At 33.2% G+C, this 72,089-nt stretch overlaps 3 protein-coding genes and 2 pseudogenes across 3 annotated transcripts in view; 2 read left to right on the top strand and 3 right to left on the bottom strand.

Moving 5' to 3' along the window:
- The window catches only part of LOC126702675 (calreticulin-3-like), a 2,273-nt gene extending 484 nt beyond the window's left edge, over positions 1-1,789 (bottom strand). The window contains exon 1 of the mRNA XM_050401496.1: positions 1,683-1,789. Coding sequence (XP_050257453.1) covers positions 1,683-1,789 — 107 coding nt within the window. The remainder of the gene's footprint in view (positions 1-1,682) is intronic.
- A 10,913-nt stretch (positions 1,790-12,702) lies between these two features.
- LOC126714844 (G-type lectin S-receptor-like serine/threonine-protein kinase SD2-5) lies at positions 12,703-18,841 on the top strand. Its single transcript, XM_050415236.1, has 2 exons — positions 12,703-15,380; positions 18,538-18,841. The coding sequence occupies exon 1, from the start codon at positions 12,892-12,894 to the stop codon at positions 15,340-15,342; it is 2,451 nt and encodes an 816-aa protein (XP_050271193.1). The 5' UTR covers positions 12,703-12,891; the 3' UTR covers positions 15,343-15,380; positions 18,538-18,841.
- Positions 15,375-23,361, bottom strand: LOC126714846 (phosphoenolpyruvate/phosphate translocator 2, chloroplastic-like; annotated as a pseudogene).
- Positions 23,362-23,725: 364 nt separating this feature from the next.
- LOC126714847 (uncharacterized) lies at positions 23,726-27,120 on the bottom strand (annotated as a pseudogene).
- Positions 27,121-43,896: 16,776 nt separating this feature from the next.
- Positions 43,897-44,457, top strand: LOC126702662 (uncharacterized mitochondrial protein AtMg00810-like). The gene has a single exon (XM_050401473.1). The coding sequence runs from the start codon at positions 43,897-43,899 to the stop codon at positions 44,455-44,457; it is 561 nt and encodes a 186-aa protein (XP_050257430.1).
- The last annotated feature ends 27,632 nt before the right edge of the window (positions 44,458-72,089 follow it).

Raw genomic sequence — 72,089 nt, 5'->3', positions numbered from 1 at the left:
TATTTTAAATGGTATCTTCCAGGCCTCTGTCAAATATCTCAGAAAATTCTCTATAGGTTAATTCATCAAAGATACTTGCCATCATCTTGCAAAAATTAAAAGTCAGAGAGTTTCAATCACCTGAACTTACATATGTCCATATTCCCTTACAAGCGAATTCATGAGTGAATAAAAGAAAATCATGCATAAATAAAAGAAAATCATGCATGACTGTCTCCCTACTTTTTTTTTTTAGGTGGTGAAAAGCCTTGAAACAGTCTCCTACACACCACCTCCACTAACACAATCACTCAAAGTAACTTATGGATGTGTTTACCAGACCTTTGGGTGAAGACAAATTTCATTTGATTTGTCTTATGGATGCTCAAAGTAACTTCATACATTAAGCATGTATGAAGTTGGTTCTTTTATTTGATTTGTCTTGTCAAGGTCATTTCATTATACTAATACAATTCTTATTTTGTTATCATTTTTTAACAGGCTAAACCTAAAGCAAAAGAGTTTAAGAACAAACCAATTCCAAACTACGACAAATTGGTTGAGCTTTATGGAAAAGATAGAGCAACTGGGGAACAATCTGACCTGCCTAGTTTCTCATACATAATATATTTAACAATGGCTGTCAGAAAACACTGGCGCTTAGCAGCAAATTTTTAGCTGCTAAGAGGAAAGATTAGGATTTGAGTTAAGAAGAACAGAGAAGTGGAAGAATTGTCCAGGATAGAGGATGTTATGGTTATGATGAAGGCTTGGCTAAGAAAACCCGGATGATTGAACACATTGTAAGCATTAGAGGTGAAAAGAAACTGTTTAGGATTAGAGGTATAACACAAATGTGGCATTAATTACTAAACATTGTTAATGTTACAAATGTGGCATTGGTTCCTAAATGGATAAGTATGGTCATGAAAAATAAATGTTTCAGTGTGTGAAATTCTGCATTTTTTTGAGAAATTATAAAATTATTGTCATTTGTTTTGGTCAAAATTTGTGTGCTATTGCTTAATAGTTAGCAGGGATATTCTCTTGAGAATTTTGGGTTGCTTTCTTTTCTAAATAGTAAGTGGGAAAACACTTGAATTTAAATTACATAGTAGGATCCTATTTTTTGAGTTAATTCATAGAGTTACTCTCTCTAACTTTTTTTGTTTTTTTTGGGTCTTAATTCTTCTCCGAATCCTCAAAAAATTAAATTCACGTACTAAGCAAAATAAAAAAAAAATTAAAAATAATAATAATAAATGAAAGAAACTCTAAATTCAATATTTTATTGATTTTTTCATTAAACAAACAAATCAAACATTTTTTCTTATTTTAATTATTATCAATTAAGGATGGTTTTTTTTAGTATAATAAAAAATGAAAAAAAAAAATAATCATAGACCAATGTTGATTATTTAATTGACATCAGAAAAAAAAAATTATCAAAAAAAAAATATTTCATGTTATAGTCATAATTATTTAATCTAACAAATTAATCATAAACCAATGTTGCAAGTTCATTTTCAAATAAGAGTAAATTTGTCTATTTAAAAATATTTAATCATTTCCTCTCCTTTCCATCCTAATTTTTAAAACATCCAAATAAGGAGAATGACTAATTACTCCCCTCCCCCTTACTTAATTTTAAAAACATCCAAACAAGGTGGGGGACAATCATTCCCCTCTACTCTCCTCCTTACTACTCTCCTCTACTCTCCTCCCTCTCTAAACTTCCAAACAGGTCATAAGGCATTGTAATAGGAGGTTGACCAACTACCAAGACAATGCGAAAAGATATCGACACCATCGTTAATGACTTGGTGGTCTGTACTCAGTGGCTATGCTCACGGTCAAGGTACCATGCTTGTCTTTTTGTATTGGTCCTGAGAAAAATCAAAGATGGCAACTACGTTGCAAAGGCTCAAAGTATAGCTTTGGGCTCCAGCTAGCTAAGCCTCATTCATGGCAACTTTCTCATTGAGTGGATTGGGTAAACAAGTGCGGAAATAAGAACAAAATACTCTTCATTTAACTCAAAATGGAGAGTCTATTTCACAGTTAAAATTTTATTTTTTAAATCTAACAATGTACAAAGTGTCAATCATTTAAATTTTAAAAAAAGATGACATTGGATCCAGCTTCACCAGTACTTACACTAGACCCATTTAACCAGTTTGACTCAACGACAACCCTCTAGGCGAGATAATGCCGAGCTCAAAAGGTGTTGCAAAAGAAGAATTAATAGAGTCCAATGGTGTTTGTGGAGAATGTAGTGGTAGACATGCCTGATCTGCCCATAACAAAGGGAAACAAAAAATTGAAGCCTAGTCCATTGGAGATTTTGCAAAATTTTGTGGAAGCTTGAAAATCTATGGTGTTATATATATATATATATATAAACAAAGATTTTTTGGTGTAAAAATTTTGTCAGAATAATAAATAATACTTAGGATAAAAGTATCTTATCAAATACTTTATAACTAATCTCACAACATTAAAATAGAATGCACAAAGGAGTTCAATAAAAGAACAATTTGTTTCTCAAAAAAAAAAAAAAAACAATTTGATTAATACATAAAAACATTACACATGCTTTGCTGCACACACACTTTTTACTATTTCACTCGCTCTTTCCGTCATATTTCCATGTACATGCACTGTTGCACATGCACTTGCTTCACTTTCTTTTCCTTGCACTTTCATGCTTACTGTAGAAAGCTATATATAAAATACAAAGGAGAACTTTCTTAAAATAACTCACCTAACTAGTTGAAAATATTGAAAACGATGGCAAAAGAAAAGTCGAGAAAGGAAGCATTTTCATCTTGAACTCCTGTTCACCTAATAACTCACCTAACTAGTTGAAAATATTGAAAACGATGGCAAAAGAAAAGTCAAGAAAGGAAGCATTTTCATCTTGAACTCCTGTTCACCTAATAACTCACCTAACTAGTTGAAAATATTGAAAACGATGGCAAAAGAAAAGTCGAGAAAGGAAGCATTTTCATCTTGAACTCCTGTTCACCTAATAACTCACCTAACTAGTTGAAAATATTGAAAACGATGGCAAAAGAAAAGTCAAGAAAGGAAGCATTTTCATCTTGAACTCCTGTTCACCTAACTATTGTCCCTAACATGCAAAAACATAACAAGTGCAAAATGTTTTAAGCAAATTACCATCCCATCATAATCAAATTCAAACCACTAAGAATATAGGAAAAAATTTTCCTCCTGAAATAATTTGGTGTGTGTGTGATAAAAGAACTGCATATACTCGAAAAAATAGTCAGATCTCGAAAATATATGAACATCTCGCTTATCATAAAAATGTAATTAAGGCAAAAATAACCATTGCTACTAATTAATGGTTTATCCAAAGAAAATTATTTCTAAAAATAGAATCACTACTTTTCAAATGCTTTTCATTGATTGAATAATATATATATATATTTATATTTATATATATAAATAATATCCGGTAATGGTATCATGATTTAAGGTTAGGACAAGTAGTGCATTCTTTAAGAACAAAAGAGAATTTTCTTTATTTAGCCTTCCATCTCACCAGAATTTTGTATTTATATCAAAGTATTAATTGATTACCATGCGTTAATGGGATAGATGTATTTATTCCATGTATTAATTATCTATAAATTATGCATTAAGTATTTATAAAAAAGAATAAATTTAGGTGGTTATTTTATAAAAGGCAAAAACACCATTTTAGTCTTTACATTTTGGGATTACGGTCAGTTTGGTCCCTACATTTTAGTAGTAATCAATTTGGTCCCTGTTATTTTCAACTTGTAATCAATTTAGTTCCTACCGTTAACTCATTAACGAAAAATGCTTACGTGGCAAACGGTTTGCCTTGTTGGCGCACATGTGGCTAACATAATAATATAAAATCAATTAATTAAATATTATAAAAGCCATATCAGCATTTTAATAATAAAAGAAATCCATGTCAAACAAAAAAATTCGGAAAAGATTAATTAAAAGAAAAAAAAATAAAGAAAATGAATTTTTAAAAGAACCCTCACTTTCTTTTATTCTCTTTAGAATTCTTGCACTTTCTTATTTTCCAAACACAGTATACCCAGCAACACCACAATATGAAATCAAATCCCAATACCGAGTGTTTAGCCAAAAAAATCCCAATACCGACATTAGCACTAAATAAGCACTCTATAATGAATTTAAAATTAAGTTTAATTCTTTAAATACCCATTATCTCCCTTTGAGGGACAATTCAAATCCCAAGACTCTGGATTTGGAAGAGTATCTGCTCATGTCTGAATTCCCCTCTGATACAGGCTAAATGGAGAGTAGGGAATGTAGGGAAGATATGCTCATTTGGCCTCTATACAATAGGGGAGTTTCTGAAGTTAAAAGCAGATATCAGCTTCTTGCAAAAGGCACTCAACATAATATTCACACAAGTACAAACAATGAATGGATTTGGAAGAAATTATGGAGGTTGAAAATTCCATTCCTTCCATGGAAATTTCTGAATAATTCTCTTCCAATTATATTGTGTATCGAGAGAAGGTATATTGTCACAGATAATTAAGGTGTGTGTCTTGTGTCACTTAGAAGAAGGGGATTTAGATCATCTCTTCCTTCCCTGCTGGGTATTGGGTTTTTTTTGGCTAAACACTCGGTATTGGGATTTGATTTCATATTGTGGTGTTGCTCGGTGTTGGGTGTTGCTGGGTATATTGTGTTTGGAAAATAAGAATGTGCAAGAATTCTAAAGAAAATAAAAGAAAGTGAAGATTCTTTTAAAAATTCGTTTTCTTTATTTTTTTCTTTTAATTAATCTTTTTAGATTTTTTTTGTCTAACATGGATTTCTTTTATTATTAAAATGCTGATGTGGCTTTTATAATATTTAATTAATTGATTTTATATTATTATGTTAGCCACATATGCCCCAACAAGGCAGACCGTTTGCCACGTAAACATTTTCCGTTAGTGAGTTAACGGTAGAGATTAAATTGACTACAAGTTGAAAATAGCAGGGATCATATTGACTGCTACTAAAATGTAAGGACCAAATTGACCGTAACCCTAAAATGTAGGGACTAAATTGGTGTTTTCACCTTTATAAAATTTATATAAGAAATAGTTTTATAAAAAAAAAATTATTTGGAATATAAAATTCTTTTTTTGTATTTAGTTGTTTTAGAAACAATTGAAACAAAAATCATTACAAGACAAAATCAATTTTAATAATACATGCAATCAAGAATATAAAAATATATGAGTGTTCAAATTAGTCCAAATAATTAAATATTTTTAACTATATTAATCTTAACAATTTACATTTTCTTACTTAGTTTTTTTTAATAGATATTATAATGATTGAAATCTATGGTCTTCCATTTATGATGATTGCTCCTTATAATTAGGCGAAAGCATCGATAAGATTTTTTTTTAGTAAGCAAACTAGTACTTATTTCATAAGTCCTTAACCAATTAAGCTAACTGGTATTTATTTCATAACTCCTTTCAAATGACATGTAATAACTTACTTTGTGCTATGTAACTAAAAAGAGTATTAATAGGGGAAAATGCTTTTATTTTCATGTATTCGTTATTTATGTGTGCTAAAGTAATAAAAATAATTAAATATTGTTAATTAAGTCCAGCAATAAATTCACATTCTTTTTTTTTTTTTTTTTGAGAAAGATAAATTCACATTCTTAATTATATTAATTTAAACAATTTTCTTTTTCTTTTTTTCCTTTCTAATTAGGAAATAATTGAAATTATTTCCCCAAATATTATAACTTATAATAAGTATTATATTTTGGTCATAAAACATTTCTTACAAATATTTCAAAATACACCATGCATGGTATATCAGCTAGTATTGCATAAAGGAAAGAGTAATGTTAGGGGTACTATAACATTTACTACATTGAGCTTTGATGTGTCACCAATTACAAAGAAGCAATTAGATCTAATATTTATTTATGAGATGGTTGAAGCGCCCAATCACAGTTGTTGTCACATTAATGTGTAAGTTTTATGCAGCAATAGGACTCCGTTTATTCAGCAATTTTGAACTAATCACAGAGATGGCTTGTGGACTAAAGTTGATTTTGTAGCTCAACCGGATATGCTTCTACTGGCTGCTATTTGTGCAATGGCGGCTCTAGAAATTTTGTTCAAGAGGGTCATTAAGAAACTTAAACCAAACAAAATTTAATATAAATTTTTTTTGAATATATTGAGTTGTCAACAAAAAAAAAAAAAAAAACCGCAAATATATGAAGTTTTACAATTTTCTTCAAAGTTTTAATATTTTAAAATCATTACAATATAGTTTATTATCAATTGTCGTTATTTATTGTTAATGTTGGTAAGTGTGACCATTTTATTTTATTAAGTTTGTATATAACATTTTTAATTTTTATGAAGTTGTTATTATCTATTTGTCATTATTTTTATAAAAAAATATTTCAAATTAAATAACAAAACTCAACCCATTGTCACTGTATTAAATTGGCCCACACAGCCACACTCATTCATACATAAATAATACACTAAGTATCTATATAACTAATAAAACTAGTAAGTTGCCCGTGTGATGCACGGATAATTTTGTAATATTTTATATAAGATGGTTTTGGATAGTGTTGTACATATATTATAAGAAAAAGTAAACTAAATTAGAGTAAAGAAACATATACATTTTGAGATATTAAAAATTAATTTAGTAGTTTCACTGCATATTTATAGTATTTTCAAGGTAAGATTATTATTTTTATTAAATCATGAAACCAAAAATAAATGCAAAAAAGTAATGGGACCATGAAAATCAACTAATTTGTGTTGTGTTCACATATTCAATACTATGAAATAAAAGTATGTCGAACTCTCTCACTGTCTTCCACTCATCAATAATGCGTCGTTAAAACATGGTGTGGGTAAGTGTGTATGCATGTGTCTTATAGATGATTTAAAACCATGGTAGAATATGGTTTTACATTGCATACCAAGTATTCTCTCTACTTATATACCCAAAACAAAAACTATCCAACCAAATGACCCAAACCTAAATCATATTTAATCTCCTAATTTAAAAAGAAGAAAAAATATATCCACAGGGGTTTTGAAGTCTTGATGGTGGTGGAAGGCCAATATGACAGAGGCGGCGGCTCCTCAGATTTCTCTTTCAAATGTTTTGTTAGTCTCAGGTATTTTATTTTGGTAATATATACAATGCATTTTATTTAACAACCCACAACATTTTTGTGTCTCTCTGTCTCTCTCCAAGGCCTTATCTGGTTAGTTATTACTATTAGTCCTTAGTTATTATTATTATTTTTTTTTGCTTTTTTTAAAATATTAAAATAGTGAGTATGCTAAAAGACATGAAAAAGAGAGAAAGGTGTGATGTAAACTTAGGAAATTAATGAGAGATTAATAAGATAGCAGTAAAATAAGTTAATGTAAACTTTTGAGTAACAGTAAAAAAACCTTAATGAATGAGGTAAAAAAATATTAAATGCAAAATTAGAGCGTCACTTGGCTAGACCTCATACACTCTTGCATGAGATCTCTGTTTTATAACTTCTAATCACTAATCAGCATGAGTCTCAAAAAATTTTGTGATAGGACTTTATCATACGTACAAAATAAGCATAGATTTTTTTTTTTTTTTTTTATCTTTATTTTTTATTTTTTAAAAGGATATTGCTATTGTGTTCATCCTTATAAGAATTTAAGCACAGATTAAATTTTCATTATTTTTGACAATTCTTCTTTGATTCCTTTATAATTTATATATTGTGTTGGTTTACATGAATTTTTTCTCAAGCTTTCAAAGGATGGACTTTAGATAAGATGTTCAACTTTTATACACCAAGCATTGACTATAAGTCTTGTACATGGAACAAATTGAGATAAGAAATAAAGAATATGGTCCATTTTGGTTGGTCTTAGCTTGATTTGTCTAGACATCAATTTTCTCTCTTGCCGAAAGTCCCACTTATTTTAGGCGGAAGTTTCATTGATTATTACTTGTATACAAAATTCCATGATCATTAAATTTGAATAGGACCTTACTGACCTAACCAATTGGAATAGGACGAAATTTCTTCCCATCCACACTAATCGTTGTGTACACTCCAAATTTTTTCTACATCTCATAACAATACGTTGTGGAAAGGTGTCATCCAAGTCCAACATGATTGAGAGTTGTAGTTGAGACTATGGCCCGGAAGCTTTACTATTCAATACTTTGCGAGAAAAATTAAACACTCATATGATGTAATAGGAGACTATGAAATTTGACACTGTATACATTGGGGTTTGTTCTTGATGTTGTGAAATTGTTGTAGGTACTAAAAACTCTACTTTGATTAGTTGGCAAGTCATGTTCTTTAAGCGTGAAAAGTTTACAATAGAAAACTTTTATGTTCCTACAATAAATGTTTTGGAGAGAAAATTGTTTGCCCCCTCATCCCATTGGGACCCCCCTATTTATACAAAGGAAAAAGGGTCCAATATTCCTAAGTGTGACTTAGTTACAAGGAATTTTTGTGCAATTGTGCCTAGATTTCTTTTAAAAATTTAATTATAATTTTAAACTCTAATTTGGTGATTTTTATATGATTTTTGTGAATTGATTTTGATTTAGTAAAGATATATTAACCAAAAGAAATGAAGGTAGAGCTATTAAAGAAATTTGTACTTTCAGATTAGCAATTACCGATGGCCAATGCAGCATTGTCATTTGTGGTTGTGGTATGAATAAGCGGTATGTTGTTTGGGCGACTAATTGAGGAAAAGCAATTAACCATATTAAAAGGGATTAGCAACTTTTTTTCTTTCGCCTTTACCATTTGTGGTATGTATATGCCTTTTTCACATATGCTCAAGTGAAGTACCCATTACGATTTCCCTTAATTATGATAAACATATTATTTTTTTTTTAAAGGATGTTCTATATTTATTGAATGATATATATATACACATATTGTTTTCCTTGAGCTAAAGTAGTTGCGATGGAAGTGTGGAGTGGATGGTTTCTTTTTTTTTTTTAGTCCTTGAGTATTTTGGGTTGTTTCAACTGAGTAATGGCTCTTCTTAGGCTCCTAAAATTTTTGGTTGATTGATTTTGCTATCTATAACTTAATTCTTCTTTACCTAATAAAGTTTGGAATTTTTGCAAGTACATTTTTTTTTCAAGAAAATGAATAGAAATCTCCCTTCAAGTTCATGCTCATGTTAATGTTCATATTTGTATCTTTTGCAATACTCAATAAGTTGTTTACTCATTTTGTGAATTATCAATTGTAGTTAAAAAAAAAAAGTATAAACACAATACTATTCAATTAAACTAACGTGAAAAATTAAATCTATTAGATTAAAAAAATGGACATGAAAATGAAAATTTCACAAAAAATTTCTTAAATAGAATTAAAATAATTTTTACTCAATATTGTTTATCAAGCAATCATGTACTAACTAACAAAATTCCAATCATTACGTGCATAACAAGGTGATGAAATGGTTGTTTAGTTTATTTAAGAAATGTGATCTAGCTAATAGAAATTAAAAAAATACAATAACTTTCATGCGTAGTCATGAATTATACCTTTATGTATATCTTATGCATTTTATGAGTTTTATTTTATATAAATGTATTTCATAAAATTAGCAAAATTTATCATAAAACCCTTCATTGTATTTTTTAAAATCACTACATAAAAATGAAAGAAGTTTTTTTCCCAAAAAAATGTCCTCCAGTCATAATATTTACCAAAAAAGATCATACAAAAAAAAAAAAAAAAAAAACGTGCAACACACGAGCCAATAACCAGTCTAATATATATATATATATATATATAATTAATGTCAAAACTTTGAGAAAATTCAATTAGATTCTAAATTGGATTCCAATTACTATCTAATTTTGCGCTATGCGTCCAATTTAAGGTTTTTGTTTTTATTTTAAAAAAAAAAAAAAAAAAAAAAAAAAACATTGATTCCGAATACCGATGGACTCACCATTCCAAATACATTGCAATATACTAACCTTTTTTTTTTTTTGATGAGATAGTGGCTCCTAAAAAAGGGGTCATATATGGGATTGTGATTTCATGAACAGCATGTAATCTATATATAATAATAATAGGTGAAGCTGAGAGAAACTCAAATTAAAATTCCAAATTAGAGTTCCAATTTTGCGCCATGTGTTCTAAATTATTTATTCTTAAAGAATTATATTTCTTAATTTTATAATCAAATGTGGAATCACATCATAAATATTTATCCAAATGAGTTATTAAGTACGAAAACATAAAGAGTGTAGAATTAATGAATCGTAAAAAAAAAAAAAAAATACTTCACAATAATAAATAAATAAATATTGACAATTTACGTTTTATATCTAATAATATCCTTACAAATTTTTTTGAAGAGTTAACAGAATATAAAAATGATTACCAATAGTATTTAAATTATATATATAGGAATTATATTATGCATATTATTGTATATCTTTAAGTGTATCCATGCATATGCATGGGGTTATAAACTAGTTTTAAATAAAGTGATGGTAGGTTGCTATACATTTATATATTGGAGTCTAATTTTAAGCCACGTGTCTTATCTAATTTTTAAATTTGTGTGTCAAAGTAAATTATTAGGTGCAAAAATCAAAGAGTCTAAATTCAATTAGATTCTAATTTTAAGCCACGTGTCCCATCTAATTTTTTAATTTTTGTAGCAAGTGAATTATTTAGTACAAAAATTGAAGAGTCTAGATCCAATTAAATTCTAAATCATGTATATAATTGTGATTGCTTTTAAATGTACATGTGCATATGCACAGGGTTACGCACTACTTTTATTAAATGGATGTATCAATTTTTAAACACAAAATAGAAAAATAATTAGGAAATTGATTTATTACCTTGTTGACATGACACTAATTATATTCATTACCATGTTAGTTTACAAGATTTTTATAATATAATTGGTAATAACTTTAACTTCTTAAAAAAATGATAATGTAAAAAATTGACATTTGGCCTTTTGTTTTGTTTCGTTTTTTTAAATTTTCATTTTAAAATTAGGTAAATAGTATGTTTTTTAGATTATGTTCATGAGAACTTTAACTAAAAAGTCAAGACTTAAACCCCATTTGGTTGCTGAGAAAGCAGAGGAAAAGAAAAGAAAAGAAAAGAAATTTTCAATTTTTGCTAATAAAATGACATCTCATTTACTTATGGAGATGCAATTAATATATTTTCAAGTATTTTATTTTATTTTCTAATTAAGGACACATGGTAATTCAAATGATAGCTTAGATGGCATAAAAATATTGTTTTGATATTAATATTATATAAATCAATTCTTTTCATGTACCGCTTAATAATAAGGATTATTTTGACACAATACCAAAAGTTTAGAAACAAAATTGACACATTTAAGATGTTAAAAACCATTTTGATACATAGTATAAGTGTTAAAGACTAAAACGATAATCAAACATTTTTTTTTACATATTTTTATTAAAAATTAAATTCTATAAGGATGTGGTTTGAAACCCAAGTTTTACATCCTCCAATCTCAACATACCACATCATCTTATCATGTATTAAAGAATAAGCACAATCACGCTCAAACAATTATAATACTCATCTGAAAATTCAATCAAATTGGGAGTTTATTAAGATGTTATTAATTGTGGTATTATGCACTGAATTTTAAGTAAAAAGCTGATGTGACATCTCTTATTAGATAGTGTAAAACATGAATTTTACACTCTATTCTTACCAAATTTAGACTCTCTTTATTAATATATTCAAAACATTTTTTTTTATTAGCTGAATTTGGAAACTAATATCCTATTTGGTTGTAAGGGAGATGAAAAAGAAAGAAGAGAGAAAAAAAGTAAGGGAAGGGAAAGGGAAGAAGAGAGAGTTGTACATAGAAGGATTGCATTAATACAAGTTCTTCAAAAGAAAGGTCTTCTTTGAAAAAATAATTGGACCATCTGAAGGATTGTGCTAAGAAAATTTCTAAAACACAAACTTTTCTCAAAATTATGGGTTGTGAGAAAAGTATGAAATTTCATCAAAAAAGAAAAAAGTATGAAATATTGGCAAATTGGTCAAATTGTGTATTCTCACTTTTTAATAGAAAATTGAAAAAGTGAAAATACTTGGGACCATCACAGCACATATTGATATAGAAAAACTTAATGAAAGAGGTAAATTAGAGCGCTACTTGGCAAGACCTCATACACTCCCATATGAGGTCTCTGCTTTTATATAACATGATAATAATATACACATATGTAGCAAACCTTCCGTATTTTCTAATTATTAAATTATATAAAGTTATATTATATTTGTAGTACACCACACATTTACATACATCACAATTCACGCAAATAATATAATAAAAAATAAAAAATAACACTCACAATCAGTATTAGACACACACTCACACACATATAATATAAATTTATAAAGAGAGACACCTACGACTTACAAACATTCTCTTTTTACTCTTAGAGAGACTTGTGATCTATGTTATTGTTTGATTTTAGACTGGACTAATATGTGGTTAGGGTGTGCAAGATTTAAGATAAAGTGTACAAACATATCTTTATGAGTAAATTATACTAATAAAAAATTATATATAAAAATTAAAAAAAAAAAAAAAAAAAATCAAGTCAGGGGTTCCATGTGTTTGTGGACTGAGGTTGATTTTGTAGGTCAACCATTCAACCAGTGAAGGATCTCTGAAATTACATTATTTATTGTCGTCAAGTTGTGAATTCAAAACTATGCTAGCTAGTCATAATTCCATCTCATTTTCCTTGTCCAGAGTCGGCTTTGCCTTTCTTTCTTCTAGCACTGTATACGTGTTGTAACATACAATGGGTTGGGCTTGCTGTACTGTTCTTCTGTATCTTGTTCTTTTTTCCGTCATAGTTCTGGCCAACGGTTATCTGACTGTAAACTCTTCTACTACTTCATGGACCAACAGAGAGCCCGTTGGCGATTTACTGAAAGCTGATGCAACAATTATACTTGCCAGTAGATCCTCCGGTGATCCAGACTATGGACATGCTTGTTTTTGTGGCTTCTTCTGTAATCAAACGTGCAACAGTTCTCGCTTTGCCACTTTCCTTCTCAATGATGATCCACAAGTACTATGGTCTGCCAACTCAAAGAATCCTGTTAGCATTAGTGCGACTTTAAAGCTCAATTCAGAAAGAGGTTTGGTGTTACAAGATGCTGATGGAACGGTTGCTTGGTCCACAAACATCAGCAACAAATCTGTGGCTGCCATAAACTTAACCGACAATTGCAACCTCATGCTATTGGATGAAAATAATGCTACAATTTGGCAGTCTTTTGATCACCCATCTTGGCCAACTGACACGTTGTTTTCTGGGCAAAAGTTGGTGCCAGGACAGCAACTCACAAGTGAAGGAGGACTGTTTTCGCTCTCTATTACCACTAGAGGGTTGTTTGCTTATATCAATTCTAATCCTCCCCTATGCTATTGGTCTTATCTACCATCTCTTGCTAACATTATCAGTTATGTTCAATTTGATAGTTCGGGCTTAATATACTTTACTGGGACAAATTCCTCATTTGTTATTTTATCCAATCCTACAACATCATCATTAATGCAGTACATGAGATTGGAGCCTGATGGACACACGAGAGTTTATCATCAGGATTGGCAAGAAGTAGATGATCTTTTCCAAATTAAGGATTTATGTGCTTACCCTACGGTTTGCGGCAGTTATGGTATTTGTATAAATGGCGGATGTAGTTGTCCTGGACCCATAAATGGGACAAGCTACTTTCAACCAATCAAAGACAGGCGGCTTGACCTTGGATGCTCCCTTGTTATTCCCTTGTCTTGTGATGCTTCCAAAAATCAAATTCTTTTAGAGATCCAGAACATCACATACTTTCCCCTTTTAGATACATCCATCCCAGAAAAAAATCCTAACTACCAAAATATAAGTTTAAGGACTTGTACAGAGGCATGCTTAGAAAATTGTTCGTGCAAAGCTGCTATATATTATTCCAGTGGGCGTTGCTATTTACAATCTGAAATTTTTTCACTTAATGCCATTACCATAGAAAATACCAACCATAAAGTATACATTAAGGTGCAGAATGTCCCAAGTGCAGTTCCTCCTCAACAGCTGACAAACCATGGAAAGAATAAACATCCTCTTGGAATAATAATGGGATCCAGCCTTGGATCTTTGCTTGTTTTGTTTCTAATTGGACTCTTTGTTTTTCGAATTCGGAACAAGGAAGATGCTGATGAAGATGAGGAGTATCATTTGGATCATGTACCAGGAATGCCCACAAGATATTCTTATGATGAGTTGCAAACCATAACAGAAAATTTCAATAAGAAGCTCGGTGAGGGAGGATTTGGCACAGTTTTTGAAGGGACTCTAATTAACGGCACTAAGGTTGCAGTGAAGCGTCTTGATGGTTTTAGTCAAATCAAAAAATCATTTTTAGCTGAGGTTGAGACAATTGGTAGCACTCATCATTTCAATTTGGTAAGACTAATTGGATTTTGTGCTGAGAAATTTCATAGGCTTCTTGTTTATGAATACATGCCTAATGGGTCTTTAGATAGATGGATATTTCACAAAAATTCAGAGATGCTGCTTGATTGGAAACATAGAAAGAAGATCATCATTGAAATAGCACGGGGGCTAACTTATTTACATGAAGAATGTAGGCAAAAGATAGTTCATTTAGATATAAAGCCCCATAACATCCTCTTAGATGAGAATTTTAATGCAAAAGTCTCTGATTTTGGATTGTCTAAACTAGTTGATCGTGAGCAAAGCCAAGTTGTAACGACTATGAGAGGGACTCCTGGCTATATGGCTCCAGAATGGTTGAGTTCAGTAATTACAGAAAAAGTTGATGTATATAGCTTTGGAATAGTACTTATGGAGATATTGTGTGGAAGGAGAAACCTTGATCATTCTCAACCAAAGGAAGCAATGCATCTACTTGATCTATTCAAGAAAAATATTGAGGAGGACCAATTATTGGATTTGGTTGATAAGAACAGTGAAGATATGCAATTGCATGGAGAAGAAGTTGTTAATATGATGAGGGTTGCAGCATGGTGTTTGCAAAGTGATTTCACAAAGAGGCCTTCTATGTCCATGGTGGTTAAGGTCTTTGAGGGTGTTGTGAATGTTGAATCAAACCTAGACTATTTCTTCTCAAATCCACCTTTACTAAATGCAAGAGCTGGAGTTGATAACCAAGAAGTGCATGTTATTGCTGCTACTACAGTATTGCCTTCAATTCTATCAGGACCACGATGATTCTTCACTATACAATCTTTTGTTGCTTGAGAAATGAGGTAATTTCCATACTTTTATTTTGTCATTTGACTTTAAAATTTAAGTTTGAGTTGTAGACCTTTTTAAAAGAGAGGAAGAGTTGTATACTTTGTTCAGTTGTTGTATTGTTGTGTTTCAATCATATGCGTATTATATAGTAGTATTGTTTATGTAAGATTGAACTGAAGTAGCAGAACTTAGATTTTACTGTGGCTGTGTGTGCTGGATAGTGTCCTAGTCAGATAGGTCCTTTCCAAGAGGGTCATTAAGTACTTATTCTGTTTGCAACTAGGTAATGAATCCATTATTCACATTCTCAAGGACTGTAGATTTAATAAATCCATTTGGAATAGGATGGGTATTCCCAGAATTTGTGCTCAAAATTAAACAAACCTCGAAGGTAGGTGCCAGAGACCTAGTGAAGGGCTGTGTTAAGCTTAACACTGGTGGGGCTTTTTGGGGAAGTCCTGGGAAAGCAGGAGCTGGTGGTATATTTAGAGACTCTCTGGATAACTGGATTTGCAGATTCTCTAGATTGATTGGGACTTCTTCCAGCGTCATTGCTGAGTGCTGGGCTGATCCTAGCTTCTAAGTTGGGGTTCAAGAGTCTTGAAATAGAGTTGCATGCTTTCCAGACAAACATCATTCAAAATTTACAATGAGAATGATGTTGATTCACTTTTTGCATGAGATGTGAAGAAGATTCTTCTCTATTCTTTCAAGGAAGACCCTGTGTTAGAAAGCAAGCAATATGATTGGCACAAAAATAATATTCACAATTAACATGTGGAAATTTTCTTTTAAATGGTTAAAGTTGCTATCTTCTGTATAAACTCAAGCAGCCTTTGGCTTTGGCTTTGGCTTTGGCTTTGGCTTTGGCTTTGGCTTTATCCATTTTGCTCTTGAATACAAGAAGACTCCAGCAAAAGCCAAGGCAGTTCCTGCAGCAAAAGCAAATCAACTTGCATGTAAAAGAAGTAGGACAGATCATAGATAGAAGAGAAACTTCAAATATATGTATAAGCTTATTATAAAACAACTTTCATTTGTTACCAAATGGTAATGAGAATTTACCCAGGGAGTTTATGGGTGAGACGGGTTTGGAAGAAGATAATTGAGGAGACTATGACCACCACACGCTTCACACAATTTCCCACTGCATGGGTGATCGGTGATACCATGTCTAATATCATATAGGAGACCTGCCAGACAAAAATTAGTAGAATCGATATACAGTAATATTGTATCAAAATTGTATCAAAGTTGGCTATTGTTCTTCATAAAGTGGAAACAATATTTTCATATGGTGCTAAAGAACATATATTCTGATAAAATTCTCAACAAAATTTTATTTTATTTTTTATTTTTTTAATTTGTTCTTGAAACTCATTTAATTCAGAACATATTCCATATGCTATAACAGAACATTGGCAGAGGAAGGCTGGGTCCTAAGAATAAAAAATGAGCTCCAAATGTCTATCTGTTAAATTGATCCATTTATAAATTAGAACGATTAGCTCAGATGATTATGCTTACTGGACCATTGCTGAAGACTTCATTTCATGACTAAGATTTTATTTGCTAGATCAATGTCACAACATTTAAAATTTTCACTGACGTGGCACTAGATAAACCTTTAACTTTGTAATATTTAACATGAACTATGAAATTGATCTATTTGAAATGGAGAAGATCCTTTTTCCAAGAAATTTTCCTATCAACAAAAATGTGAAAAACAGTGGTTCCAAGAGCCATCCTTGCTACCATAGCAAGGATGGCTCTTGGATACTTGAATGGCAGACTTTGAGTAGTCTTTTGCCAGCATGAAATCTAGTGCCAGAGTGTGACATGCTCAACCTCCATGAAATAAGGAAATAATAATCTTGAGGGCTAAGTCCTCTTTGCAATAGATCTCTGTTGAACTTTGAATAAATTTAACACGTGTGAAACTTTGACTCTCTATTTATCTTTCCCTTCCAAAACTAAATTGTCGGAATGTGTATGTTCATCTTGATATGAGCTTTCTAATCAAGAGCAGAAACAACTAAGATGTTAATTTTTTAAGTATAAATTAAATAAATTCTCAGAAATTTCATGGGAAAGGTCTGGAGAAAAGGGTCCAAATACATGCATGGTAGCCATGACACAAATTTGTTCTCTAAGGAAGTAGCATCATTTGGATTCAGAATGTAATTCTTAAAAAATTGTAAATTATTCTAAAATCTAAGTTACAAATGTGTGGTTGAGTTACTTCTAGAAATACACTTTCACAAATGAATACACATGATTTCTTTTAATGATCAACCATCAAAAGTAGATTAAGGTTTACAAGCTCTTAGAACAAAGGAAGCTTAAGCCCCCATTTGGAGAGCTTATTGAAAAAATAACCATACGATGCGGAAAGATAAATAGTATTCAGGGAGAACTTATAGCAATTGACCAATGAATTATGATTGGGAGAGGAAAAAAAATTGTAGTACCATTTGACAATTTATATGTGCAACATGGCACCAATGATAGGGATTTAGTTCAATAAAAGAAATTTTTTTAGATATGAGCAGTATTTATCAATTTTTTGCCACTACTAAATACTTAACTTCTGATGTTTCTATTGAAAAATCACTGGAATAGAGAAACAGGCTTTTGGAGCAGTCTCAAGTTTTCAAGAAGTTTGATTTGAGTTTTTCACAGCTTTTTGAGTAATTGCTATCATGCTAAATCTCTATAAAATGAATAGTTTTGTAGAATTCATGCTCAGAAAATCTTGAGCTTTGGCATTTGAATTTGTCATCACACACTAGCAGAACCACGAGTGAATTCTACCATAGTAGAATATGATTAACATAACAGGAAATCAACAATCAAGCAAAGCACAATTGAAAAAGAAAAAAGAAAAAAAGGAGAGAGCACTATGCACATTTATCATATGCAGTATACTAAGTAAACAGACACTGGGCACAAATAATCATAGACCTCACCTGCTGGTAACCATGGAAGCAGAACCCAGCCAAAAGCGATCTCACACATAGTTCTCTAACATTCAAACCTTGATTTGCCTAGAACAAGGAGAAAAGATTACTGTTTGATGCAGGATGGTCTCTTCTTTTATTGTATTGATTGATTATAGTAAAGTTCAGTTAGTATAATCTCACTATTTATATGTACTACTTACTGCAGATTGCAGGAATGAAGGAGTAAACTTAGCACCTTCCAAGAAAATAGCCACAGGAGCCAACAGGATAAAAGAAATAATGGTTACTACTGAGAAGAGATTGATATTGTCCAAAGATTCCTGTTTTATGAATAAAACCTGGTTAGAAAAATTAGAATATATGATCTACAATAACTCTCCTTGACATTACAGATTTAACCAAATAATTGTGCGACAACTGCATAAGTGAACTAATGCTTCCATTTCTACTAATACAGTTACTTGTGAACCTATAGTAATTCAAAGGCATAAATATATATGACTTGCATCTGGGTTTTGCACCTCCTTTTTAACCATTAACTTTTTGCTGTATACATTACGGGATTGATTTGTCAGATTGGAAGCCATTGCACTGTAAAAGCCAGTCCTGTTTCAAAAGGGGGGGTGAGTGACATGTCAGTACCAGGCCTAAATATTTCAAAAAATGTAATTGTTTTATCTATTAGCAGAATCTATATGGAGTTCTATCAGAAGAAACCTCTATGCAAAAGAAAAAGGTGTTTGCATACTCCTTAATGAGACAACTGCAGCGTGTTCTCTTACCAATTAAAAGAGACCTCAGTGAAAGATGCCAATGCCACTCCACCTACAATTGGTACAAGGGAAGAAACTACCCAAAGAGTAGGCCTCTGTGTGCACAGTATGGTCAAAAAAATCAAATTATCATAGATATAGATTAACTGGAGAGTGTTATTTGTTATGAATATGTGCTAGTCATTAGTCAAGCACTTTCATAGACTAACTGCACTAGTATAGATCTCCATGGTCACAAGAATAATGAATTCTAGAAAGCACATGTATCACAGGATTAGGGGAAAAGGTGGCTTGCAATCAATCATCTTAAGTGACAATTGCTCAAGAATACATGTTTTTATTTCAAATTATCAATTTATATAAAGGACCTATAAAAGGACAAATGAAGGACCACCAATGTGGCTCAAATTAGTTTCTTGCTATTTAAGGACTCCAGATGCCTATATTACTCTTCCTATCATGATGAAAGTATCCATTAGCATTTCTAATTTTACTAAAGGTATTACTAAGATGAACATATAACTTTTAACATTATACTTAAGTTATTACTAAGAGGAACAATTTACTTTTAACACCCAGATAAATGACTTTGGAAATTATAAAGGTCTTGCATTGATATATAAATGAATTTCCCAAAGGATTCAAGCAGAAGACTTGGAGATAGGTCCAAATTCTTCCTTTCATGCTGCTGATAATTATTGATATATATGAAATGTCTTTCATTGATCATACCTTTTGGCACTTTGATTTGCACAAAAGCAAGAATGAATAGACTAAACTGAATGGTTCACTAAAGAAGAGTTTAAAAGAGAGTTAGCAAACATCTCAAGACTAGGCATGAAATGGGAAGATGACATCAACAACTCTCCAATATTGTTGCACACAACCATATCTATATGTTTCTTGTTAGGATTGTTAGTGTTGGCTAATTCCATGACAAATTTATTTGTATTTTTTGGGTTTTAAAATTGTAATATGAATTGTGGTAATTAGGATTGAGGACTGCTTGGGCCCAGAGTTCTTTACCATTTGGTCTTCACTCCATGAACATATACTTGTTTTGTGTGTGTGTGTGTGTGTGTGTCAGTTATTTACTGTTTTGAATATATTAATCCATGCAAACCCTGTGAATTGCATCTCAACTAAATATCTACTCAGTTTAAGTCCTGAATAACTCATTAGAACTGGTAGTAAGCCATTACAGGAGTCTAAACGCATTTTCCACTTCTCAAAATTATATCATTGAGCCATCCAGTCAGCCAATAATATCTCCAAATGAAAACAAGAAAAAAAAATTTGGGGCAGAACCCCTCACCTCAGCAAGAATCAAGGCAGAGAGTACAACAGTGAAAAAGGGCTCCATAGCTTTGATTGTGTGAGTGAATGAAACAGCAACTTTCCCAAGACTAATGTTGGTCAAGAGGTTCCCCAACGTGTGAGCCACAACCAAAGGAAAAATTGCTGCAAGCTGAAAGTGAATACGTTTATAAAACCCATAATCAAACAGAAGCAAAAATATACAAAACAATTTTATCACAATAACAAAGTACCTGTTGAGGAGTAATCTTTGGTCTGATATAAGAGTTAGATGCCCACATCAAAGCAACCATCAAACTCCCAAAGCCAAACTGAAATGCTGTGACCGTTGCAGGAAATGGATAGACTTTTAGAACCTATAAATAAATCAGCAGTGGCATTCAAATTCTAGCATTCTTGAGATTAACCACAAATAACAATCTTCTATTAATGTTACACAATTGTATCTACATTAGATATTGTAAAATATAACTAACCAATTGTTCACTCTCAAGAATAACTCAAAAATTGAAATTTTCAACAACTGAACAAGCCTCAAAAGTCACTAAATATGACAATCTTATAGCAATGTTACATTTTTTTTTTTTTGATAAGTAGCAATGTTACAGAATTGTATTTCCATTAGATACCGTAAAATAGAAGTGACCTATTGACTCTCAAGAATCTATAACTCTCAAAATATGAAATTCTAAGCAACCAACAGGCCCTAAGACATTACCAACTATGACAATCTTGTAGCAATGTTACAGAATTATATCCCCATTTGATAATTGTAAAAATATAACCGACAAATACTTTACTCTTAAAAATCTATAACTCTCAAAATTTCCCAGCAACCAAACACATGTAAAGAGACATAAGTAAAAAATTCTACTCACCTGTTTGGATTCCCAACTATACTAAATAATTGGTAGACTTTTTGTTATAAAAATAATAATAAAAAAAGAGGAAGGTATCTAATCAAAATTTTAATTCTTTCTTTTTAAAGTTTTCTGAGGCAACCAGAAAAATAATTTAGCTCTTCAATCAATGGGTACTATTGCTTCCATTAAGTTTTATCTTGCTTGAAAAAGAAAACTGGAGATAAAGATAGAGATGATGAACCTGCTTGTTATAGATGTTGAAGTAGATATTCAAAATGTACCAAATTCCAAACATAAAGCCTAGCTGCGATGTCTTAATCACACCACTTGGTTTCACGGTATCACCCGTGTACTCGGGCACCGAAGCAACTCTGGCCTTAAAACTGTTGTTTCTTTGGTTTGAAACAAAAAATGAACTGCATACTCGCATGTTAAAGCATGATGAAAAAAATGCATACACAGGACTTTGCTGTGAGAGTCCATGAGTGGAATTAAGGTTGAATTGTGTCGAAGACGATGAGTGTGAGAGGTGTGAGAGATTGGGTTTAGGTCCTTTAGGATTTGGATTTGGAGGTTTGACAAATGGGGTTGAGAGAGACAGAGAAAACAGAGTGCTCTGCATCTTGTGGAGTTGAAGACCAGATGGGACAGAGAAACAGAGGTCTTAACGTTGCATGGGCGGGGGGGACAAAAACGACCGCGTTTGGATTTGGAGGGTAGTTTAAACTAATTAGGATTTGGTCTAAGGAATTTTTTTTTTTTTACTATTTTATAACGGAATAACTAATGTACTAATGTGTTGATTTTCTAAAATCTCAAAGAATATGAGTGTTTTTTTTTCCCTTATTAAGGTTTAGAATAAAATGTCATTTCTCCAAACCTCAAGAACAGTGGGTAGAATTTACCCATATTATTTTCACATAATTTTATTATTTAAACCACTTTTATTACACACCTATAAACTAAGTCAAAAATAAACAAGATTCATAGAAGTGAAAGCATGGAAGTTATTGATTACTGATAATTGCCGCTTCAATATTTTCCTTTGATTTTTTTTTTTTTTTTTTTTTCAGAAATCTCTTAATATTTCAAACAAAAATGTACCGGATTCAAATATCCTTTTATATGAATATAGTGATGATTGTCTTACTCCTTATTTACATCGGATTATAATTTTTAAATAGCATAATTTTTAATGAAGATTTAAAAATATACTAATACACTTAAAATGTTGTTTTACTTTATAAGGGAGATGAAAATAATACGATTTTCTTTTCTAAAAATATTTTGTCTGAAAAAAAAAATCACGTGTGGATTACACAAACACGAGTATGACAGTGATTATATGAATCACCTCATTATGGATAAGAAAGATTAAACAGTACTAGAAAATGGATTATCTGACTTGTCACGTGAAGTCATCGACTTTGGAACTAAAAGACAGGTTCTACCAAAGATATTTCCTAAAAGTAGACAAATATAAAACTAGACTGTAATGTAATGTAATTTGAGGAAATGAATTGTGGATAAATGATCAAACAATGCGTGGTGGGGTACTTTTACTGTCTCGTTGATGTGTTAGCGAAGATGTAATGGTATGTTTCCAGGTTTGGATGATTGTAAAGTCGTAATGAAAATCTGGTGCCCACAAGCAGAGACTTGATAGTCAGTGGCTTGGATGCTAGTGTTGGGTGGTTGTTAGCTAGTGATGGAATGAATGGAGGACATGCCAGAATCTAGTCTCTTGTGTAAGATATTTGCTGAGACAAAAAAATGGGGCACATGTGGCTTTCAATTTGGGATCAATATTTTAAAGATTCAGCATCATGCAAATCTAAGGAATTACTATCTATAGATTCTATAACGATGAAAAGGCAACCCCACTCTTATTTATAATGGGATCCACTATTATGCGAAAGAAAAAATATTACTCTCAAAGTATTGAATGATTTTCTCTTGCAAGTATAGAACATTGAGCGAATTATGAGAGCTGGAAGCCTGTGAGTAAATTTATTTACCATGTACCACCAGTTGCATCTAATGAAGAACAGCTTGCCAAGTTCCAACAGTTTGGGAAGCCTGCAAGAGCAATTTTGTGGGGTTATAAGGGGAAAGTCGATTTTTCTTTTGGAGTTGAAAGTTCCAGTGGTGAATTGAACAATGTTGAGATCAAAAAAAGTCATATCTAATGCACAAAGCTCCTAGGTCTAAGAGAGGTCATTAAATGTCATCTTAAACCCCAACAATGTTGAGATTTTTAAATAAATAATAGAGGTCTTTCCTAAAATTAGTGCATATCAAATGCCAAGAATTGGCTTGACGGCTGCAAATAAAACACTCATTTGCTCCTACAAGTACTTACATTGCGGCCAATAGATGCCATGTGAAAGAAATTGAAAAAAAAAAAAAACAAAAACAAAAAATTGGAGGCAACCATGAATCACGCATCAAAATATTCAGAACTTTTGAATGACAAAAGAATTCCTTACATGAGACCTGGACTGAACCTGAACCAGATAAAAGAATAAGAACCCTCACTATCCTACAAAATGGAAGACTATCCGCATCATGAGAGGCATTTGAGTCTCGCAAATGTCAAATAGCCAGTGTGACCTTTTGCCTCACTGCAAGGCCTAGCCATGACTGTTTGAGAACTCAATTTGTCTTGCTCATTGCCTCCTTCAATAGCACGTTGAGGTCTCTTACATGGAAGAATAGACCCAGGCTTAGCTTCATCACCCTGGCTGTAATCCATTTTCACTTCTCGAACTTCGTTAAGTACAAAGGAGTATTTCAAATGTCTTTATATCTGGCACACAAGCAGAATATACATATAAGAGCATCCATCAGTGACTGAATCACAATCAAGTAGAAAAATATAGCTAGAGCAAAAGGAGAAAATTCTTTAAATAAGAAAGATACTTTTAACAGGAAAAAATCCTGAATCTGAAAACATAGAGGAAATGGCTACACAAAAGCATACCCGTAAAGTTTGATGTAAGAGAATCACAGGCTCGTTGTACTTGCTCAATACATGGGGAGAAGGAGCACAAAACCCCATCTGGCTTCAACATTTTCCCGGCTGAAGGAATGGCCAACCAAGGTTGGGGTAGGTCCAGGAAGACGGAATCTGCTAACCCAGAAAATTCATCTGGAAATCCTTCACCCTGAATGTCTCTAACTCCCACAGTGACTAAACTACTTAGCCCTGTCTTCTCAAAATCCTCTCTATAAAAAGTAAAAGATCAAATCAACATTTCAGTATATCTTATAAATACTTCATAACAAAACGAAACTTGAGCTCAATGAGAAATTACACTTCAAGCCACTGGCAACTACTACACAAAAATAATGCCTCCCTATCACTATAAGTTACAGCTACTGCAGATTTTCATATCTCTCAAAACATAAATTCTTCATTTAAAAAAAAAAAAAAACAAAAAACAAAAAACAAAACAAAACAAATTGAAGGCATATGCAAGTGGCATAATCCATTGCACTCCCTTGAATAATACCAAAAATAATTAATGAAACCAAAAATTTTCTTTTCAGAAATAAATTGAGATTGGTTAACTGAGTATCTTGAGAACCTAAGAAATTAAAATTCTTTCTCAACAGTCAACACAATAGACAACCTAATTTTAAATCATGTCAAAATAGATCACGTATGCAGTTCAGATATTCAACTACCAATTCAGCTTTGATCATAAGTATTTAATATCTTATTTTACAACTCTCGTTCAAAATAGTGTCTACTTTCAAGAAAAACAAACATTAACCAGTCAAAGTGGATCAAGTGGAAATATTCCTTTCTTACCTGGCTGAGGCAGCCCTTTGTTCATGAAAATCAAATGTGTAGACATGTCCTGTAGGAGCAACAGCCCTTGCAAGTGATGTAGTTAAAGATCCACTTCCAGTCCCAGATTCCAGAACCATACAACCAGGGACAATTTCCAAGTACATTATCACAAAGCTGATATCAGCGATATAGAGAATTTGGGTCCTGTGACTTAGAACTAGAGTCCACAATTCAGGGGTTGGAGCCAACAAGTAAACAAAACCATTCTTGTTGCTAAACACCTTGGATCCAAAAGGCTTCCCAATCCAGTCCGAATGTTTAAATACACCAAATCGGTTCTGGAGTACCGAGCCCTGACATACTTTAATAGCCTTCATGTTATCATGCCTCTCATAGACTATAACCAAATCTCCATCACAAATGTGACGAGTAAAAGATATCTTTTTTGTTGGATCAATTGGAAACATCCTCGAAATCTTGAATTTGTAAAATCAATTACAATAACAGCTACCTGTGATGATGAAATTTCAATAAAGAGTAAGAGGAAGACAAATTGACATTTATAAGAATCTAGAGAAATTGAAACTTATCAACCTTAAAAATCCTGAGTGATAATTTATATATTGCTCATCAAAGTTTGTAGGAGACCATTAATAAAAAGACACAAAAGCTATCATGTTTCACACAACCATAGTCAATTTTGCTCTACAGCATGGTTTGTAAACATAAAGGTAATATAACCAAGAAACTTATATCCCAGTCTACAATAGATTCATGCAACTAGGCTGGTAAACAGGGACACCTAAAATCACATTTATAATGAGCATCAAATGAACTTCAGCAAATAAAAAGATTAAAAAGAATTTAAAATATATCTACTAAAAATAGTAAAGTCCTCACTTTCTAGCAATAAATCTCCAAGTCATGACATGGCATTTGATAGGAAAAGGCGAAGTGGAGAATGCTTTCATCTAGTCACAGGCACAACTCCCCCTATCTCAATCAAATTTTGTATGTATTTTGAGACAAATGTTATGTCTTTATCTTCTTTTTTATTATAAGTGAAATTAAAACCAAGGGAAAGGTGAAGGCGAGATTCTACCCATAAGCATAATGATTCTATTGTGAGACTTCTGTGTTATCACTTATTATATTCAAATTCAAATGCCAATTAAAAAAATGAATCTCAATCATTAGCTCATATTTTACCTAGAATGTAGTCAATTTTGGCTAGTGTGTGCAAAACCCGTATTGAAATACAGGTTTGGGCAGCATTCCCACATTGTCTTTGGTTGATTTTTGGAGCATTCCCACTCCACTCATTGTAATGTTTTATGAGTGGTTTGCCATGCTACAAAGTATCTTGTTTTCTGATAGATGAAGGGTTAACTTCTAGCACAATAGAATCATTGATTGGATGGGAATTACATCAAACTCTCAGATATAAACAATAATAATAATAAATATTATTTACCATAATGTAGTTCATACAAATCATAATGTTATCAACTCTATACTATAAATGCTCAATAAGCACATAGCTACTTCATTGACAAGCTTCCACCACAATCACCCAAAGATAATTCAGATACAAATACAGCTTTTTAAAACTTCACCTCAACCAAATTTTTAGCAAAAAAGCAATCAAATAAAAAACTGCTACCAAAAACAAAGCTGCGAAGTCGCTTCCAAGTTCAAAATTATAGAAAACTCAACGAGTCTGAAACAATAATATAGTACCAATGAAACGCACACAAACAAACCCATATGTGCAAGCATCACAAAATTATGAAAGCAAGACAATTTTTTTTTTAACAAACATTAGAAAACAAAATAAAATCAAAGATGGAAATAATGTAAGGAACCAACATTATTAGTCAAGAAAAAAAAGCACTTACAAGTAAAAGTGTTGTTTCGGGGTCGAAGAAGAGACAGAACAGAAGCAAAAGTGTTGTTTATTTTGATGACTTCGCCGACCTTGGGCTCCGGCGGCGCTGGTTGCTCGCGAATGGCGGCGATGGCTTGGGCTTCTTTAGGTCTATGTAGCACGGGTGCGTTTCGGGACTCGGGTGCGGGTGCGGGACTCGGCAATTTTTGAAAAAGGTGGGTGCGGGTGCGGCGGGACTCGGCGATTAAAAAATTATTAAAAATATTTTTATTTATATTTTTAATATATTGCTAAGCATATTTTTTTACATTATACAAATATATACCAAATTTAAGAGCAATAGACAATAGTAGATAATAACTAAAACATGATGTTCATAAATTAAACACAACCCACAAGATTGAAACTAAAACATTCATGATGTTCGGAAATTAGAATACAACTTGCAAGAGATCAGAGCAAGAGAGAGTGAGACGGAATGAGAGAGAGGTAGTGATGAGAGAACTAATGAGAGTGAGGCAGAGAGGTGAGAAACGAGTGAGTAGGGTTTAGTGTTTTCTTTAAACGGTGCGCATTGGCGCGAGTCGGCGTGAGTCGGCTAGAAAATCGAGACTGCCACGTGGCATGACTCGGTCGGACGCGGCCGGACACGCGGGCAACGGCGTCCCTCGCGCGTCGCCGCGTCCGGCCGCGTCCGACGCCGGTGCGGTACCTCAGGTGCCGCGTCCATGCTTCATAGCTTTAGGTCGACGCCGACACTCTGTTTTGTGTGAGTGGATCGACCAAAGTTTGCAAAAAAACATAAGCTGATTTTGTTTTGTTTTGTTTTTTTTTTTTTTTTTTTAAGGTGAGATGAGAAATAAGCCTAAACGACACCGTATAAGAGGGATTTTTTTTTTTTTTTTTTAAATTTATGAGTAACTAAGGGCCTGTTTGGTTTGTATTGAGGTTGTATTTATTTTCTATTTTCATATTCTATACTCATCTTTCATATTCAAATCTTGTTCTCATTTTTTGTTTCCATCTATATTTTTTGTTTGGCATCATTCTCTGTTTTGTCTTCCCCTTCACTTTTTTTTTTTTTTTTTAATGACAACCACCAACAAATAGAGAGAAAAAGTGTCTTTTGATATGACAAGTCAGTGATAATGGAATCCACAGATTTGATATTTTTTACGAAAATTTCACTGTATTCATTTTCAAGAAAATGAAAATATAAAAAAATTATATTCAGTTTTTGTATTCAAATTCTATTTTTCTTTTGATATGACAAGTCAGTGATAATGGAATCCACAGATTTGATATTTTTTACGAAAATTTCACTGTATTCATTTTCAAGAAAATGAAAATATAAAAAAATTGTATTCAGTTTTTGTATTCAAATTCTATTTTTTTATATTAAAAATGAAAATTGAATACTGTAAGGACACAATTTGTAGCGACCCATAATAGTGTTGGGTTCGCACATAAAAAGGCCCAAACAATATCACTTATAGAGCGTGGGTTTGAAAGGTTAGGTCTTGGTCACCGGGCGGGGGTTAGTTCCGGTCAATGAATCTCGCCCGAGGAGTCTGGGGAGCGCTATGCTCTTCTTATTCTCCTTGTTTCTAGGACACCATGGCTGGGAGGACGGGTTCTCCCCCTTCTCTCACACTGCCTCTCTTATCCTTTTATATGGGCAGTTATCCTCTCACCAGCGTCCACGTATAAGCTCACTTTCCAAGGACTTAAGACCTGTCCTGTCAACCCATACCTAGAGTGGTTGGGGGTGGTTATAAAAGCTGAAGAGCATGGCTCTGTCAGGTGCAGAGTATTGAATGGCAGTAATGGCAGCTTTCCCTTTGTCCTTGGTCGTCATACTATCCAGCGTCTCCTTCTCTATTGACATAGATATTTTTAGATTTTTTTCCCAAACTGTTCCTATACAGTTTTTGCCTTTTCTTCCAAGGGGACTTTGGATATGCTGAGGACAAAATCATCCTTAGCTGTGTCTCAAGACTATTTGGACTTTTATTACCCATCCTCGGCTATACCCTTCCTCGGCTCAGGCCTTGGGCCCTAATGTAAAAATGGGCCAGGGCCACAAATTATTGGGCCCCAAAATAGCCCCTAAAAATCCTACTATCCGACCTCTTGGTCGGAGAGGAGGGTTTTGATGATGCCAAGCCTTTATTACGGTTCGTTTAACTCTGCCCTTCATTAATGTTGGCGTATATTCATCTGCTTAGGAAATGTGCCGGGTTACGAGACATTCTTCTAGATTTACACACGATGCACTCCCGTTGTTTCAATGTACGAGGCGCGTCTTTAATAAATTTCCTTTACGAGGCCAATCAAATCTAACAGTTACAGATGAAATTGGGGAGTTGAACAGACGCTACCTTACTTGCAAATCTTCTTGGAGATATGTATGGATTAAATGCCACTGAATTCACCTTCCATATAAGAAGCCAAACGAGAGGGTATTCCCTTCGCGTAAAGACTCTTTAACCTTCCTAAAGCCTCAACCCTCAAGCTGTGCTCTAAGTCTTCCTTATCAGCATAGCCACAGCTTATAGTGTGACACATTTGAAGTAGAAGTGGGGATGAAAAGATCACATCCTTCTCAGAAGCGTTCTGTCTCTCCGAAGCTCAAGATGGCTCGGTCAGGACAGGGATGGCAGAGACTCAAGATACCTCTCATCCTCCCTTCAGCCAAAATTCGAAGCAGGGGCTCGTCGCATCAAACTTTTGGTGCGACTGAGCTGGGGTCACCCATTATCAGTACCAGCCGCTCTCTTATGAGCATAGCTAACATAGCACCAGCGTGTTAGGAGTCAGGACTGATGCAGGGACAATGTATCCCTGCTTCTTCCTCTCTTCCTTCACTGGTGCCTCCTTTTGCCTCCCCTTCTTCTTCTTTCCCATCACCAGATCCATCCTGATGCTTTTCCTTCTTCCTTTTCTTCTCCTCTTCCACCAAGGGAGGTCCTCCTCTCAATATGGGTGCTACTGGGGCAGAATTTGAAAAGACTTCGGAGCAGAGCTTAAAAAGACCTCTGGCTGTTTGTTTGTCTTGTTGTTTTTTGTTGTTGTTGTTGTTGTTGTTGTTTTTTTTTTTTTTTTTTTTTTTTTTTTTTTATTTATTGTTTTTGTAATTCGTTTTCCATATAGGCTTGTTTAAGCCCTCTATTGTACGCTGTAATTCGTATATTCTACCTCTTCTTTTTGAAATGGTTATGCCGTGAATAGACGTACTACCATATGACTTCTCTTTTTTTTTTTTTTTTTAACATTCTGAATGATGCTTAGGGTCGAAATCCCAGTTAATAAAAAGACCTTGCTATGTGCTTATAGAAACTATTCGGCATAGTAATGCTGATTTGAACAAATGATACTTAGAGCAGAAACCATTACTAAGAAAAAAGAAAAAGATATTATGATGAGCTTATTAGAGCTGTCTGGCATAATAACGCCGACCTGAGAAAACAATACTTAGGGCCGAAATCCCTTATCAAGAAAAAAGGTGTTATTATGAACTTATTGGAGCTATCGTGTACAATAAGACCAACCTGAAAATGAGTTGTATACCCTAAACTTGAACGAGATGATGGCCGAATGCTCGATGCCGTGTAGGAAGTAATCATCCGAGGATATATAACCCAAAATGAACAGCCCCTGCAGGTCGCTGAAAAATAGGGCGTTTCGCCATCTGCCTAATGACCTTCATAGCCTTAGCCTTTTCTGGTATTTGGTCCGAGGACTGAGCGACTTAGAATTCTTCTTAAGTAGCTGACTTTTCCATAGGTTTGAGTTCGAGGACCATGCAATACCTTGGTTCTGTCCAAAACTTGATTTTTTAAGTAGTTGGTTTCCTCATAGGTTTGAGTCCGAGGACCATGCAATACCTTGGTTCTGTCTAAAACTTGATTTTTTAAGTAGTTGGTTTCCCCATATGTTTGAGTCCGAGGACCATGCAATACCTTGGTTCTGTCCAAAACTTGCGATTTTTTAAGTAGTTGGTTTCCCCATAGGTTTGAGTCTGAGGACCATGCAATACCTTGGTTCTGTCCAAAACTTGATTTTTTAAGTAGTTGGTTTCCCCATAGGTTTGAGTCCGAGGACTATGCAATACCTTGGTTCTGTCCAAAACTTGATTTTTTAAGTAGTTGGGGGAGTTAACCCCTCGGCTATGGTGTGGGACCTTGGTTTAGGGAAATTACCTCTTCGGCCAAGCCCCTAGAACCATCCGTGCTGTTGACGCTATGAAGCGCAGCTCCTAGTAAAGGAACGTAGCCCCTAGTGGAACTTTACGCTAGAACACTACAACCGGCTGTTGGAAATGACAAGGGGACCGTCTCAACCTACTGCCTGTGCCAACACACAAGCCTTCCCACAGACGACGCCAATTGTAAGGACACAATTTGTAGCGACCCATAATAGTGTTGGGTTCGCACGTAAAAAGGCCCAAACAATATCACTTATAAAGCGTGGGTTTGAAAGGCTAGATCTTGGTCACCGGGCGGGGGTTAGTTCCGGTCAGTGAATCTTGTCCAAGCTAAACAAGGTACATAAACATGTTATGTAAAGATAATATGGCCAATCCTTGATTTTAAATCCAAGATGTAAAATACAAAACACAAAAATCTCTTTGGTTTTAAAAAAATTTATGACCAAAAAACAAAAAGCACACATTATGCTAAATGAACAATGCAAATGTAATGTATGACAGTGCTTAACTAAGTTATTGAGGGTACACAAACAAAAAATATCAATTTTTTAATTAACCTATGAGTAAATATACAAACTAGTACATACTCATACAAAATCAAAAATAGCTTAGCACATATATAACACATTCTATTCAAGTTTCTCCACAATGTCAAGCATGTTTTAAATTAAGAAAGAGATATCATAATTCATGTAAACCTCAAGAAAAATAAAACAACCAATCAGAAACAAAACATGTCCACAAATAATTGAAAGAATTAAATCAGGGACAAGTCAGCAACACTCACCTTAGAGAATCTTTTCTCACCCATCTAGCACGAGTCTTCGACTTTGTAGGTGAAAATCCATATATAGCACAGTGTATTTGAGGGATTACACCAAATCTTCTGAGAAAGACTGAAATCCTGCAAATTCCTTTCACAAGCCAACAAGCTTAAATTTTGCAAAATAAAATGAAACAATTTATATGAACTTATGGCAGGAGAAATATTATCACATATTCTAGATTGAAACACTGAATGCTTAAATTTCAGTTTATGACAATTAGGATGAATGTGACCGGAGACACCACAAAAGTGACAAACATGAACAATTTTAGGAACATCAGCATTCCTAACAGCAAATCTAGTCTCAGATTTTGGTTTTTGCATCAACAAAGAACAATTTGGTCTAATATAACCAACAACACCACAAAGGTGACAAGTAGGCACAAAAACAGATTTATTATGCTCTCTAACAGTAGGTTTAGACTTAGGTTTATAAACTTCAGCGTCTACATCAGAACTTTTACCTTTGTCTAACCTAGCAAAATAAGCCTTTTCTTTGTTATTCCTTTTAAAAGGAGGGATATAAACTTTCTCAGTTTTAGACTTAAGAGAAATAGAAACACTTCTGTTATCAACAGGCTTGGTACTAGTCAAATTTTCAATTTTAGCTTTAGATTCAACTAACTCTTGGTCCAAGCTTTTCATCTTCTCATCTTGAGAGGAAATTTGATTTCTCAAAAATTCATTCTTTTTATTAGATTCATCTAATCTAGCAACCAATTCCTCTTTTTCAAGATTAGCCAATTTTAACTCTTCCTTGAATTTCTTAGCAATTTTCATAGATTTCAATAATTTCTTACGGAGAGTTTCATCGGCATCAATAAGATCAACAAAAACATGAGCAGAAACATGATCAGAAAGACACTTCAAATTATCCATTACAATAGGGGTCAAGGATCAGCTCTTAGATCAAAAGATTTAAAACAAAAGAGCTACCTACTCTGATACCACTTGACAGTTTTTAGACCTCTTAAAACACAATTGGATTAACCTAGTTAATTAGCCAAGTTATTACTTAGTCTATATTCCAGATCTAGGTTATCACAATTAAACAATCATATCATGTATAGCAGCGGAAATATAAATAACACAATGATATGATGACCCAAGAAACCACATCGGTAAAAATCTAGGGAGGATTTAACCTAGCTATCCTTAAAGTAAAAAGCAAATCCACTATGAAAGAATCAAAATTCTACAATAGGACTTAGACCACTAACATTCTATTGCTACCCACCAGTAGAAACTTACTGACATGACCATGTGCAAGCTCCGAAACCACAGATTCCTTCTTTCTTGGTTTCTCCAGCAAGTACAAGCACACCCGCTTGTGTTTCTTTAACCTTTTTAGTGCAGTAACTGAATGATCATCAAGCTCTCAATCAAATCTCCTTCTTTATAATCCTAAGCATGTGTAAAGGCAACCACCTTTAGATCTCAAAAGAGATTCACACACATAGCAAATAGAGCAACCTTAAAAACGTGGCTAGGGTTTGCCTTTTATACTTAGGGCAAAACATAAAACCCTACATGTTTTAATAGGCTAGGGCTGAGTTGGAGAAATCTGCAGAAAAAACATTCTACCCGAGGTTCGATCGATCGAGCCAGGTCGAAATGCACTAATACTTCTACAACAGCTCGATTCCAACTTTACATAAAAGACATAACTTTGAGCAAGTCTAAACAAGACTAAACAACCTATTTTGATCATGGTTTGCTAACAATACACATTAGAGTTCTAAATACATTAGTTCCTAAGTCTTTAGAACCTAACATTCTATATCGGCATCTTGTAGCATATTGAAGTGTTGTCATCCATGGAGAAACACAGACGACTGGAGCAGATATATTATGATTTCAAGAACCAGGATCAAAGATAATTATCTTTTGTTCAACCAAGAAGATGTGTGATCAACTTGCCCATAACCTTACTCGCCAGTTTGGTGCTGTTGCTATCAGAGATCAAGGCAACAGCAAGAAAACTCAGCCCAACAAGAAGATTCAGAGCAGAATTATAGAAGTGCAGATACTCATGGTTAAATGACTTGTAGCTTTGGTCTTTGTATTGTATGTAGCTTAAACTGTGTGTAGTTTAGTCAGTCTTGTAAATAGCTTTAGTAATGCAAGTGAGTGTGCACGTGTGTGCTTTATTTTTTTCTATTAAGGAGTTGTTATGTTTTTTAAGTTAGTTTGTTAGTCTCTGATTGTATATAAGGATCAAAGACGCGTATCATTAAGCAAGTTAATGAGATTTTTCACTCTTAACAATCTTTCATATGGTATCAGAGCCATAGTTTGCTCAAAATTCTCCCAAATTTCTAGGGTTTCGTTCTTGAAACCTTGAAGCTGGTTCAATGGTTTCTGCGTCAAATTCTTCTTCCACTTCATCTAAGCAAGATCTAGCATTGGTAGAAGACATCTCAAATCCTTTGTTCCTTCACCATGCTAAAAGTCCTGGAGCTATGCTTGTTTCTGAGGTCTTGATTGTTGAAAATTACCATGCTTGGGCTCAATCTATGAAGAAGGCTTTGATTGCGAAGAACAAGTTTGGTTTTGTTAATGGCACTATTACTCTTTCTTCTCCATTGATAAAAACTCCAGCAGCGTTGATGCTTGGATTCACTGTGATAATGTGGTTGGTTCTTGGTTGATGAAGGCAGTTTCACCTCAGATCAAAATTAGTATCACTTATAGAGACACAACATTAGAAATCTGGAATGATCTTAGGGACACGCATTCTCAAGGCAATGGACCTAGGGTTTTTCAACTGCAAAAGGACATTGCATCAATCAATCAAGGTGATTCTTCAATTACTACCTATTTCACTCAATTAAAGGTGTATTGGGATCAACTCAAGAATTTTAGGCCTACTCCAACTTGTTCTTGTGAAAAGTGCACTTGTAATATTTCACAAAGGATTCAGAATCTTCACTTTCAAGATTTAGTGATGCAATTCTTGATAGGACTCAATGATTCTTATTCTCAAATCAAAGGACATATTTTGTTAATGAATCCACTTCCATCCATCAACAAAGTCTATTCCTTGTTGATTCAAGAAGAAAGGTAGAGGAATGTGGGAAATTCTAATGTTCACATTGAGTCCACTGCTCTTGCTGTGAAAGGTTCCAATTCCATTGTTATTAATTCCAATTTTGCTTTCTCTGGAGGAAAGAATTCAAGGGGTAAGGATAGGCCTATTTACACTCATTGTGGGAAACATGGTCATACCATGGAGAAGTGTTTCAAGTTGCATGGCTTCCCACCTGGATTCAAGTCTAAAGGAAAGACTTCAATGGTGAATCAAGTAGGCATTCAACATGACACTACAGAGAAAAGACAATCATCCAATGATGCCACCCAATTCCCTTTTACTTAAGAACAATGTCAGCAATTTTGGCCATGCTAGGCAACCAGATGCAAGCTGCTACTCAACTTAACATGGGAACCAAGGAAGTTCATATGGCTAGCAGTGTGATTAAGCCTCATTTAGATTCTTAATCAGCATCTTCTACAAGTGCTTCCAAGTCTGACAATGCTCTCACAATGTTAGGTATATCTTCTTTTGGAGATCTTGATTTGAGGCATTCAATCTTTTCTGCCCATGTAGTAAATAGGACAGCCTTTAATAGAGATACTTGGGTTATTGACACTGGGAAAACTGATTACATTGTACATTTTTTTCAATTGCTTACTGAATTCACTGCTATTAGTTGTGTTGTTGAACTTCCTAATGGTGAAACAACAATGGTAACTCACATAGGTTCCATTTCTCTTTGACTTTAACTCTTATTAATGTTCTTTGTGGTCCTTCATTTTCTTTTAACCTTTTGTTAGTTAGTCAACTCACAAAATCTTGTTCTTGTTGTCTTATTTTCTTGTCAAATTTATGTTTTATATAGGACCTTATTTGCTGGAGAATATTGGTGTGGGTGAAATTCATGATGGGTTGTATTTGCTACAACACAGCCCCTTAGATGCTTGTACCTTTCCAATCAACTCCAAGGTTCTTGGATCATCCTTTCAATCCATCTTTAACATTGTTTTCAAGTCTATTTTCAACAGGCCTCAATCTTATGTAATCAATAACATTGCTGTACCTTCTTCTAAATGGCATTTTAGATTAGGTTATCCCTCTGATGCTAAACTCTCTTCCTTAAAGAATGTACTTCTTGATAATGTTTGTACTTTTAATAAAGATTATGAGATTTGTCCACTTGCAAAACACAAAAGACTTCCTTTCCCTTTTCCAAATCACATGTCTGATTCACCTTTTGATATTGTACACTGTGATATTTGGGGTCCCTATATAGTTCCTACTGTTGATGGACACAAATACTTCCTCGTTATTGTTGATGACTGTACTAGATAAACTTGGATTTATCTCATGAAATCCAAGTTTGATACTAGGTTCATTTTACAGTCCTTTTATGCTATGATCAAGACTCAATTCAATAAATCCATTAAATTTTTTAGAATTGATAATGGTGTTGAATTTCAAATGACTGATTTCTTCAAGACTCAGGGAATTATACACCAACATAGTTGTGTTGCCACTCCTCAACAAAATTCTGTTATGGAGAGGAAACATCAACATATTTTGTGTGTTGTAAGAGCCTTAAGAATTCAATTCAATGTTCCTATTGCCTATTGGGGTGACTGCATTCTCACAACAATGCACCTTATCAATAGACTTCCATCCCCTCTTCTTCATGACAAAACTCCCTTTGAATTGCTTTATGGCAAAGTCCCTGATTATAGTTCTCTTAGAGTTTTTGGTTGTTTGTATTTTGCATCTACATTGGCTTATAATAGGCCTAAATTTGATCCTAAAGCTATCAAATGTGTTTTCTTGGGTTATCCTTTTGCTATTAAGGGATATAAATTACTCGATTTACATTCTAAAAGGAATTTTATCTCGAGGGATGTTACTTTTCATGAGTCCATCTTTCCTTTTCAGTCCATTCCTTCCTCAACATTCCTTTCTCCTTCTGATCCTTTATATTAGATTTGCACTCCTAATGCTCCACCTTTACCTGTAGGAGATCTTATTCAACATTCTAAGTTTGTTCCTCTTGTTGATGATCCTTCCTCTTGTTGATGATCCTTCCTCTAATTAAGTTGATGATCCCGCATCTCATTCTTAAAGATCATTTTTCTGATCTTCCAGAAGAACTATATGTTTACTTACCTAATGATATAGTTGATGATCCTACCTTGCATCCTAATCTGATCCCTCCTTCTCTGTCCACTCCTTCTGCTCCCTCACTTAGAAGGTCTACCAGAGTGTCCAAACCTCCTCCATATCTTCAATCCTACAAATGCAACACAATTTCAACTAGGTATCCTATTGCTAACTTTGTTTCTTCTCACAAGTTATCACCTAGCTATTCTCATTTCTGCAATAGCATTTCTGCTCTTAAAGAACCTTAGTTTTACCATCAAGATGTTGGTGATCGTAATTGGGAAACTACTATGGCAGCAGAAATTGAGGACTTAGAACAAAATCATGCTTGGTCTACTATTCCTTTGCTACCCAACAAAAAGGTTGTTGGATGTAAGTGGGTATTTCGAATCAAGTACAAAGTTGATGGCAGTATAGAGAGGTATGAGGCTCGCCTTGTGGCCAAAGGGTATACTTAGCAAGAAGGGCTGGACTATACTGCAACATTCTCTTTAATGGCTAAAATGGTCACAGTTAAGCTTTTCTTGGCTTTAGCTGTTGTGTAAGGCTGGGATCTTCAACAATTAGATGTCAACAATACAATTCTTAATGGTGATCTCTATGAAGAAGTGTACATGTCTCTTCCTCCAGGTTTGCACAACAAGGGGGAGATGGGTAGCAAGGGGGAGATGGTTTGCAAGTTGCATAAATCATTATATGGACTTAAGCAAGTTTCAAAGTAGTGGTTTTTAAAATTTTCAACCACTATATTGTAGAATGGCTTTGTATAGTCTAAACCAGACTATTCCTTGTTCATTAGGTAGCATGGTAAGCTTTTTATAGCACTTCTTGTTTATGTTGATGACATACTCATTGCTAGTAACGATCCTAAAGCTGTGGAAGATCTCAAGTTGCATCTGGATAGCATTTCAAGTTAAAGGATCTAGGCAATTTGAAATATTTCTTGGGTTTGGAAGTTGAAAAATCACAAAAGGGTATCTCATTGTGTCAAAGAAAGTATGCCCTTGAAATTGTTCATGATGTTGGGATGCTTGGATGTAAACTTGCTAGAACTATGGAAGTTAATTTAAAGTGAAGCAAGGATGATGTGGAGTTATTACATGATGTTGGGATGTATAGAAGGTTAATAGGTAAACTACTGTTCTTAACCATCACTAGGCCAGATATTACACACTCTGTGCATAGGTTAAGTCAATTTATGTCTAAACCTAGAAAGCCTCATTTAAAGGCAGCATATAGAATCATTCAATATATCAAAGGAACTGTAGGTCAAGGGTTATTGTTTCCATCAAACTTTTCACTACATATAAAGGCCTTTGCAAATGCAGATTGGGCAGCTTGCCTTGATTCTAGAAGGTCTATTACAGGTTTTTGTGTATTCTTGGGTGACTCATTGATCTCCTGGAAGTCTAAGAAGCAGCATACTGTCTCTAGATCCACTACTAAAGCTGAATATAGATCAATGACTATGGTTGTATGTGAAGTGACTTGGATTCTCTACTTGCTAAAGGATTTGAGTGTAAAACATGATAAGGTTGCTTTATTGTTCAGTGACAGTAAGGTAGCAATTCACATAGGGTCTAATCCTGTGTTCCATGAGTGTACAAAGCATATTGAAAAAGATTGTCACATTGTGAGAGATAAGGTGCAAGATGGAGTTATAAGGTTGATGAATATTAGGAGTCAATCTTAATTGGTAGACTTGTTAATAGAGGCCTTGAACTTGAATCAATTTTCAGCCTTAATTGTCAAGATGAGAATCTTGAATATTCATTCCAATAGTGCCCATCTTGAGGGAGAGTATCAGAGATCAAGGTAACAGCAAGAAGACTCAGCACAATAAGAAGAGTCAGAGCAGAATTATAGAAGTGCAGATAGTCATGGTTAAATGACTTGTAGCTTTGGTCTTTGTATTGTATATAGCTTCAACTGTGTGTAGTTTAGTGACTTTAGTCAATCTTGTAAATAGCTTTAGTAATGCACGTGAGTGTGCACGTGTGTGCTTTATTTTTTCTATTAAGGAGTTGTTGTGTTTGTTAAGTTAGTTAGTTAGTCTCTGATTGTATATAAGGATCAAAGCCACATATCATTAAGCAAGTTAATGAGATTTTTCACTCTTAACAATCACAAGGTGAGAGGGATCATGTGTTGAGTTAGTTCCAAACTGGTCAATCTCTAGTTCTTGTAGCCACTGACATTGCAGCTTGAGGGCTAGATATGAAAGACATCAGGTTGGGGACTATTTATTTTATAGTCACATTATCTAGGTTTTGGTATTGCATTCTATGGTACATTATTTTCCAAGGATCAAAATTTTGGGCAACGATGTTAAGAGTATACTCAGAGATCAACAGAGTATTGCTAAGAACAAGGTTCAAATGCTAGATGTCAACGGCTAGTTCACAACGGCTACTTCAGATATTCACCAGAACGGTGTCATTCTATTTAACACAAAGTTGTAAATCTATTTAATGACACGCTGCATTTTGTTTGTATGTTATTAACTCATTGATACGTTGCGTTACATATAGCTGTTGTTGGTTAGTTAGCTCAGTTCATTAGGTAGTTGATTGTAGTTGTTTAGTTCCTAATTTCACTCCAAATTTCACGTATCAATCTCGTGATTTCAGGGATCTCTGATTAGGCAGTTATTGATTCTCTAGTATTATATATATTGTACATTAGTGTAATGAATGATAGTGTGGTATTATTCCAGAAAATTCCAATTCTCTCTTCGTCTCTCTCAAACTTCTTCTCTCTAATTTCCTCTCTTTCTCTTTGAGTGTTTTATTGGAAAACTTCCATTGTTGAAGCATTTTCAAGCCTAGTTCAAAGCTTTTCATGGTATCAGAGCTACTTTGATCCAAAGTTGTATAGATCCAACAATGGCAGAAACTACTTCAGCACCAACCTCTACTATTATGTCTTCAACCTCCACAACCATGTCTTCAATTTCTTCATCTACTTCCATCGATCTCACTAATCAGCCTCTGCTACTACTGTCAAACATGTCAAACATGATGACAGTCAAACTTGACTCTTCCAATTACATTGTTTGGAAGCATCAAATTTCGATGGTGTTGGAAACATACTCTATGTTTGAGATTCTTGATGAAGTTTCACTTACTCCTGAGAAATTTCTCAAGGATCTCACTGGTACTGTTACTTCAGTGTTTAATCCAGATTATCTCATCTGGAAATCAAAGGAAAAGGCTTTACTTACCTTTATCAGTTCTACCCTCACTCCTTCAGTTTTAGCTATAACTGTTGGTTGTTCATCTGCTCGAGAGGTATGGAAGGTTCTTGAAAATAGATTCTCCTCAATTTCAAGGTCACATGTGATGAACCTCAAGGAAGAACTGCATAATGTGAAGAAAGGATTTGATTCTGTAGATGTCTATCTACAGAAAATTAAGGTGATAAGAGACAAACTCATGGCAGTAGGTGTTATCTTGGATGATGAAGAGCTACTTCATGTAGCAATTAAAGGTCTTCCCAAAGAATTCAGTGCATTCAGGTTTGCAATTAGAACCAGAAGCACAATATTAAGCTTTGATGAGTTGGCTACTCTGTTGAATGTAGAAAAGGAGTCATTGAATGAAGGCATTGAGATCAAAGACTCTACCTTTGCAATGTCAGTAAATACCACACCAAGATTCAACAATACTGGTGGTTATAATACCTTCAATCAGTCAAGTAATAGAGGTAGAGGAAAAGGCAACAATGCAAGAGGTAGAGGCAGAGGTTAAGGTCCATCATCCAACCACTTCAATCATTTTTCACCATCACAATCTCCAGGTTCTAATGGAAGATCAGAAAGGCCAATCTGCCAAATTTGTGGTAAAGCAAGTCATCTAGCTATTGACTGCTACCACAGAATGGATTATGCCTACCAAGGCAAACATCCACCTACAAAGTTGGCTGCTATGGCTACCTCTTCCAACTCTTTGATGACTCAGGAGCAACCTTGGCTGGCAGACAGTGCATCCACTAACCATGTCACCTCTAGCCTCAATCACTTAAGCTTTCCCAAACCCTATACTGGCCAGGAGCATCTCACAGTGGGCAATGGACAGAACTTACCTATCACTCATATAGGTAACTCTCTAATCCCTTCTTCTAATTCTACTCTTCAGCTTAAAAATGTGTTAAGAGTCCCTTCCATTGCTTCTAATCTTGCTTCAGTTCACAAAATCTGCCATGATAATAACTGTTAGTGTTATTTTGATGAAAACACCTTGTTAATTCAGGCCTTGGCCACGGGGAAAGTTCTCTACAAGGGCAGGAGTGAAGGTGGTGTTTACCTCATCTATCCTCACAAGGCCATTGCACTTCTTTCTAACAAATTGTGCAATTCTGTCAAGCTTTCTTCTTCTAGTTGGTCTTTGTGGCACAGTAGGCTTAGCCATCCTAGTGCTCAAACTCTTAGACTTTTGTTGATAAATAATGGTCTGTCTTGTAATAATAGTGCTAATTTTGTCAATTCTTGTATTCACTGTCTTCATGGCAAAATGCACAAACTACTATTTCCTAGTTCAAGATTTGTAGCAACTTCTCCTTTTGAACTTGTACATACTGATTTGTGGGGTTCTGCACCTCTTGATTCAATAAGTGGCTACAAATATTATGTCATTTTTGTTGATCATTACACTCGTTTTACATAGCTTTACTTGCTCACTAACAAATCAGAAGTTTATTCTAAATTTTTCTTGTTCCATGCTATGGTTAAAACACAATTCTCTACAAACATTAAAACTCTTAGATCAGATGGTGGTGGTGAGTATACCTCTAAATCTTTTGAGTCTTTTCTGTCTTCCCATGGAATTCACCATCAAATTTCTTGTCCTTATCCACCTCAACAGAATGGTCGTTTTACATAGCTTTACTTGCTCACTAACAAATCAGAAGTTTATTCTAAATTTTTCTTGTTCCATGCTATGGTTAAAACACAATTCTCTACAAACATTAAAACTCTTAGATCAGATGGTGGTGGTGAGTATACCTCTAATTCTTTTGAGTCTTTTCTGTCTTCCCATGGAATTCACCATCAAATTTCTTGTCCTTATCCACCTCAACAGAATGGGTTGGTAGAGAGAAAACATAGACACTTAATTGAGACTGTTATCACTCTTCTTTCTCAAGCTTCTTTACCTTCCACATACTGGTCTTTTGCTGTTTAGTCTACCTTAACCTTGATCAATCTCCTTCCAACTCCAACTTTAGGTCTTTTGTTTCCTTGGTTCAAACTTTATGGTCAACACCCTGATATCACTTCCCTCAAGATTTTTGGCTGTGCATGTTACCCTTTTCTCAGACCATACACTAAACACAAGCTAGAGCATAGGACCACAGAATGTCTCTTTTTGGGATATTTCACCGTGTCTAAGGGTTACTTGTGTCTTGATTTACTCACTCACAAGCTGTGTACTTGCAGGCATGTCTTGTTCAATGAAACCAAGTTTTCTTTTTCTGCTCTGTCTTCTGTTTCCCCTTCTACTCCACCTAATTCAGACACTTGGTTATCCAATTTGTTATACTTGCACTCTTCTAATCAGTCCTCTATTCTAGGACCCTATTCTACTCCTATGTCACACTCCACAAATCCTAGTCCTATTCCTTCATCTCATCCTACTTGTCTTTTTCCCCAATCTGATACTTCCACAAACTCTGAACCATTTGCTTCTATTCCTGCTGCTATATCTCCACCTGCCTCTATCTCTCATCCTACACCTCCACTCCCTTCTATTTCTATCACTTCAACATCTTTACAGTCTATTCCCAATATTTATGTTCCCAATGAATCTTCAGCTCCTGCTGCCACTGCATCTTCCATTGTTCCTGTGAATGTCCATCCTATGACTACTAGATCAAAGAATGGCATTTCCAAGCAAAATTGTGTTATAAGGCTGTGCTTGACTATACTCACACTGAGCCCCCTTCCTATAGAATTGCTTGTAAGTTTCCTCAATGGATTACGGCCATGGATGAGGAATTTTCTGCTTTACAAAGACAGAAGACTTGGTCTCTTGTTCCTGCTATGCCTGGCATCAATTTAGTGAGTTGCAAGTGGGTGTATAAGCTGAAATTACACAGTGATGGCACCATTGCTCGTTATAAAGCCAGACTGGTTGCCAAGGGTTTTCACCAACAGGTAGGTGTGGACTACACAGAGACATTTAGTCCAGTTGTGAAACCAGCTATTGTGAGACTTGTACTTTCCATTGCTGTGAGTTTTAATTGGCCTCTCAGACAGTTGGATGTCTCTAATGCCTTCCTCCATGGTTTTCTCAAGGAAGAAGTGTATATGGAACAACCTCAAGGCTATGTGGATCAACAATTTCCTCATCATGTCTGTAGATTACACAAATTTTTGTATGGCTTAAAACAGGCCCGAAAAGCCTGGTTTGACAGATTTACCTCTCAATTGTTACATCTTGGATTTGAAGCTTCCATGGCAGACTCTTCCTTATTTGTGTTTCACTCTCATCAGACCATCATTTATCTCCTTGTATATGTGGATGATATTATAATCACAGGAAATTCTTCTTCACAAGTATCTCATCTTGTCACTGCTCTTAGTAAAGCCTTTGAGCTTAAGGATTTGGGTGCTCTCTCTTATTCCTTAGGCATTTAGATTGTGCCTTCCAAGTTTGGTCTCACTTTGTGCCAATCCAAGTATGCCTCTGATGTACTTCATAGATTCAAGATGGAAAATTCTAAACCTACCAAAACCCCTTGTTGCCTAAATGTACGTCTTACTCCTTTTGATGGTTCTGTTTTGGTTAATCCCTCTGAGTACAGAAGTATGATGGGTGCTCTCCAATATTTGACTTTCACACGCCCTGATTTGGCTTTTAGTGTCCATCAGCTATGCCAATTTATGAATCCTCCTACTACTTCTCATTTGGAGGCAACCAAGCGTGTTCTTCATTATGTGAGGGGTACTTTACATTTTGGGATTCATCTTGCCCCTGGTCCACTTACCTTCTCTGCCTTCTCCGACGCAGATTGGGCTAGAGACCCCACTGACAGGAAGTCTACCACTGGGATGTTGGTTTTCCTTGGTTTAAGCCCCATTTTTTGGTCTTCCAAGAAACAACCCACTGTCTCCTGTTCTTCCACAGAGGCAAAGTATCATGCCTTGGCTTCCACTGTGGTAGAGTTAGCTTGGCTTCGCACTCTGTTTAAGGAGCTTAAGCTTGATGAATCCTGTGATATCAATGGGCTGAAAGTCTCGGGCGTTGATGAGTTTGTGACTGAATCCTGAGAAAATGAACAGAAAATCAGAGGAGACCGGTGGAAGCCAGCCAAGACACCTCCGATGGTAAAGTTAGCCTTTTTGTGATTCCCAGTAAATTGGAAGTCTTAGAATCAGAATCCCTTACTCTTTCGTTGGCGAGCGTTTATATAGCATGCAGGGAGCGGTTACTTGTTTGGTAACCATTCCTATTGTTGAGGAGTCCAAAAGGCTTGGAGGTAACTTCCATAACTGCTATGGAAGTTAGATTATTTGAGTCTGCATTCCACAACGGTTGGACTTGACTAGCGACGATTCGTTTTCTCTCACACTTGGTGGAGACATGTTCGTCCAAGGCTAAACATGTTCATGGTGCAGTAATCTCGTCCGTCCTATAAGGACGGACGGACGAGGTTAAACTCGGACGAGGATCTCCCTTCTTCCTCTCTTTTCTTTGGACGACGCCTATGGATGAGACAAGACTTGAACGGATTTTCATTGCACATCAAAGCTATTTCTTCCTCATGTTCCCATCCTTTGGTGCGATAATAACTTTGTTATTGCCTTTGCCTCTAATCCTGTATTTCATTCCAGAACCAAACACATAGAGGTTGATTATCACTATGTGAGGGGTTGTGTTCTTTGTAGCACTTTGGGGATCAAATTCATCTCTAGTCGTGACAATTTTGCTGACATTTTCATGAAACCCTTACCTGGTCCTCATTTTCTGGTTCTACGCAGCAAACTCTTAGCTGCCACTGCCTCGAGTTTGAGGGGGGATGTTAAGAGTATACTCAGAGATCAACAGAGTATTGCTAAGAACAAGGTTCAAATGCTAGATGTCAACGGCTAGTTCACAACGACTACTTCAGATATTCACCAGAATGGTGTCATTCTATTTAACACGAAGTTGTAAATCTATTTAATGAAACATTGCATTTTGTCTGTATGTTATTAACTCATTGATACGTTGCATTTCATATAGTTGTTGTTGGTCAGTTAGCTCAATTCATTAGGTAGTTGATGGTAGTTGTTTAGTTCCTAATTTCACGGATCAATCCCGTGATTTTAGGGATCTCTAATTAGGCAGTTATTGATTCTCTGGTAATATATAAATTGTACATCAGTGTAACGAATGATAATGTGGTATTATTCCAGAAAATTCCAATTCTCTCTTCGTCTCTCTCAAACTTCTTCTCTCTAATTTCCTCTCTTTCTCTTTGAGTGTTTTACTGGAAAACTTCCATTGTTGAAGCATTTTCAAGCTTAGTTCAAAGCTTTTCAAATGATAAATCCTGAAACAATATCTACTACATATTATGGGGTATCGGTTTAAGTCTTTTATGAACCCTCATCCCCTGAGAATTTTTAAAACACATTACGTGGTTGAAGTTTTAATTGTAGCTTAATGAAATTTCAGTTAATTATGAATGCACTGAAAAGGATAAAGCTTGTCAAAGAGTAAAATATCTTACATCCCAAAAATTGATTGTATCTAGCTTCTACTTTGGCTATGTTGGAAATTGAAGTGAGAATATACATTCATTTTGCATGACATTGATTACTTAGAGAGTAGGAGAATCAAATATTTGTAGTTTATCTATTTATTATATTGGTGTGTGTGTGACTCATAGTAGTATGTTGAAGTGACTATTTGAAGTATGTTATGACGCTTTTAACTTCTAAGTTAATAAAGGCCCATTTGATAGATGAGTTTGAGTAACATTGTTTGCATTTTTTTGAAATATGTGTGGGTGAAAAAGTGTGTGAAAATACGTGTAATGTTGTTTAAAAACTGAAAACATGTTGCTAAGATACTCTACCAAACGGGGCCTAAAAAACCAGAAAAGAAAAGGTTGTATCCTCATTTTCCCTGTATTATTGTGTCCTGGGGTAAAAAATCATGTTAAGGATTAGTTATAGTTTCTGTCACAGGGTGGTTATCAACTATGATTTCCCTACTAGAGTGGAGGATTATGTTCATAGGATTGGAAGGACAGGGAGGGCAATGCCATTGGTTTGGCTTACACATTCTTCGATGACCAGGATGCCAAGTATGCTTTAGATCTCATCAAAGTTTTGGAAGGGGCAAATCAGCGTGTCCCTCCAAAAATTCGTGATATGGATTCTCGTGGTGGTGGGATGATGGGCAAGTCCAGATGATAGGGTTCTGGTTTTGGTTTTGGTGGTCGTGATGGGGGTCCGGGTGGACGTAACGATTCGAGTTATGGTGGAAGAGGTCGTGGATATGATAATGAGTCACGTGAGAGGTATGGAGCTTTTTTTTTTCTTTTTTTTTTTAATTCTTTTTTTAACCACTAATTGGTGCATTTAAATTTATATATTGGGTTTGATGCCTCTAGAGAATGAAGTCCTCCCATTGTACCATGGTACAATTACTATTTCAGCCTACCAATTTGTTTGCATGATTTTGTATTTGTCAATATTTACCGGTATAATATGCATAAATTGGAATTTTACCTGATTTTTTTTTATCTGCATTTTTGGATTTCATAGTGCACAGTGGAAGTGTTTTCCTTTTTTCTTTGTTATTGTGGCCACAACTTTTTGGTGGGGGGTAAAACCAATTCAATTAGGTCTTTTAATTTCAAAAGCCTCTCTCTCCCTCTCTCTCTCTCTCTCTCTCTCTCTCTCTCTCTCTCTCTCGATATATATATATATATATATATATATATATATAGTGGGTTGGGGAAGCATTCAGTCAGGACTTTGTTTCAAACACTTGTTTATTTGTATATATTATTTTTGTGTGTGTTGGACTTCAAATAATAGGAATTAATGTCTGAGTTACCAAAGAAACAAACAAGAGCCATGATAATGTGTTGTTTGCACTTAAAAAGAGAATTTTGAGAAGTAATGTGTGATTTTTTACTATTTGAGACAGGTTTGACTGTGGTAATAACTATGGACAAGATAGAGGTCACAGTCGGAGCCCCAAGGGGCCTGCTTGGGGTGACCGCAATAAAGGTTTGAACCGTGAGCGCAATCGTAGTCGTGAGTGCAGCCCGCCACGCAGTTTTCACCAGGCAATGATGGAAAGGAGTCGGCCATCCTCACCACCTCATCACCAGCATGGGTAGCCTTATAATAGTGAGAATGCAAGGGAATGCAAGGATTCACCACAAGGGTGGGGAAGATCCTTAGGTAGTGGGAAGGATGATAGGGGATTTGCCAATGGATCTCTTTCTTTTATTTTGGGGAAGAAGAAGAGGAAGGCATGATACCTCAAGATGATGATGACATGTACCGTATAGCTAATGAAGATGCCCATTGTTCCCCTTGAACAATAATAGTTTGAGGGGTACTTTAAAATGGTTTGAGAATGTTTTCTAACGCTGTTGTTTTTGCTTTGGCTTAGTGTTGTAAGTGGAAGTAGGGCTTGTAACTAGGGCTTGGAACAGAGAACCTATTTATTCTTGATTTTGGTTTTGTTTTTTCCCTTTAATTTAACCCCAAATTTGTTCATAATCTTTGTAATTTGATAAATGCATGTGAAATTTTGAGCAATTGATGTTGGCCATGATGCTCTATTGTTTTTTTATTGGTGTTTGGTAGCTAATTTTTTGTATTGTGTTTGTAATATGTGTAAATCTATGATGAATGTGTAATTTTGGTTGATGCATAAATCTAGTTTGAATGGGGAAATCAGATCAGTGTAAAGGACATTCAAATCAGTTGAATGTATAATTTGGGTTGTGAAATGTAGAGAGTTTATGGATTGAACTGAATTGGTTAAATGTGTAAAATTTGGCAATTGATAGTTTGTTTGGGTCTTGGTAGTTGATAGTGAATTGGCTGAATGTGTAAGAAAGAACGAAAGAAAAAAAAATTAAATGAAATACAAATAGAGAATAGGGGCTAATGTAGGTATGTGTAAATAGTGGATTAAGGGTTGCTTAGATTTGGCTAAAGCTGTATTGAATTGATGCTAGTAGTCTTAGGCTAAGTAAGAGAACAACGATCGTTATTACTTGGAACAATAAGTAGGAGCAGAACTTCATACTTTCTAAAAATATTAGCAATAAAATTATCTACGTTTAGAGTGTGCTCTTAAGAGGGCTACTATGAGTTTGGTCCTTTGTAGTTGAAAAGCCTTTTTCATAACCGCTAAGGCAAGCCAAGATAGATTATTGTTGAGATAATTATCCACTTCACAGTGCGTTTGGATGGAGGGTTGGAGAGGGAAGGCGATGAGGGTGTTTAATTGACCTCATTTGAATTTTTTAAAGGCTGGGGGGGATAGGATTTGAGAAGATTTGGAGTGGTAAGCAACCGCTTCAAATCCCTCATTTTTATTTCTTCCAAATTTGAGGATTTGGAGGGGAAAGGTTCCATCTATATTAGAAAATTATAAATTATCAATTTTACTCATAATTATGATGTCAATTCATATCTATTTCTTTAAATTGAACAAAAAATGGGTATAATTTTTTTATAACCAAGAGTTGCCATTTGGTTATAGATCTAGGAACCAACTTGAATCCCAATAGAAAAGGTCTGATACCAAACTAGGTTCGGAGTTAAGATACACTCTTAGGAAAATGTTTGGAACCCAAAACTACCCGAACGTAGTTGAGTCTCACTTGTATTATTGAATTACACTAAAACATATTTTACTAAGTTTCCCCTAAAGCATGCATCTATTCCTTAATCCTAGCCTCTAAACTAATATGCTGAAATTCCCGAACTGTGCGTCGTTTTTTTTTTTTTTTTTTTTTTTTTTTTCCTTCAAAAAATTGGATATTTTGATAGAAAGAGAGTTCTTTTGTTTCAAAATCTGAATAATATTTGTTACTTGAAGGGGCTCTTTCATGCATTTCTTTATTGAAAGGGGTCACTCTCTTCGAATTATAGCAAGTGATAGATTTGGAAATAATCTCTTTATTCAAAGTGGATTATTTTTTATTCCATTTCTGTATTATTTATAAATTCAATCACACAAAAGGAAAACAACCTAGCTAAAAGAATTGCAAAAGAGTAGAAAACATAAACATTATTACCAACCAAATGTGTAAACATGTGAACATCCAAGTACATGAATATCCAAACATATTGACATGTGAGCATCAAATAGTTGGATGGATCTTTAATTGGAGTTAATGCTTAAGTCTTATGAGAGAGAGTCATTAATTCAAGTGAAGTATTCAGTAAGTGTTGGACATCTTCCCTTATTAAATTTAAGGCAAAGTTTGGCTACAAACTTAGTTGTAGCATAATGCTATAACTCCATTAAAAAAATTAACATGACTAGATATTTTAGAAATCTAACTGTTGAATTCCATGTTCTTTATGTTCTTAACACATGTCAACTTTCTAGCCAATTGGATGTTATTTACTATTAGATCTATAAACTAATTAATTTTGTATAATTTTAGACTACAAAAACTTGAAGTTTAAATATTTGATTGATGATATAATTATTGATCTTTGATCTTCTTGAAATTTTGCAAGCATGGAAGATATAAGAAGAAAATGTAATTCAATGGTGGATTTGTCAAAATTCACATTCAATAAAAAAAAAATATTGAATGGAGTTGTAGCCTTAGGCTACAACCAAGTTTGCTGTTAAATTTGGTCCTAAACTTAATTGATTTACTTAGATGAGTTCTTGTCACTTTGAAAAATGTTCTTGCATGTTTAGTTAGTCATTAATGTTCATCATCATCTATATTACTTAAATTCTAACCTCAAAATATTTTAGAGAAAGTATGACTTTTAATCACCATCAACGAATGATTTTTCCCTTAATAAAATTTTAATTTTAATTTTTAGTTTGATTGGGAATTGATTCATATTTGATTAAATCATTTAAGTTTTGATTGACTTAAATCTTGATATGATTCCAATTAAATCTAACTTATTAAACATAATCTATATAATTTATAATAGCTGAAAATGTTTGATTATAGTTGATTTATTAATATTTTGCCACATAAACTTTGGTAGTCCCACAATTTTACACATCATTTTTTATTAATTAATTTATTATGTCAAAATGAGAGTTTTAAACTGATTAATACTCAGCAAACTAAAGAGTTTTAAATCAACTACTACTTAGCAACATGGGGACTTTTAAACTGACTACTACTTAGCAACATAGAGAGTTTTAAACCAATTACTACTCAACAACATAAATAATTTTAAACTAAACTAAAAACGTTTGACTATTAGTTGATCTTCTAATATTTTGCCACATACGCTTTGGTAATCTCACAGTTTTACACATAATTTATTTAATTATTAGGCCTATTAGGTCTTATAGGTGTATAGATTTGTTAGCAATCACGAGAGCACAAATTTGTCTAGAAATAGATCATAGTTTTTATTTTTTATTTTTTTATTTGATAAATAAGAAAAATGTATATTCAAAAAGCTTCCTCATGTAGAAAAAGCACAAGGCAGAGCAAAGATTACAGAAAAAGAAACAAACAGATAGAAAATGCTAATTACAAAGGAGAAAACTAAAGAACAAAGGGAGAGAATCACTAGAAGTGAGTCCCCAAGCCCTAGACCATTCAAAAAAGAGAACCACTAAAAGAAGCAAGCAATTGATCATCAGATTTGTCCATGTCCTCAAAAGTCCACTAATTTCGCTCCCTCCAAATACACCATATTGTGTAAGTATGATTTGACAATGCTCAAGATACTACAAGTAAGAGTACAAAAACAAGGAAGTTGCAATTTTATGGAATTAGATTTTAGCAATTTTGACTGATTGGAAGAAAGCTTCGATCGATAATAAGTTAATTATGTAGAATTTATTTTTTGGCCCAATAGCCCATTAGCCCATCAGATGATTAGGGTTTCAACTTTCAAATCTAATTCACCTAATATTCAAAGGAAACCCTAAGACATATTTTTAGAATACTTTGGAGCTTCTCTTTTAAGGGACAAAGTTTCTCTCCAAACTAGTTTAGAGAGAAATCCTTTAAACTTCTCCTATATCTTTTTTTAAGATATGAATTTTGAAAATCTAACTGTTGGATTTAATGTAGTTTATGTTCTTAACACACATGTCAAATTTTATTCAAATTAGATGTTATTTACTATTCAATCAATAAACTTATTTTTTATACATAATTTTAAATTACAAAAACTTGAAATTTAAACATTTGATAGATGACATAGCTATTAATATTTGATTTTCTTGAAATTTTGCAAGAATAGAAGATATAATAAGAACATGCAATCCAATAGTTAGATTTTCAAAATTTACACCCAATAAAAACATATCAGCGAAGTTTGAAAAGTTTCTCTATAAACTAGGACAAAATGGGCTTTTGCCCTTTTTGGGCAAATTAATTAGTCTTTTGCCCTTCTTCCCAAACTAAATAGGGAAATGCCCCTCTTTTGAAAATCGAGTTTCTCAAAATCGAGTTAAAAAAAAAAAATATGGAGCCCTATAGTGACGTTTTTAAGGACCTATAGTGACGTTTTAAAAACATGTAGTGACGTTTTATAACTTGATATCTAGGAAATCGAGTTATAGGCAATTTTATTGCCTATAACTTGATTTCATGGATATCAAGTTACAAAACACCACAACAGGTCCTTATAAACGTCACTATAGGTCCTTGAAAACGTCACTATAGGGTTTAAATCGATTTTGAAAAACTCGATTTTCGAAAGAGGAGCATTTCCCTATTTAGTTTGGGAAGAAGGGCAAAAGGCTAATTAATTTGCCCGAAAAGGGCAAAAGCCCATTTTGTCCCTATAAACTAGTTTGGAGATAAACTTTTTCCCATTTTAAGATAATAAAAAAAGTTCTATGCCTTCTCCTTTAAAGTCACTATTGGAAATCGATCTACATACTATCAAAACCAGTTGATCTGAAGTTGTTGCAAGCCAGTCATCAAAAGTGTTGAATCTAAATCTTTAAGGGTAGTCTTGAAGTTGTAGACTGGAGGATTACGTTGATTCAAAGCTTCAATGGGAATTTGAAGTGTGTGGATTGGGGGTTCATGTTTGGAACAAATCCATATTAGAGAAGTTTGTGGGATTCAGAGCTAAGTTTATTAACTTTAGTTAAATTTACTACGTATTGATATTCTTAACTGTAAATCTCCATTTGATAGTTGATTGTTCATCTTGGAATTGGCCCGCCCAGGTTTTTTACCTTGAAACTAATTTGCTTCATTGGTTTTTTTGGGTCATCATATTATTGTATTATTTACTTTTTTGCTATGGATGATATGTTTGATTATTTGTTTAACCTAAGGCTTGCATAGTTGACCTAATTAATAACTTGGCCTTAAAACTGGTTAAACATTGTTTGTCTTAGGGGTCTAAATCTAACAATACCAAATTGAGATTTTTAAACTGATTAGTGATTACTACTCAACGAACTAAAAAGTTTTAAACCAACTACTGCTTAGCAACATGGAGAGTTTTAAACCAAACCGACTTGCTAATATATATATATATATATAGCACCACTCCAAAAACCCTTTATGCAATTTATCATCTCTATGTCGTTTCTGCTCTTTTATTTCTACAAACCCTTCATCCTCAAGCCGCAAGGTGTTTTTTACATGAGTTTCTCTTTCGTAATTACTTTTGTTTTTCAGAATTTTTCTTTAATATTCCATGTTTGTGTATCTTTTTCATATTTTTATTTCCATCATCCGTGTGTTTGTGTAATATTTTATTAAGAACCAAACTTCTAAATATCATGTTTGATTCTAGAATTTTTACAAATGAAGTAAATGTTAGTTAGAGGTAATTGATGCCACAAAAGTATCTTGATTATTTTCATTCTCATGTTTGACATCTTTGTTTTGTTGGATAAATACTTTGTGCTATAGATTGTTATTTTTGTATCATTATAATAGTATTTAACATTTATTTCTTAATTAAATCTTGATTGATTTATTATGGATGAACTATATATTCGGTCCCTATTCTTTACACCATATTTCAATTTGGTCCTTAACCTTTCAATTATGTCAATTTGGTCCACAACCTTTCGGCACTGTGTCAATTTGGTCCATAACCTTTCAGTACTATATGTCAATTTAGTCCTTGAATGGAAATTAATGACATGGCTAAAGTCCAAAAAAAAAATAGTCTTTGTTGATGTGGCAATAAACTAATTTTTTTATTTTGGCCGTTTGCAACATCATCAATTTTCATCCAAAAGATAACAGTAGAGACTAAATTAGCATAGCACTAAAAAGTTAGGGACCAAATTGACACAATTGAAAGGTTAAAGACTAAATTAAAATATGGTGTAAAGGATAAAAATCAAATACGCAATTTATCCATTTATTAATAGATTATAAATTAACCAATATAATTTAATTTGTTGCATTTAAGGAAAAAAATTTCATCTTCAATTTAAGTGATTAATGTTTTCCCTTTTTAGAATTTTTGAATTCAAATTCAAATTAACATTTAATTAAGAAATCTTCACCATTTAATGCTTTTGTCTTTTCCTTGTTAAATTCACACTAAATATCCTACCAAATGAAGAAAACTTATCCCTAAAAACAAGGAGAATTAAATGTGCATTAATTGAAGAAATTTGATTTGATTTTTTTTTTTGTAATTTTGGTTTTATTGATTAAAGAAAATTAAACAAGTAACAAAAATGCGTTATACATTAAATAAAATTGTACATAATCAAAAATTGGAAACAAAACAAAATTAGGGCTCATGCCCATAATGTCATACACAACTCCCAAATGGCTTGCACTTCTTTTGAGTGGCATATGCCATGATGCCTTGAACGGGATATGCCCAAAATATGGCTTATGCTAGTCCTTGAACGGCACGACCATTAATTTAGGCGTATGCCACTTTGGACAGATTCCTAGAATTAACCAAAAATAATAGAGGAGAATATGGATTATGTTAAAGTTCCATGCCTCAATTTGGTCTATACTTGGTGTGATTTTTTGATGGTCCATTTGTTGAATTTCCAATTGCAACTTAGGGCCTGTTTTGATTAAGGGGGAGGGAGGGGGAGTGGAGGGGAGTAGAGTGGAGTTGGCTGAAAATAGGACACTAACTTTCCAACGATTAAAGTTAAAAAATTAAGTACGATATTCAAAAGTTTGCTCTATCACCTTGAAAATGAGGGAATGGTAGTTTAAGTGATAATAACTTAATTTTACATATTTATATCATTATTAGAAAGCATTATTATAATTATTTTGAGTTAATTCATGCATTTTATAGTTGGTTTTGGAATAATACTAAATAATCAATTTTGTGCTTAATTGAATTTTAATGCATGAATTTGTTTTTGTAGGATGATGAAATTAAATAAGTGGATTTGTGTAAAAAAGAAATCTAATGGACTTTAATTTTACAAGGGCCATGATGAAGTCAAAGAAGGCCAACCCAATTAAATTCAAGTCCAATTGGAGCAAGAAATCAAAGGAAATTTGCACCGAATCCAAGTCCAATTCGGATTAAGATTCCAGCCTATGCACCAGTTAGTATTTAAAGCATAACTTTTGGCTCAGATGTTCAATTGAGATGATTTAAGTTGGGTTGGAAAGATAACTTAAAGGGCTACAACTTTGTGTTTACCAAAAGTCCGAATTCTAAAGTTAAATAGGCCAAAAATGTCAGTTAAGTGAAGCCTAAAAACCTGAGATTTTCTCTAAAGGGAAATTCAACTTGTAATTGGATTCTTTGACCTATTTAAATGCTCTTTAGGGCAAAATTCAGAGGGGGCTGCTGTAGAACATAATTAAGGTTTTTTTTTTAAATTTATTTACAATTTTTAGAGTTTTATTTGTGTTATGTCTTGCTAGAAGCGTTGCTAAGGTAAGGTGTGAAACCCAACCGTTTCTTGGTATGTTCTTAACAATTATTTTATGGTTTTAATGCTTATATTTTTATGTTTTTGATTGTTTTACTTATCTAGAAAACTATTTAATTTTGTATAATTCTTTGATTTATTGTAGACTCCCGGCACGTTAAATGCTCAGTATTCCTTATGAACTAATTCACTTGTTTTGCTTGGCCTAAAATCAATCAATTTCATAAAACTTCCTTAGACAATTAATTCTTGAGTTCTTATTGTTAAATCATCTGACTAAGATCATCTTTCATATGAATTTTAGTTGAGTTATAAAATAAATATTGTTAAGACTACCAATAGGTGTGTTGTGTGTGGAGCCCTAAATCTTAGTACTTTAATATATTGTTATTTTCTCTCAATTTAAATTACCTTTATTAAACCACCAAAAAAAATTTCAAATAAAATTTATTATTTTAGTTTTATTCTCTTGTGGTTTGCTAATCAATTCCCTTCTTCCTGTGAATTCGACCTCAGACTTACTGAGTTATTATTTCGTGACAATCCTGCACTTAGGAGCATTATTTAAGTCGCAATATTAAGGGTTTGTTTTGGCTGAGTTTCGATATGATATTTGTGTATCTCTCAAAATTGTAGAAATAAGAGAAATTATAGCTAAAAGACTGTACCCTAAGGGTTGGTGGACATGATGGCCAGTTGAAAGCTAACCAACATTGAGTTAGATATGAAATTGAGTAATTTCAAGACTGTTGTCTCTAAGTGGCGTACATCACTTAATCACTAGCGTAAAATGGTAATGATTGGTGTATGCCAAATTCGTCAAGGAACTTCATTGGGCTTTGGGATAGGAACTTGATACACGGTGTTGATCATTTTGAAAGGAGATTGAGGCTTTTTCTTCATTTGAATTGGGGACCTTGGGTATAGGTCGGAAAAAAATAGAGTATCCACACTCCTTGCAATCTCTACTATCGCTCACCAACCCATTCCCAAAAGATTATAAAATGAAGTATAGCAAGAGCAAAACAATAAGTTCCCCTGGCCAAAACCTCTTGGTTGATATACATCCATTTCCCATTAAAGAGCATTCACTATAAACATTGAATGAGAATTATCATGTACATATGTTTTGTTTGAAGGAGTTTATTTGAAGCTTTGTTGTGAACAACAATACACATACTTTCTTTGCCTTCAAGATACACCAAGTTTATCGTCTTTTATCTTCTAACTCTGATCAAAGAACTCATATTATAGTATTGTTTAACTATGGATGGATATAATGTTTTTATTATTGTAGAGCTAGTTTCATTTATTGACTACATGTTGGAAGGAGAAATATATTGGCCACAAGAATTTTTTTGAGTTGTTTATCACCAAATAATATAACACTAACTTATATTTGGATATTCTAAGCATATTGATTTTTAGTTAAAATCATTTCATTTTGACTAATTACTACATGGTAATCATTCAGATCATACTGAGATTAGTAATTGTGAACTTTAGTAATATTTATGAGATACATCAATCTCAACTCGCCTTTCTTTTATTTGGCCAAAACTATGTAAATGTGTGAGGTTGTGTTAGTGCATCTCAAAATGTTGATTCAATTGATTTTTTTTCCTCCCTTAAATCGAGGATTTTACAAAGAGTTGATACTTATTTTATTTTCATAACAAAAATAAGAAAACCATTTGATAGAATGTCTCATTTTCATTGATTTGATAAAATGTACATCAATTTGAATGCAACTTAAAACATTACATGACTTGGGTCCTAGATACAATCTAAAAGAAAATTTTCAGGACTTTATTCCTAGTTACATTCTAAAAAGATGAAAACTACATGGATAACCCTAGTCTATGAACTTTTGAGCTAAGTTCGGAGGCTAATTTACAAGGTAGGAAAGTTTTAGACAACCACTTTGCCCAATAAACTTGTCTTCTAAACTATAATGGTCAATTGGCATGTCACATTACTTAAACAATATGTCACAAATACAAAGCATGCCATTTGTTATTGAGAATGGATCAAAACAAAAACTTGAAATTGCAAAGAATATATACAAGCATAAAATGGTGAATCAATAAACAACTACATGATGAATGAAAATGGATTTGAACTTAGCATGTGCTCAAGATAGAAAAGTTTAAAAAGGGAAACATGTGAAGTGATGAACATAGCATATGAACATGATTGAGAACTTAAAAGAAAAACATGTGATCTATGAAAATCATGGATCTAACATATGAACATAATAAAATAATTGAAAGAAAAACATGTTACCACATGTGATTAATGGAAATTTAGGATCAACATGATATATTTCATGAACTATATATGAACAAATGAAAAACACAAAAACAATGTTCAAATACCAACAAGCTTCGATCTTAGCTACTATGGCAACATCACAACAAAATATGTTTGTATATGCAGAACAACATGATAACAATACTAAATTATACTCATATAAAATTTAACAATCAAAAGCCCGGGGGGGTAAAAGTTCACTAGAGCTCTAGAGAAAAGGTAAAGAAAGAATTGGTTGCAAACCAAATCTATAAAGACCGAATACACAAGGACCGTGCTTGTTGCTTCCTTTAGAGCTCTAGGGGAATTAGGGTCTTGAATGATGAATCTCATCCTCTATTTATAATTAAAGGGAAAGAATGTTCTATAAGAGGGTGGAGCCTTTGTAGATTAATTGGTTCGGATTTGAATTCTATGTTGAAATTGGAGCAAGAAATAGGAGCCAAAACTCTAAAATTTGAATTAGAGAGGTCGATCGGCAGACAAAGTGGTAGTCTAGGTGTCCATTGGCACTTGGACTCATTGCTAGCTTGTGACTTTTCATTTTTGAGTTGGAATCAACTATTGCACGTGGTCAAATTCAATATTTTGTTTCTAGCCAAATTACACTTATTTTTGCATTGATAACCCTATATTATTGTTGGATTATCCTTTTTAAAAGATAATTTCAATAATTATCTATAAATTATTAATATTTACCAATCTAACTTATCAAATGTGTGCACCCTCATGATTGTTTTAAATCTAATCCGGTAAAATTATGAAATATTGTTAATTCAAATTAATTTCTCATGGAACCAATTAAAATTAATTGTTCATAATCACCCATGAATTGACTCAATCATGTGGGTGCATCTCAGCCGTTGAAATTTCATTGTCATATCTTTCAATCTAATGATCCAATTGAGGTTCATGCCATTGTTTTAATCGTTAAAACTTCAATATTTTTTTTAATGTGAACCAAATGGAAATTAATGGTCAAAATTATTATTATACTCTCGGGATGTAAAATTACTGTTTTGTCCCTTGAATGAGGTTAGATGGAGGTTGCAAAATGAGGTGTCTACGAGTATCTCACTCCTTCAAACTTTAGGTTGGCTATTTCTTAGTGGGCTAAGAATTACACTAGTAGCCACTAGCTATTTTCTTAGGCCAATGTTGAGTTTTGGGTTGGATGCCTAAGCTTAAATTAACACCTCTTTGATTTGAGATTCCTCTGAACAACTTAAAATTGTATCAGGCCGACCTTTTGAACATTCTACAATACTACCAAAAAAAAAAAAAAAACCAGTATTTCCTGGTACTTCAAAAATGCTGCTATACGTCTTTAAAGTGCCGGCATAGGTCCATTAAGTCTATACCAGCGTTTTCTAGTGTCGGGTTTGAATCGTCTCAATAGACTTGCCTAGGATATATCACCTTAATAGGTACATCCGTCTAAAGCGCTGCTATAGACCTAGGAAGCACCGCTATAGGTTACACATAGAGGTGTTTTTAGGAACCGCCACAAAAGAAAACATTGGGATAGACTACTCTCTTTCTTTTCCTTTTTTCCTTTTTTTTTTTTTTTTTTTTTTTTTTTTTTTTTTTTGTAGTGCCATTTTACTTCTTTGCTTACGAAGATCAAAATTGTTGACGTTTGCCATTTTCAAAATGGAAAAAAAGGGTTATTTTAATAGTTCAATCTTTTAAACCATTGCCATTTCAAAGGAGATGCTATCATTTTGAAGGCAACGATAGTGACTTGTTAAATACAGTGTTTTCATTGGAGGGAGAGAAACCTCTAGGTCATAATCAACTCTGTTACTCACACAATTTTTTCATAATTTATTAAGTTTGTAAATTGTGAGCATTGAAAAATCACTTTCATATAAGCTATAACTAGTATCATTTTTATTATTCACTATTCACGACTTACCACTTCTTCAAATTGTGTAAAAAAAAAAGTCTTTGAAGGTAAAATGTCACCATAATTATTCTCAAAACTTTTTTTTTAGAAAAGAAAAATGGACACTTAATGAAGTAGAAAATCAACCAAATTACCTATTTAATAAACCTGTAGTGCTAAAAATTATGGAGCATGACCTCTCATCTTGTTTTCCTGGCAAACAGAAATGCATGACCTTGTTTTTTTGTTTTATTTTATTTCTCAATAACTTGTAGATTTTTTTTTAGGCCTTATTGTTTAAATGCCACTATTGGTGAGAAATGGGACAAAGCTATCCTGCTTTTGTGAAGGCAACTGGAGCCAATTCACTTGTAAGTTGTAACGTGAGATTAGGTCCTTCCTATTATTTTGTCTTAGAGTTGCTACAGATGTATTTCATGCACTACATTTCGCCACATAATCAGCATACATCTAAATAATAAAATATTCCAGCTAGCCAAGTCGACCTATATCTTTTTCTTTTGATATGATTGGCTGGCCTGTGCATGGAGGAACAAAACTTTTAGCATTGAATTTTCCTTTTTAAAAATAAATTAAATAGAAATACCACATATATACACACACTCTCTCTCATAAGATACAGTTTGAAATTTATGGTGTCTCCTTTAGGATGATAACCCTTAACCTTCTGGCCATGGCAATGTATTTATTTTTTGTGTGGATTGGATTCAAACTCATGCACCTTATTTGATAACAAAAATTTTTATCAGTTAAACTAATTAAAAATTTAAAACTCATAATAAAAGTTTCTACAAAAAAATGAAATTTTAAGAAGTTAGGCACAAGTGGACATTAAAAATAAGACAAACATTTAAGCTAAAATAATCAGGCCTTAATATGAACCCCCCAACCCTTCCCCCACAAAAAAGAAAAAGAAAATACTTATCAAAATATTAACCCTCTCATTTTTTTATTTTTAGTTTTCTATCTATACTTCAATAAAATGTCTCAAACTTGTGTAGAAGTAATTTGAGAATCTTCACGAAGCTGCAAACGACTAAACAGCAGATGCACTTTTATGATTTTATTTCAAATCCTGTTTATTATTCAAATTGGATTTGAAGAAACCTTATTCATGAATAGCAAAAAGGAGCAATCACCATTGAATTTTCATCAAAATATTATTAAAAATTGAATTTCTACTTATCCTTTTAAGATAAGATAAGAAAAGAAACAACTCATGAGCAAAAAAACGAGAGATGAAGTGCAAGTAAAGGATTTCAATTTCTAAGCCAAAAGGCTCTAAAATGGGCACCATTCAAATATTTCTGAAATATTACGAGTCGTGTATGTATGTATGTATGTATATATATATAATGGGTTTAAGTCACACCTGGTGTAACTCTAAGTAATGTTACACCACTCAATTTTTTTAATTGGGTGCAAATTTTAACAAATCTACCGTTAGATTACATTATCTTCATATATTTTCCATGCTTTCAAAATTTCAAGGTGATCAAAGATTAATAGCCTTATTATCAATCAATTTTTTAAATTCAAATTTTTATAGTTTAAAATAATGTATAAAAGATGAGTTTATGGATCAAATGGTAAATAACATCCAATTGATATGAAAATTGACATAATTGTTAAGAACATATAGAACATGTAATTCAACATTGAGATTTTCAAAATATGAATTCTATAACTAGTTATTTGCTGGTGTAATATTATTTAGAGTTACACTAGGTGTAATTTGAACATGACACTCTATATATATATATATATATAGTGTCCTTTGCAAGTTTCATCTTTCAACAGCAATTATCCGGAAGTAAAGATTGCTCTGATCTATTTCAAGGAGTTTGACTCACAAGCAAGTGATGCAAAATTCAGTCATTATTCATGGCCAACAATAAGATATTTATGAGGCAATATATTTTACTTCAAAATGGAGTATTTATCAAGTCTTTTACAGAAGTAAATTAAAGCACATTAAAGTCTAATACTAATTGTTCTTAAAGCCCATACAATCAATGAAATGCCATTTACACTTCATTTTTATTGCTTCTTGCATACCAAATAGGAAAATATGCACATATTCCTTGCACTATGGATTAAAGGAAGAAGAGTAATACCGTAGATATAAACTATTTTATAATATTTTTACAAATTATTGATGTAGTCAACTCCTTATTGGTTTTCACTTAGGCCCACTATTAACATCATTTTTTCATTTACCAATAACCACTCATCATATTAACAGTTTGTAAATTTTTTTGTAAAAAAGCATTACTCTCAAGGAAAAAAAATTGGAGTTTAATAGATATAAAAGTGGAGTTTAATAGATATAAATTTTTTTTTTTGGCAATATCCATGTAAAGTAATGGCATTTTTTTTTTTGATACAAGATAGAATTCTACTCTAGCCTAATCTAAGTGTATATGTGTATGAAACTCCCTCCTGGAGACTTGAACCCCGGCCCTTGTCCCCTACACTTCACAAGTACTTATACTTGTGGAGTGACCATCGCACCAAGGGAGTGCGGTGGTGCATATTTCTAACTTTAGTAATAACTTAATTAGGAATAAATACTGCCTTTAAATTAGATACCAATTGAGGAGATGTGAAATATTCAATTACAAATTAAGTGCTCCCCTTTACTTTAAACACAACTTTAATTCTTAAGAAGAAAAATAAGTACACATCCTATGAGTAGAGCTTGTTATGTACCTTTGTGTTAAAACCTCATTTCCTCTCCCTTGTGTTTGTGTTTGTATTTGTTTCTCCAAAAAAAAGAAAAAGAAGAAGAAAAGGCCATATAGCCATTAAATTAGATAGCAATTAAGGAGACGTGAAATATTCAATTACAAATTAAGTGCCCCCCTTTAATTTAAATTAAATGCACAACTTTAATTCCTAAGAAGAAAAATAAGTATATATCTTATGAGTGGAGCTTGTGGTGTACCTTTGTGTTTAAACCTCATTATCTCTTCCTTGTGTGTATGTTTGTATTTGTTTCTCCCAAAAAAAAGAAGAAGAAGAAGAAGAAGAAGAAGAAGAAGAAGAAGAAAAAAGATGAAGTGGCCATACAACCATTAAATTAGATACTAATTGAGGAGATGTGAAATATTCAATTACAAATTAAGTGTTCCCCTTTAATTTAAACACAACTTTAATTCTTAAGAAGAAAAATAAGTACACATCTTATGAATGGAGCTTGTGGTGTACCTTTTTGTTAAAATTCCATTCTCTCTTTCTTGTGTTTGTGTTTGTTTCTCCAAAAAAAAAAAAGATGAAGTGGCCATACAGCCATTAAATTAGATACCAATTGAGGAGATGTGGAATATTCAATTACAAATTAAGTGTTCCCCTTTAATTTAAACACAACTTTAATTCTTAAGAAGAAAAATAAGTACACATCCTATGAATGGAGCTTGTTGTGTACCTTTGTGTTAAAATTCCATTCTCTCTTCCTTATGTTTGTGTTTGTTTCTCCAATATAAAAAAAAAAAAAAAAAAAAAAAAAAAAAAAAAAAAAAGAAAAGAAAAGAAAAGTGGCCATACAGCCATTAAATTAGATACCAATTGAGGAGATGTGAAATATTCAATTACAAATTAAGTGCTCCCCTTTTATTTAAACACAACTTTAATTCTTAAGAAGAAAAATAAGTACATATCTTATGAATGGAGCTTGTGGTGTACTTTTGTATTAAAACCTCATTCTCTCTCCCTTGTGTGTGTATTTGTTTCTCAAAAAATAAAAATAAAAAAGAATAGGAGGTGGCCATATAGCCATTAAATTAGATACCAATTAAGGAGATGTGAAATATTCAATTATAAATTAATTGCTCCCCTATTTAAACAAAACTTTAATTCTTAAGAAGAAAAATAAGCACACATCTTATGAGTGGAGATTGTGGTGTACATTTGTGTTAAAACCTCATTTGCTCTCACTTGTGTGTGTGTTTTTGTGTTTGTTTCTCAAAAAAAAAAAAAAAAAAAAAAATGAAGAAGGAGAAGAAGAAGTGAATATTTAAAATCTTGTAACTTAATTGGTTAACACCTTTTGGTATTTTCAATGGAAACATTTAGGTTTCAAATCTCCCCCTCTCCCAATTATCAAATTATAAGATTTTTTTTTTCAAAAAAAAAAAAAGACCCCACAATACCTAAAAAACAAATATGGTTACAGGCCTAAGTTTTAAATGACTTTATTACCCTCACTTTAAGACCAAAAAAATTTGGGATAATATATAAAACACATCTTTCACTTTGTGGGTTTTTAGTGATAGGAGATATATGCATGCATACTCTCTTTCATAAAGTGTGGATCTCACGTAGCTATGAGATCCACACATTATGAAATATATATCTGAACGCGTGAAATTATTGTTGAAAGTGTGAAGAATATATATATATATATAACAAGTTCGCATAACATGATCAAGTTAGTCCAATGAAAATAAATCAAAAGTAAATTGCTTTTAAATAAGTTATCCCCTTTAATTAACTTACACACAAGTCGGTTCAATGAAAACAATTCAAAAGTAAATTTCTTATAAATATTTGATCCCTTTAATTAACTTACACATAGCCTTCATTCTTAAGAAAACAAAATTACAAATAGCTTATGAGTCATGCATGGCTTCAAACAAGCCCATCCCTTTTTAAAAAAAGAAAAAAAAAAGAAAAAGAAAAAAAAGAGAGGCCTATTCAGGTTAATTTCAAATTTCAACTTCAATACCTTAAGCCTTATAACTTAATTAATTTTCACATTTTTTTTAGTGTTTCTAGCGATGATATCTAGGTTTAAAATTTCCCCTCTCTCAATTATTAAATTAAAAAAATAAAAAATAAAATAAAAAAACCACAATACCTAATGGATAAATATGGTTGCAAACCTGAGTTTTGAATTACTTTATTACCCTCACATTAAGACAAAACATTTGTGAATGGTATCTAAAATGCATCTTCACTTTTTGGGTATTTAGTGATAGGAGATATATGCATGCATGCTTTCTCTCAAAGCGTGTGAATCTCATATGTATCAGATGCATAAAATTATTATTGAGTGTAAAGAATATATATGTTCAATGAAAATAATTCAAAGAAAATTTCCTTCAAATTCCATAAAAGGGCCTTTTTCTTATGAGAGTTGAGCTTCAAAGAGGGACCTCAAAAAGGGCCTTTTATTTTTATACGGGTTTGATCAATTGTTAGGACCTTTTTTTATTTGAAAAAAAAATAAAAATAAAAAAATAAAAAGCCACACACACATTTCAGAGATCCGAATGATAATTTAATTGGTCCATAAATAAACCGTAACTCTTTTAATTGATGAGAACATTGCCTAACAAACATTATTTTGTTATAAAAAAATTAAAAATCATTACAAATTGAACTCTCTTTCTCAACAAAATTGATTTATCTCGACTACTTTGCACTTTGGCTCACAATTATAATTAATATAAAATAGCATTTACAGCTACATTTAAAAAAAAAAAAAAGTCCTAAAAAATTAGTTGGCACTTGCTAAGAAAAAATCCAATGAAGCAAGCAATATTAATTTTTTTAAGCTCATGATAAGGGTATTAGAATTTAGAAACCTCATTCATGAAGCCAAAACAAAATTTACTTTTTTTGTTGCCACCAAATTGTTGCATTGTCCCACCTAATAATTAATTTCCACTATATGATTCTTCATAGTAGAACCGTGATATTTGCTTGGAGGGCATTATGAATGGCTCTAATATATAAATAAACACACAAAAAAATTTATATAGTAAAGAAATTAGACTCATGCCGTTGGTGGGTTATTTTGCCTTAAAACGGAGCAAAAGGCATCACCCATGTCTTCCATGTGTCTTTCACTTGTCCGAGAATTAATTTTTCTTATAAAGTACAAACATTATAACTACCCAATCATTATATATACAACTAGTTCATTTCTCAAAAAAAAAAAAAAAAAACTCTTTTTATTTTATTTTATTTTATAAAAAAAAAAAATTGATTTAATTTCTTTTTCTTTTCTCCGCAATCCGCACTTGAAAATAGTGAAAAATACTAAGAGTGGAAGCTCAACAGTCACACTCAACAAGAAATCTTAGCCGTAGGATATAGAAAATCAATGGTTTTCGAGTCAGTGGGGCCACAGACTAGCCTTTCTTTCACTAATAAATACCCCCCCAGGGACCCCCCCTTTCTCTCACACCAACATTAAGCTATCCTTCCTTTCTTTAGCCCTTTTGTTATTTCCTCTCTCTTATACAGCTGCATGGCGTTTGGTGGAGATCTTCCTTATTTTCCCAACCTTCTCTCTGGTAGTCCCTCAAAACAAGAGATACCAAATGAGTTGGGGGGAGATAGATTTTCCATAGCAGGCTCTAATTCTTCTAATGCCTTGGTTCCTAATAATGTTCACCATTTTGATCATGCTGTTCCCATTTATGGGTCCAACTTGAATCCCCACCATGTTGATCATGTCAACCTCGTGGGATCTACCTCAAACCTCCTTGCTGGGATTCAAATCCCATATGTAGGTCCAATTTCACTTTTTGCAAATGAGTTTTACTGTGATTTCAATGCTTATGCATCTTCTGTTTTTGCACCTGATGGCAGAAATGGAAACATGCATGGCCTTGAGAGTGATGCTAGCCTAGGCCTTAGGGATAATCCTCAAAACAATCCTGTAGCCCAAACTGAGGCATATCTGCTTCTCAATACTCAACAACTCGGATCAGCAAATGGTAGTTTTGCTGAAAACATGTCATGCACAGCAGCTGAAACTAATAAATATCTTAGCAAAGTTGATCTGAAGAAGCAGCAGCGACTGCACATGAGAAAGGCAAGCAAAGCTCGAAAGAAATACTATAACATAATCAAAGGGCAATGGACTCCACAAGAAGACAGGCCAGTAGAGAATTATATTAGTTCATTTTTGTTTGTTTTATTTCTTGGAAAATTCAGGAATATATTCTCTCAAAATTTTCTTTTTTTGTTTTTTCCTTCCAACTAGGGTTTTATGGTTGGTATTGTTATTTACTGATAAAGAATTGGTCATTGTAAATCTCTATTTGCAGGCTATTGGTGCAGTTGGTAGACCGGTTTGGTATAAAGAAATGGTCTCAAATTGCTAGGATCATTACTGGGAGAGTGGGAAAGCAGTGCAGGGAAAGATGGCACAACCATTTGCGGCCTGACATTAGGGTCTTTTTTCATCTCTTCTTTCTATATTACCTTCCATTTATGCAGAAATCCGTACATATCTACATATTTTTATGAAAATAAATTCATTCATATATATAAGAGCAAAACTCTTTTATTTAATAATAATTTTACAAATATATACATATATTTACATGCCGCGTTGTATATTTGTAGTTTTTCATTTATTAAGATTCTGGTAATTATATTTACTTTTCTGACACGTGTTATCAAATGTATAGAGATTATGACGTAGCTTTTTTGTTTTACATTTTTCTTTTTGTCTACGCGTTTTCAAAAGTATTTGAATACTTACCCTATATATCCAGCATTTGTCAGTTTGCTTGACAATGCATGAACATGCATCCCGATGAGTGCCTAATTGGTCCAGTTTTTCTTAATCTCAAAACAACTGGCCCTTGATGTACTTATCCTTAATACACTAATTGGTTTTTATATAAGTATTAAACCAGAACCGATCCGATTGATCGCACTGAAAACTCGGTGACTCGAAACCTAGACCAATCCGGGTGTTTAAATGGATCGTTTCTACGTATAACTTGGTTAGACACAGTGGGTCTGTTGTGACTTGAGTAACCTGGATGGATTTATATAGCTTAGTTGAGTTTGTAAAATTTGTAAAATTACATTTATTGGTTTAATTTATTAATTTTTTTTATCGTTTAATATGTTATGATATGGTAATTTAAAGAGTAGAAAACCTAAAGATTTTTAAAAAAAAGTGCATTTCTTTGTCTATCTATATATCTACATGCAAGACTCTCATCCTATCAAAATACTACTATGCTATTGTGAAACCTTGATTTTGAATCATAATTGCAAGTTTAATTTAGGTATATGCTCTTTTTTTTTTTTAATTTACATATTTATATTATGATTTCTCAAACTTAATTTATATATATATATATATATAATTAAAAAAAATATTATTTGACCCAACGATTCGAACGATAATTCACTTGTTGAACCAATTAATTACATAATATCTCTAGTTACTTGTATCTCTTTTAGGAATCATAACCAATTTCATAAATCTATCCGAAGACCTAGTGACCCGACTCATAAATCAGGTCAATATTTGAGCCAGGTTTGATAAGTATAATTTTTAGTGTAGGTGAGATTTTAATTCTAAGTCTCTTATTCGATTAAAAATATTTTACTAGTTTGGAACCTATAGATTTGATTGGATGTTTAAATTGATAACAAGTTCAAAAGTTCAAGGTCCAATTTGAAGTTAGTGAAAGTGTAGGGTTTAATTTATAACAAATCTTAAACTTTAAGGTTTTTGTAAGGTTGAATTTAATCAACTATTTTGTTGGCTTTATTCCGTGCCAAATTTGCTTGTATTTCAGCATTTAGTAACCCTGTATTTAGGTGGGTTTGTTGTAAGGGTAGTGAGTGAGATAGAGTGTTGAATGTTCAAGAGTGTACAAGAAAACAGAGTCTCGCGGCTGGATCTCGCGGGTGACTCACTGTTGCAAGCCGCCAGAAGCAGCACACGTGCCAAACATGCCAAAAGTTGAACCGCCATGCTAGCTGGAGCACTACAGGACAAAATAGGACAACTAGCCATTTAGTTATCTCGCGACTGGATCTTGTGACTCAGTCAAGTCGCGAGGCCAAGCCGCGAGCCAGCCCTATTTTGAAAAACTTGACGTTTCACATTCCTCTCTCACCCTAGTATATATACCCCCTTATACCCACAAAAGAAAGAGAGCTTCTAGAGAGAATTTTGAGAGAGAAACCCTAGAGTAAAACAAGATTGATTTATCTACAATCTTTACATAAGAGTCTCTTCAAATTCCTCAACTCTCTTCCTCTCCATTGTTAAATCCTTGAGAGGCATTTTATCAAAACCTTTTTCTCACCATATCCATTACTGTGAGAGAGCTGTTTGGTGTTCTGGGCTGTTTGGTGTTCTGGAAAGTAGTTAGGAAGGAACCAATTTACATTGGTTAATGCTATGGTCAAGTAGCGGAATCCGGGAAGTTAGAAAAGAAATAGGTTCGGCGCAACCTCGTTGGAGTAAGAAGCTTGGAGGGCTTAGGTGCACTGGGTAGATTAGGCTTGGAGAGTCTATTACTGTCCATGTATCTCAACTACATTTTCTAGTGGATTGTTTACCGTTTGGAGGGCGGAGGAGAGGTTTTACACCGAGGGCTTCGGTTTCCTCTTCAATAACACATCGCGTGTTGTCCTTGTGTTTGCATCTTCCTTCCCTTTTATCTTTGCCTTTTATTATCTGCTGTGGGTTGTGATTTTAAATTGGCTTAGATTGTTTACCAATTTTGTTTTATAGTTTTTGTTCATTTTCCGCACACTAGTTGTTTGACATAGAGCTTGAATTGGTTAATTTGTAAATTGGGGGTCTAAACATTCAAAGGTGTTTTTACACTATTTGAACTTTCAGTTTTGAATAGAAAATTTTGAAACTATAGAGTTAAACTTAAAAATATCTCTAAAGTATAGGATTTAAAATATATTTTATCCATTTATTTTTGAGTTTTATCCTAGGCACAACACTACAAGGAAATTCGTAAAGTTCATCAAGGGTATTATTGAAATTAGACTAAATAATAAAACTAGCCCTTAATACTGTTGGTTCTCAATATTGTAAACTTAATTATCTTTCTAACAATAAGATTTGGGGGTTACTACCGCACATCCTTGGTGTGATGGTCACTCCATAAGTATAAGTGCTTGTGGGGTGTGAAGGGCAAGGGTCGGGGTTCAAGTATCTAGAAGGAAACTTCACACGCATGTACACTTAGATTAGGCTAGAGTAGAATTCTATCTTGTATTAAAAAAAAAAAAAAAAATTGGGGGTTAAAATATAATTTGCCTTAATTTCCTTTTCAAGTTATATCCTAAGTCCAACACAGCGAGGGATTTTTAATGTACATCGAGCTCATTAGCAAATTAAAGCTAATTGTATTGATTCTCATTATAATGAACATAATTATTTTTAAAAAAATATAAAGAATGATCTTTTCATTTCAGATGATGAATTCATGATTAGTAATATGTGTACTATAACATATACTACATTATAACCCATACGATTTTATTTTTTTTCAAGAAACTTGTTTAATTTATATTATGAAACAAAAATACTCTAAAACTATATGTTTTTTTAATTAAATGTACTAAACATGAATTAAAAATTTCCTATATTATACTTGTATAAAATACTCCAACTTGACAAAACTTAAATATTTTTTTGGCAATATATATAATTATTTCTTTTACTAAGATGTGTCATCAAGGACAATAATGAAATTATCAAAATCAATATTTTTAATTCCATATTTTACTATTTCTATTAAACCCAATATTTTATTAGTTTTATTATAAACTTGAATTTCTTTTATCTATTAAGAATTTTCTATAATTTGAATGAATAGAGATGTTATTGCTACATCTGATATGTATCTACATATATTGAATTGTAAATAAAAAATAAATTATTTTTTGAAATATAAAAATAAAATAATTTAAATTATAATATTATGAGACATTAATTAATTTTTTTAGGACTAAGTGACAGAAAGAATAGAATTAAATATTATATCTTCATTTATTTGTTATATATTTTTGCTTGCGAACCACAATTAAAAATTGAAGAAAAAAATACTAAATATATTCAATATTTATTTAGTTGATTTAATTTAGCATCTTAAAATTATATTAAGACAATATAAGTATCTTACTAAGTGGAAATATAATAGAGAAATTACTTAACATACATAGTCATTTTTTTAGTCTAGAATATATATTCAACTTTGTAATATACTAATACATATGTCTATCTACATTTTTTTTTTCTCTCATTTCCATTTTTTATGCTATATTTATATAGTGTTATTTTTTTCTCAAATCGTGAATCGAATAAAACCCATACATGTTTCAAATTTCGTGTTAATTAGAAGTTATTTATTATTTGATCACAAACTTATGTTTTGTGTATAATTTTAAAGTTGGAAAACCTTAAATTAATTTAGACATTTTATGGTTAGATAGTTAATGATCTTCAATTAATCTTTTTGATATATAATTCGCAAGCATAAAGCGTGTAAGAGGATAATTTAATCCAACAATTGATAATTTGTAAAAAAATACTTATTCAATGAAAATTGAAAAGCTGTGGAGTAGCATAACGTCACATCAAATTACATTACATGTAATGTGTGTGTGTGTATTGAGTGTGTTTCAAATAGAGTGTATCATTTTGAAGTAAAACAATGATATGCATACATGTTTCACAGTTAATTTTCTCTTTTCTTTGTATAAGAAATCCTGTATATAATAAAGTATTTAGTACATGAGGCGGAATTATGTAGTGGATGTATGTAATATTACTTTTCGTGTAGTTCATGTTTATGAATTTGATATACATGTAACAAGAGTATTGCTTACATTCATTATACTTTCCATCAATTCATATGCACACACCAACACACACAAGAATTGACACATTAAATAGTGCATCATACAAATGCTTATATATATATATATATATATTTATCTTTGCCATAGTATGACCACAATCTATTTCAAGTTGATTCTATATATATATATTCATCCTTCTTACACACATTATTCTTTGTCATGTTTGCAGAAAGATAACTGGACTGAAGAGGAAGATAGGATCCTGATTGAAGCTCACAAGCAAATTGGAAACAAATGGGCAGAAATTGCTAGGAGGCTGCCAGGAAGGACTGAGAACACCATCAAAAATCACTGGAATGCAACCAAAAGAAGGCAGAACACAAAGAAGAACAGTAGGGACTCCAACTCTAGCGCCACCCTCCTGCAAAGCTACATCAAGGCAGTGACCTCATCCAATATGCACGTCAACGACAACTCCATCAACAACAACAACAACAACAACCTCTCAGAGTCAAGCGTGTACGTGGTGAATATGGTGAACAACAACCCTCAAGTTCAGCTTGAGAACTCAGACCTCACCTCCCCAAACTGGGCAGCATTCCTAAGCAACGTCTACAATCACAACGAGGCGGCCAATACTGGTGTGTCTCTAAACAACGCTATGCCCCCTGAAAATAATATTAATGTCTATGTGCCCATGCTTGAGGATGAGGAGATGCCTTGTATTTCCGATTTTGATGACAGCAACTGGCAGTTTGAGGTGTCCTCGGACGTGACTAATTACTTGATACTCGATCAGTTGGGCAGGGAAATGGAGTTGTACGAGACGACTGTAGGTCGAGGAAGCGTTTGAGCTATGTGAATTCTTGGTGGGCTTCTTTTGCAAGGTGATGAAGCATCTCCCAAAGTTCCAATAGTTGCTCAGCCCTCCAAAGCTTGTATGACATGGGAACATGAAGATGAAGATGTAAGTGGTGGATCTCTCTGCTGACATTTTCTTATCTATGTTATTTTTATTTCAGTATGTGTGAGTGCCTATCCTCCAAAAAACTA

Source organism: Quercus robur, chromosome 2, assembly GCF_932294415.1.
Source record: "Quercus robur chromosome 2, dhQueRobu3.1, whole genome shotgun sequence".
NCBI classification, from domain to species: domain Eukaryota; kingdom Viridiplantae; phylum Streptophyta; class Magnoliopsida; order Fagales; family Fagaceae; genus Quercus; species Quercus robur.
The sequence above is the reverse complement of the archived record's forward strand: the minus strand, read 5'-3'. Positions and strand labels throughout refer to the sequence as shown.

Coding starts and splice junctions, on each gene's coding strand:
- LOC126714844 (XM_050415236.1), top strand. CDS start 12,892: ATGGGTTGGGCTTGCTGTACTGTTCTTCTGTATCTTGTTCTTTTTTCC.
- LOC126702662 (XM_050401473.1), top strand. CDS start 43,897: ATGGAAAATTCTAAACCTACCAAAACCCCTTGTTGCCTAAATGTACGT.